This window comes from Bidens hawaiensis, unplaced genomic scaffold (assembly GCF_021521415.1).
Source record: "Bidens hawaiensis isolate Kalapana, Puna unplaced genomic scaffold, B.hawaiensis_p1.1 tig00032053_1, whole genome shotgun sequence".
Taxonomy (NCBI): domain Eukaryota; kingdom Viridiplantae; phylum Streptophyta; class Magnoliopsida; order Asterales; family Asteraceae; genus Bidens; species Bidens hawaiensis.
The window spans coordinates 77,690-149,778 of NW_027505234.1; the positions used below are offsets into that span (position 1 = coordinate 77,690).

A 72,089-nucleotide genomic window follows, 5' to 3' on the forward strand; every position below is an offset into this window, starting at 1 on the left:
AATAATTAAACATAACCCCTAAATCTAAAGAACACAATTAAGAGATAAAAGATCTATGTGAAGCAATAGTTAATAATCAACCAAGATAAGAAACATTCATATGCATCATGAAAGCAAAATCAAGTCTTTTACTATTAAAATAACGAAACCATAATAAAATCAATTGTCCAAAGCAAGAATCAAATCAACACATGTTCATCAAACCTAGGTAGACATAAAGTCTAGCCTAGAATCATTAATAAAAACAATCCTAAACAAGTATTGAAAACAAGGAGGAAATACATGATAATGAAGAAGGAATCAAAGTTAGAGCGATAAAACCCTTATTAATCGATCCTTGAACACCTCCTTGAAAGCCATCTCTATCCTCCTTGATTCCTAGCTTCAAAACTTCTTTAAAACCTCTCAAAACCGGCTGCAATATGTTGTGTATTCGTCTAGGTTTGCAATAGTATATATATATGTATATATATATAAACGAGATGGGCCTTAAAACTTGCAAAACGCGCAAACCAGACTCCCTAGGCGCCGCACGAAGGGCATGGCCTCCCCCGGTCGCGCGGCGGGGCTCCTTTCAGGAGGGAATTTTCGTTTTTTTTTTATTTATTATTTAATCATGTTAGATCTCTTTCATGAACTCCAAGTAACGATGAGAACCTTCTAGAACTTCTTTTCCTTGAATCAAAAGCCACTATCTACATGAAAACAAATCGAAACTCTAACTGAACTAATCATGTAGTCATTGACGAGTAAAACGAACATAAACTTCGCATGAAATGATAGAAAGAATTAGATTTAACATGCAAGACACCAAAAGATTAAAAACACGATAAATATCAAATAAACTTGACTCAAGACCTTAAATAATAAAAGATAAACGAAACATGAACTAAACCGAACCCAAAACATTAAAGAAACATAAATTTACAAGGGATTCGAGATGTATAAATAGATGTATATCAAACATCCCCACACTTACTCTTTTTTCGTCCCTGAAAAAGTCTGATGCAGTTGGATCAGAATCGGAAAATACAGTCATAAAAACATATAGGTTAATTTTTAAAGCTTAGAAGAACGCAAATATCACGATCACCGATATTGTTGTCCACTTAAACCCATGCCTTAATCTTTACCGGGACAAATAAGATCCGACAATAATATTACTAAGTGGTTCACACAATTAAGATCCGCTTATTTTCAGCTTTTACAGGACTAGACCACCCCAGCTTTTACTCAGTGGTTTACACAATTAAGATCCTCCTTGATTCCTAGCTTCAAAACTCCTTCAAAACCTCTCAAAAACGGCGGCAATATGTTGTGTATTCGTCTAGGTTTGCAATAGTATATATATACATATATATATATATATAAACGAGTTGGGCCTTAAAACTTGCAAAACGCGCAAACCAGACTCCCTAGGCGCCGCGCGACGGGCATGGCCTCCCCCGGTCGCGCGGCGTGGCTCCCTTCAGGAGGGAATTTTCTTTTTTTTGGTTTTTATTTATTTAATCATGTTAGATCTCTTTCTTGAACTCCAAGTAACGATGAGAAACTTCTAGAACTTCTTTTCCTTGACTCAAAAGCCACCATCAACATAAAAACAAATCGAAACTCTAACTGAACTAATCATGTAGTCATTGACGAGTAAAACGAACATAAACTTCGCATGAAATGATTGAAAGAATTAGATTTAACATGCAAGATACCAAAAGATTAAAAACACGATAAAAATCAAATAAACTTGACTCAAGACCTTAAATAATAAAAGATAAACGAAACATGAACTAAACCGAACTCAAAACATTAAAGAAACATAAGTTTACAAGGGATTCGAGATGTATAAATAGATGTATATCAAACATCCCCACACTTACTCTTTTTTCGTCCCTGAAAAAGTCTGATGCAGTTGGATCAGAATCGGAAAATACAGTCTTAAAAACATATAGGTTAATTTTTAAAGCTTAGAAGAACGCAAATATCGCGATCACCGATATTGTTGTCCACTTAAACCCATGCCTTAATCTTTACCGGGACAAATAAGATCCGACAATAATATTACTAAGTGGTTCACACAATTAAGATCCGCTTATTTTCAGCTTTTACAGGACTAGACCACCCCAGCTTTTACTCAGTGGTTTACACAATTAAGATCCTCCTTGATTCCTAGCTTCAAAACTCCTTCAAAACCTCTCAAAAATGGCGGCAATATGTTGTGTATTCGTCTTGGTTTGCAATAGTATATATATACATATATATATATATAAACGAGTTGGGCCTTAAAACTTGCAAAACGCGCAAACCAGACTCTCTAGGCGCCGCGCGACGGGCATGGCCTCCCCCGGTCGCGCGGCGTGGCTCCCTTCAGGAGGGAATTTTCGTTTTTTTGGTTTTTATTTATTATTTAATCATGTTAGATCTCTTTCTTGAACTCCAAGTAACGATGAGAAACTTCTAAAACTTCTTTTCCTTGACTCAAAAGCCACCATCAACATAAAAACAAATCGAAATTCTAACTGAACTAATCATGTAGTTATTGACGAGTAAAACGAACATAAACTTCGCATGAAATGATAGAAAGATTTAGATTTAACATGCAAGACACCAAAAGATTAAAAACACGATAAATATCAAATAAACTTGACTCAAGACGTTAAATAATAAAAGATAAACGAAACATGAACTAAACCGAACTCAAAACATTAAAGAAACATAACTTTACAAGGGATTCGAGATGTATAAATAGATGTATATCAAACATCCCCACACTTACTCTTTTTTCGTCCCTGAAAAAGTCTGATGCAGTTGGATCAGAATCGGAAAATACAGTCTTAAAAACATATAGGTTAATTTTTAAAGCTTAGAAGAACGCAAATATCGCGATCACCGATATTGTTGTCCACTTAAACCCATGCCTTAATCTTTACCGGGACAAATAAGATCCGACAATAATATTACTAAGTGGTTCACACAATTAAGATCCGCTTATTTTCAGCTTTTACAGGACTAGACCACCCCAACTTTTACTCAGTGGTTTACACAATTAAGATCCTCCTTGATTCCTAGCATCAAAACTCCTTGAAAACCTCTTAAAAACGGCGGCAATATGTTGTGTATTCGTCTAGGTTTGCAATAGTATATATATATACATATATATATATATATAAACGAGTTGGGCCTTAAAACTTGCAAAACGCGCAAACCAGACTCCCTAGGCGCCGCGCGACGGGCATGGCCTCCCCCGGTCGCGCGGCGTGGCTACCTTCAGGAGGGAATTTTCGTTTTTTTGGTTTTTATTTATTATTTAATCATGTTAGATCTCTTTCTTGAACTCCAAGTAACGATGAGAAACTTCTAGAACTTCTTTTCCTTGACTCAAAAGCCACCATCAACATAAAAACAAATCGAAACTCTAACTGAACTAATCATGTAGTCATTGACGAGTAAAACGAACATAAACTTCGCATGAAATGATAGAAAGAATTAGATTTAACATGCAAGACACCAAAAGATTAAAAACACGATAAATATCAAATAAACTTGACTCAAGACCTAAAATAATAAAAGAGAAACGAAACATGAATTAAACCGAACTCAAAACATTAAAGAAACATAACTTTACAAGGGATTCGAGATGTATAAATAGATGTATATCAAACATCCCCACACTTACACTTTTTTCATCCCTGAAAAAGTCTGATGCAGTTGGATCAGAATCGGAAAATACAGTCATAAAAACATATAGGTTAATTTTTAAAGCTTAGAAGAACGCAAATATCGCGATCACCGATATTGTTGTCCACTTAAACCCATGCCTTAATCTTTACCGGGACAAATAAGATCCGACAATAATATTACTAAGTGGTTCACACAATTAAGATCCGCTTATTTTCAGCTTTTACAGGACTAGACCACCCCAGCTTTTACTCAGTGGTTTACACAATTAAGATCCTCCTTGATTCCTAGCTTCAAAACTCCTTCAAAACCTCTCAAAAACGGCGGCAATATGTTGTGTATTCGTCTAGGTTTGCAATAGTATATATATACATATATATATATAAACGAGTTGGGCCTTAAAACTTGCAAAACGCGCAAACCAGACTCCCTAGGCGCCGCGCGGCGGGCATGGCCTCCCCCGGTCGCGCGGCGTGGCTCCCTTCAGGAGGGAATTTTCTTTTTTTTGGTTTTTATTTATTTAATCATGTTAGATCTCTTTCTTGAACTCCAAGTAACGATGAGAAACTTCTAGAACTTCTTTTCCTTGACTCAAAAGCCACCATCAACATAAAAACAAATCGAAACTCTAACTGAACTAATCATGTAGTCATTGACGAGTAAAACGAACATAAACTTCGCATGAAATGATAGAAAGAATTAGATTTAACATGCAAGACACCAAAAGATTAAAAACACGATAAATATCAAATAAACTTGACTCAAGACCTTAAATAATAAAAGATAAACGAAACATGAACTAAACCGAACTCAAAACATTAAAGAAACATAACTTTACAAGGGATTCGAGATGTATAAATAGATGTATATCAAACATCCCCACACTTACTCTTTTTTCGTCCCTGAAAAAGTCTGATGCAGTTGGATCAGAATCGGAAAATACAGTCTTAAAAACATATAGGTTAATTTTTAAAGCTTAGAAGAACGCAAATATCGCGATCACCGATATTGTTGTCCACTTAAACCCATGCCTTAATCTTTACCGGGACAAATAAGATCCGACAATAATATTACTAAGTGGTTCACACAATTAAGATCCGCTTATTTTCAGCTTTTACAGGACTAGACCACCCCAGCTTTTACTCAGTGGTTTACACAATTAAGATCCTTCTTGATTCCTAGATTCAAAACTCCTTCAAAACCTCTTAAAAACGGCGGCAATATGTTGTGTATTCGTCTAGGTTTGCAATAGTATATATATATACATATATATATAAACGAGTTGGGCCTTAAAACTTGCAAAACGCGCAAACCAGACTCCCTAGGCGCCGCGCGACGGGCTTGGCCTCCCCCGATCGCGCGGCGTGGCTCCCTTCAGGAGGGAATTTTCGTTTTTTTGGTTTTTATTTATTATTTAATCATGTTAGATCTCTTTCTTGAACTCCAAGTAACGATGAGAAACTTCTAGAACTTCTTTTCCTTGACTCAAAAGCCACCATCAACATAAAAACAAATCGAAACTCTAACTGAACTAATCATGTAGTCATTGACGAATAAAACGAACATAAACTTCGCATGAAATGATAGAAAGAATTAGATTTAACATGCAAGACACCAAAAGATTAAAAACACGATAAATATCAAATAAACTTGACTCAAGACCTTAAATAATAAAAGATAAACGAAACATGAACTAAATCGAACTCAAAACATTAAAGAAACATAACTTTACAAGGGATTCGAGATGTATAAATAGATGTATATCAAACATCCACACACTTACTCTTTTTTCGTCCCTGAAAAAGTCTGATGCAGTTGGATCAGAATCGGAAAATACAGTTATAAAAACATATAGGTTAATTTTTAAAGCTTAGAAGAACGCAAATATCGCTATCACCGATATTGTTGTCCACTTAAACCCATGCCTTAATCTTTACCGGGACAAATAAGATCCGACAATAATATTACTAAGTGGTTCACACAATTAAGATCCGCTTATTTTCAGCTTTTACAGGACTAGACCACCCCAGCTTTTACTCAGTGGTTTACACAATTAAGATCCTCCTTGATTCCTAGCATCAAAACTCCTTGAAAACCTCTTAAAAACGGCGGCAATATGTTGTGTATTCGTCTAGGTTTGCAATAGTATATATATATACATATATATATATATATAAACGAGTTGGGCCTTAAAACTTGCAAAACGCGCAAACCAGACTCCCTAGGCGCCGCGCGACGGGCATGGCCTCCCCCGGTCGCGCGGCGTGGCTACCTTCAGGAGGGAATTTTCGTTTTTTTGGTTTTTATTTATTATTTAATCATGTTAGATCTCTTTCTTGAACTCCAAGTAACGATGAGAAACTTCTAGAACTTCTTTTCCTTGACTCAAAAGCCACCATCAACATAAAAACAAATCGAAACTCTAACTGAACTAATCATGTAGTCATTGACGAGTAAAACGAACATAAACTTCGCATGAAATGATAGAAAGAATTAGATTTAACATGCAAGACACCAAAAGATTAAAAACACGATAAATATCAAATAAACTTGACTCAAGACCTAAAATAATAAAAGAGAAACGAAACATGAATTAAACCGAACTCAAAACATTAAAGAAACATAACTTTACAAGGGATTCGAGATGTATAAATAGATGTATATCAAACATCCCCACACTTACTCTTTTTTCATCCCTGAAAAAGTCTGATGCAGTTGGATCAGAATCGGAAAATACAGTCATAAAAACATATAGGTTAATTTTTAAAGCTTAGAAGAACGCAAATATCGCGATCACCGATATTGTTGTCCACTTAAACCCATGCCCTAATCTTTACCGGGACAAATAAGATCCGACAATAATATTACTAAGTGGTTCACACAATTAAGATCCGCTTATTTTCAGCTTTTACAGGACTAGACCACCCCAGCTTTTACTCAGTGGTTTACACAATTAAGATCCTCCTTGATTCCTAGCTTCAAAACTCCTTCAAAACCTCTCAAAAACGGCGGCAATATGTTGTGTATTCGTCTAGGTTTGCAATAGTATATATATACATATATATATATAAACGAGTTGGGCCTTAAAACTTGCAAAACGCGCAAACCAGACTCCCTAGGCGCCGCGCGACGGGCATGGCCTCCCCCGGTCGCGCGGCGTGGCTCCCTTCATGAGGGAATTTTCAATTTTTTGGTTTTTATTTATTTAATCATGTTAGATCTCTTTCTTGAACTCCAAGTAACGATGAGAAACTTCTAGAACTTCTTTTCCTTGACTCAAAAGCCACCATCAACATAAAAACAAATCGAAACTCTAACTGAACTAATCATGTAGTCATTGACGAGTAAAACGAACATAAACTTCGCATGAAATGATAGAAAGAATTAGATTTAACATGCAAGACACCAAAGGATTAAAAACACGATAAATATTAAATAAACTTGACTCAAGACCTTAAATAATAAAAGATAAACGAAACATGAACTAAACCGAACTCAAAACATTAAAGAAACATAACTTTACAAGGGATTCGAGATGTATAAATAGATGTATATCAAACATCCCCACACTTACTCTTTTTTCGTCCCTGAAAAAGTCTGATGCAGTTGGATCAGAATCGGAAAATACAGTCTTAAAAACATATAGGTTAATTTTTAAAGCTTAGAAGAACGCAAATATCGCTATCACCGATATTGTTGTCCACTTAAACCCATGCCTTAATCTTTACCGGGACAAATAAGATCCGACAATAATATTACTAAGTGGTTCACACAATTAAGATCCGCTTATTTTCGGCTTTTACAGGACTAGACCACCCCAGCTTTTACTCAGTGGTTTACACAATTAAGATCCTCCTTGATTCCTAGCTTCAAAACTCCTTCAAAACCTCTTAAAAACGGCGGAAATATGTTATGTATTCGTCTAGGTTTGCAATAGTATATATATACATAATATATATATAAACGAGTTGGGCATTAGGGATGGCAAAAATCCCCGAATCCGACGGGGAAACCCGAAAACCGGCTTATTTCGGGTCGGGTCGGGTCGGGTTTTGTTTTTTCGGTTTCGGGTCGGGTTTCGGAGATTGTTTCGGGGATTGTTTCGGGTTCGGGTTCGGGTTCGGGTTCGGGTACCCCCGCCCCGACCCGCCCCGATATAATATATAAATATAAATATAAATAATATATATATATATATATATATTAAAAACCTCCACCAGCATTCTTCTTCTTCTTCTTTGTTCAAATCGAAACCCTAACTCGTTGACTCCGTCTGATCAGCAGCTGACTTCCTATTGAAAATCAGTTGACGGATCTGATTTTACGGCGGTGGTTGGATGAGAGGTTAATAATAATAATAATACAATGAAATGGGTATCATTGCTTAAGGACTTCAAGGAGAAGGTTGGATTCACTGCATCTCCTTCGTCATCCGCCGCTCCATCACCCATAAATAATAATAATAATAATAATAATAATAATAATAATAATAATAATAATAATGATATCAACAGTGCGGGATCGTCATCGCATAATTACTTCTCTTCTACTCCAAGGTTAGGGTTTATTCATGCTTCCTCATCTTAATTAAGTTTACCGATTCAGTTTGGAGTGTTTTAATGGATTTAGGGTTTAAGTTGTTGAGATCTGAGAAGGAATTCGTTTATAAGTATCTGATTTAACTCAGTTGATATGAAATTATGATTTATGAATTACCCAGAATAGTCAATTTCGGGTCGGGTCGGATCGGTTTCGGGTTTTCGGGTTCGGGGACGGGGCGGGTCGGGGGGGTACAAAAAACCAAACGGGGAATCCCCGAATTAAACCCGACGGGTAATGGGGCGGGTACGGGGATGGTTTTTGGTTTCGGGTTCGGGTTCGGGTTAAGCAAAACCCGCCCCAAACCCGCCCCGTTGCCATTCCTATTGGGCATTAAAACTTGCAAAACGCGCAAACCAGACTCCCTAAGCGCCGCGCGACGGGCATGGCCTCCTCGGTCGCGCAGCGTGTCTCTCTTCAGGAGGGAATTTTCATTTTTTTTGTTTTTATTTATTATTTAATCATGTTAGATCTCTTTCTTGAACTCCAAGTAACGATGAGAAACTTCTAGTACTTCTTTTCCTTGACTCAAAAGCCACCATCAACATAAAAACAAATCGAAACTCTAACTGAACTAATCATGTCGTCATTGACGAGTAAAACGAACATAAACTTCGCATGAAATGATAGAAAGAATTAGATTTAACATGCAAGACAACAAAAGATTAAAAACACGATAAATATCAAATAAACTTGACTCAAGACCTTAAATAATAAAAGATAAACGAAACATGAACTAAATCAAGCTCAAAACATTAAAGAAACATAACTTTACAAGGGATTCGAGATGTATAAATAGATGTATACCAAACATCCCCACACTTACTCTTTTTTCGTCCCTGAAAAAGTCTGATGCAGTTGGATCAGAATCGGAAAATACAGTCTTAAAAACATATAGGTTAATTTTTAAAGCTTAGAAGAACGCAAATATCGCGATCACCGATATTGTTGTCCACTTAAACCCATGCCTTAATCTTTACCGGGACAAATAAGATTCGACAGTAATATTACTAAGTGGTTCACAAAATTAAGATCCGCTTATTTTCAGCTTTTACCGGACCAGACACCCCAACTTGACTTAAACCAAAAAATTAGCAGATTTAAAACTTTTGTTGCTCTATTTTTTTTCATGAATAGTTAAGACGATCAAGGGTATTGTTTATCCACCTAAGCTTAAGCATCAAAGTCTACCAAGCAGCCATTATATACGATTAAGGTTCAATTAATTAATAGTTAGTGCTCCCCATAACATAACATACCCCCGTTATCAAGCAATACTCTGAACCCATCACCATAGGTGAGCATGCAAAATTTCATCTGTAGGGCTTACATGTAGCGTATCCCTTGTGGTCCGTTTTTAATAGTATGAAACGCGAGCTAAGGGACCCCACATGGCTAACAGCGTGGATGATAAAGTCTATAGTGTATTTGTACTTTTGTACTTTTGTGATCATGTTTATAGACTTATAAAGGTTTGCTCTTTTTGGCTTAATTTTAAATATCCACAACCCCACTTAGGAATTGTGAATAACCAGATGAATAAATTGCATACAGACCCATGGTCTCCGGACCCGAAGCATCTCATCAATACAAGATTTAAGGTTATAAAACCATACGCCAATGAGGTGTAAACACTAAACTAACAGTTTAAGATTTATATCACAGGTTACACGGCATACTCTAACGTTAAACCTACCCAAGCATCATATGATAACGTATTCAGATTTTTAAAACTCATAATATTTCCATTTTCATACCAAAATTTGAGGCTTGAGTATGGCCCGACCTTTAATTACTTATCTTCCTCGAACAAAACGCTTTACCCACAAAAGATTTCCGTTTTAACCATTTTATCAAATTTGCCCTTTCATTTTCAAGGCTGAGCCTACCGGCACATCCCAAGTTAAGTGCGCTTTCTTTTATTTTATCTCATATTATTAGTAGTTTGAAAAACCGATTTCCCGATAAATATCATCATCTCCTACTTTAACGCAAAAAGCTAAATTCAAGGGACATTTTAAAAAAACATTTTTCAATTTTTTTTAATTATTTTTTTTAAATTTAAACTATGACTCAAATATCCTATCCCCGAACTTAAATTTTGCATTGTCCTCAATGCAAAGATAAGGACGACTTAAAACAAAAATAAAATAAAGTCGGACTACAAAAACTAAAAATCATAAAAATTAAAAACAAAAGCAAAACAAAATGTTAATAAGCTAGATAATGGAAAAGAGTTAGCTGGTAATATGCGAATGGAACATGATGCCAAAGTCTTCTTCCATGATTGCCCTCCAACTACGAACGTGCTCAGCAAATAATAACTCCTTTTCTCATCCACACGGCCAAACAAAAATAAACATATCTAAAAATGTATCTTATCAAAATGATAGATATTAAGCAATTAAAGTATTTCACCAACAAATATATAAAATATAATAATCAGAAGCAAATAAATAAGCATGAAGTATACAACTCCACTGCTCCGTCCCCACACTTGTATTTTTCATTAAATTCTTCCTTGGGGATCGTCTCTCTAGCTCATACAATCTCTCTTTTACCTAGAAAAACACAAAACAAAGAAGAACTACAAAAAAAAAAAAAAAAAAAACTACGTTAGTGACTCAAAGAAAATAAAAATAAAATGAAAGAAATTTTACAAGCTCTACACTTGAGTTTTCACTCAAGAACCCATGCTACGCTAATCACGTGGCGGACCGAGTGGAGCTTCCTCCATCTCGGTAGAACTCCAATACCCTCGAAGATATCGAATCACGATCCGACCATTCATCAATCTTAGTCTTCTTCTTTCTAACACCACGAACCTTCTCAAACTTACGCTTTCCACCACCTCTTTCTCCAAAACACTTCACTATTACTCGAGGGCTCGAAACCGCTCGCTCCTTCCCCACACTTAAACTTACCGAACGGGAACAATCAAGACTAGGATCCATGCCCGAGATAAATGATTCTATCGAGTAAACTGGGTGACATGGATCAATGAGACCGTCTTGACCACTCGGATGTCTCATGGACTTAGCCAAATAGGTGGCACTATCATCACTGGCTCTAAGAGTGATCTTACCTTCAAATACGTCAATGACTGCCCTAGCAGTACGTAAGAATGGATGACCTAAAATAATAGGAACTCTCTCTTCGGCCTCCATATTTAAACAACAAAATCAGCGGGGAAAACCAAATTATCTACCTTAACGAGCAAATTCTCTACGACACCCCTCGGATACTTAACGGGACATTCGGCTAAAGAGAACGTCATACGAGTAGGGGTGAGCTCTCCTAGGTCTAACTTTTCATATAAAGAATATGGCATAAGGTTTATACTAGCTCCTAAATCGGCCAATGCTTGACATGTTGTATCACTTTCGAAAATACATGGAATGGTAAAAACACCGCGGTCGGGTAATTTCTCCGGAACTTTATTGAGAACTACTGCAGAACACTATCCATTTAGGGGCACAGTCGAAAGCTCCTCCAACTTATCCTTTCTTTTAAGAAGGTCTTTCAAAAATTTGGCGTATTTAGGCATATGATGGAGAACTTTGGCGAACGGGAGGTTAATATTCAATTGGCTAAATATATTAAGAAAATGCTCGTAATCTTTCATATACTTTTGATTCTTTAGACGAGCGGGATACGGGACATAGGCTAGGTCAATGGTGTGTGGTGGTGTCCGGACTCCAACTGGCTTCTTATCGGTGTTATTCTTAACTTGCGGCTCTATGATTGGTGTTGTACTTTGTGACTTACCTGGAGCCTCTACCTCTATCTCCTCATCTATCAACTCATCGTCCCCATCTTCCCTAATTTCTCTACTAACTACCTCCGGACCAAAAACCCTACCACTACGAGTGGAGATGGCTTTCAATTGAGCAGCCGGATTAGTTTGAGGGATACCCAAAAACTGACCTGGGGGCCTTTCTTCTAAACGACGAGCAATATCTCCAACAGTCCTTTGAATATCGAGAATAGATATTGTTGATTCTTGAAGAGAAAATAGTGTTTGGCAAACTTTTTCTGTGTAACTTGATCTCTCTCCAAGATTAGCTTCATCATCTCTTCCAAACGACCTATTCCACCACTCGAATCCTGCACGTTATTTTAAACATTAGAACCATCGGCGTTATTATTATTGAAATACTGACCTTGTCCTTGATTATAAGAGTTTTTAAATCCGGGTGGTGCACCCGACGGATGCCAATTAGCATTATTCTGATTCGGGTTCTTATAAGTGTTCCAACTCTGACTGTTGTTATTATAATTGTTAGGAAACTTAGTCTGACCAGCAACAAAATCGACCTGTTGATTCATCACCGGGCACTCCAACATACCATATCCACCCCTACAAAACTCACACCTGTCCACCTTGGCCTTCAGCTCCTTAACCTCTCTAGTAAGTGATTCCAAAGCAGCAGCCACACTAGTATCCAGATTAACCTGGTGTACACCTCGAGCGGACGATGATGTACTAGTGACGGGAGTGGAATTCCCGCGATGTGGCTCTTTGGCATAATCAGATTGAGCAAAGCTTTCAAACATCTCGTTACATTCGGTGCCATTCTTCTTTGCCAGTAAACTTCCTCCTGTGGCCGTGTCGAACCGAACTTGGGTTTCGTAGTTCAACCCATTGTAAAATTTTTCCACGAGAGCCCATGGTGTGAGACCATTCTGTGAGCAACCGGATAGCATGTTCTGAAAACGCTCCCAAGCATGACAATATTGCTCCCCCGGCTCCATGTGAAACGAGTGAATCTGATCGCGAAGAATAGCCGCTTTAGCATGTGGGAAGTATCTCTTGATAAATGCAGAACGTAGTGCTTCCCAAGTAGTGAACGTGCCAAGGTGGTTGCGTGTCAAGCCAAGTAGCTGCTTTACCTGCAAGTGAAAACGGAAACATGTGTAAGAAAATAGCATCTTCGGTAGCACCTTGTAGATTAAAAGTTTTAAAAATGCGGTAAAGTCGGTTAATGTGAGCCGGTGCATCCTCGTCATCACGCCCCGTGAACTGATTAGTTTGAACGATGTTGTTCATGACGTATGACGGACTTTGCCATGAGTTGGGATTGTTGATTGCGGGAACGACGATGCATGACTGGTTTCCGGTTAAGCCATCAAAGACTTGAGCAGCGATTGTTCTATTGTCGGCCATCTGAACGTCTGGTTGACTTCCCGGACGTTCCGGTGGCGAACTGGATGGTGATGATTTCGGTGTAGAAGTTGCTTCCAACGGTGGTTTCTCTGCTGAAGAGCTGGTCTCGGTCTTGAACGGAGAAAAAACCAGATTATCTAACGGTGGCCCTTGCGAACGAAGATGTGGCATAAACCTTAAGGTCACAACGGACTAAATGAGTAGACTAAAAATAAAAACTAAAACTAAATTAAACTAAAATTTAATTAGACTTCTACGACTCAAACGAAAATAAAACAAATAGCACGTATATAGCAAATAAGTCCAATTAAAACTATATTAACACAATTGCCAAGAGTCCCCGGCAACGGCGCCAAAAACTTGATGTGCTAGAAATAGTCAATTAAATATTAACTAAACTAAACAATTAATAAAAACTAGACTTAAAACTCAACTACACAAAACACCGGCAAATGAACCAATCAATTGTACTAAAGCTAAGTAAGTCCGGAATATCGAACCCACGGGACTCTATAAATTACGTTATTATTAATGTTTAAAGGGGGGCTTTTTAAACTAAGAAATTATATAAACAATTAAACTAGAAACAAGCAATTAAAAACAAGATCGAAACCAATCAGAAAGGAATCTACCTAGGTAAGAATCCCATGTATCAACAATCATCAAGCAATGGACAAATAACATGATATGGAAACTGATTTCTAAACGTATTCATCTAACAAACCCTAAAGAACCCTTGATCGCATCAAGTAAAATCCTAAAGAATAATTATTAGATTATTAAACAAACAGTTATATTGATTTCCTTACAGCTATCAATTAGGGTTAATTAATAATATCTAAAGCAAGCAATCTTACGAAACACTAAACCCTAGATAACTTGATAAGATAAACACGACATCATGAACAAGGATCAACACAATTAGCAAGAATATTGTCACTAATCTATCCTAGCATGCGATTGACCAAGACACATGAACAACTCCTCACCTTACAGCTATTGGAATTTAGCAGAACATTCAAAACCCTAACCAACTATCAACAAGCTTCTATGATCTAATGGGTCCATTCAATCACAATAATTAAAACGCCAAGTAATGATTAAACATAAACCCTAAATCTAAAGAACACAATCAAGAGATAAAAGATCTATGTGAAGCAATAGTTAATAATCAACCAAGATAAGAAACATTCATATGCATCATGAAAGCAAAATCAAGTCTTTTACTATTAAAATAACGAAACCATAATCAAATCAATTGTCCAAACCAAGAATCAAATCAACACATGTTCATCAAACCTAGGTAGACATAAAGTCTAGCCTAGAATCATTAATAAAAACAATCCTAAACAAGTATTGAAAACAAAGAGGAAAGATATGATAATGAACAAGGAATCACAGTTAGAGCAATAAAACCCTTGTTAATCGACCCTTGAACACCTCCTTGAAAGCCTTCTCGATCCTCCTTGATTCCTAGCTTCAAAACCTCTAAAAAACGGCTGCAATATGTTGTGTATTCGTCTAGGTTTGCAATAGTGTGTGTGTGTGTGTGTGTGTATATATATATATAAATGAGCTGGGCCTTAAAACTTGAAAAATGCGCAGACCAGACCCCCTAGGCGCCGCGCGACGGGCATGGCCTCCCCCGGTCGCACGGCGCGGCGCCCTCCAGGATGGAATTTTCGTTTTTTTGCTTTTTAATTATTATTTAATCATGTTCTATCTCTTTCTTGAACTCCAAGTAACGATGAGAAACTTCTAGAACTTCTTTTCCTTGACTTAAAAGCCACCATCTACATAAAAACAAATCGAAACTCTAACTGAACTAATCATGTAGTCATTGACGAGTAAAACGAACATAAACTTCGCATGAAATGATAGAAATAATTAGATTTAACATGTAAGACACCAAAAGATTAAAAACATGATAAATATCAAATAAACTTGACTCAAGACCTTAAATAATAAAAGATAAACGAAACATGAACTAAACTGAACTCAAAACATTAAAGAAACACAACTTTACAATGGATTCGAGATGTATAAATAGATGTATATCAATCGTCTACGTGGCAACGAAGAGCCAGTAAAGCCAGACACTATCTTATTGGCGACTGCCCGCATTGCGCTTAGGACCTCTTTTGTCTCCTCCAACGCTCGTTATTGCACTTGACAAATTCTCTGATTCTACTTAGTTACTTGATCCCAAATTTCGAAAGAGTTCGGGGAATCCGGGGAAAACATTTTAAGATATAAAAAAATGAAAATATGAAGAAGTGTGAAATGGTGAAAATGGTTGAATTAGTTTTGGTATTTATATTTGAGTTTGTGTACGATATGGTGAAAAATGGGTTGAATTGGTTTAGTATTTATATTAAGTTTTTATTTATTAATTTCTAAATGTGACCGTTCAACGGTCACATGAATTTATTATTAGTATTTTCCACAACAACGCTGGCGACAAATAGACTGCCCCCACCCCCACCCCCACCCCCACCCCCTCCTATGTTTTTATTTATTTTTTTTAAATGTGACCGTTCAACGGTCACATGAATTTATTATCATTATTTTCCACAACAGCGCTGGCGACAAATAGATTGCCCCCCCCCCCCCCCCCCCGGTTTTGCCCCAAATTTCGTGGGGGAGGGGGGTGCTCGCCACTATCGCCCACTTTTCGCCCTAGCCCGTCGCCCACTACAGATGACCTAATGCATAAAAGGGTTAAGCACACGTATCAATGAAGACAGGTTGGACATGTTCCACGATTAAACTAGGATGTTATTGTATATTGGGTTGGGGATGGGGGAAAGCACCGTAGGGACCATAAATCTGAGTTTAGCTCAACTTGGGATACTTTTATAATACTTTTATATTTTAAGATCATGTATATTTAAAACGTTTCATCCTTGGGTATTTTGTATCCTTGGGTATTTTGTGTCATGTGACATTCCCATCATCAATGGCGAATTTTGTAAAACGTGTTGTAGTTGACAAAAGGTCATAACTCTCCTACAATAATTACATATATTATCCTCTCTCTCCACACACAATTGTATCAAAATTCTTGTCATATCCACGTTTTGTAGAAAACGCTGAAGGGAAAAGCCGGGGGGGGGGGGTACCTCGGCGTTTCAGAGGCAAAACGCCACAACGAGGTGGCACTACGGATGGTCTAAGTGAGGCCACTGCATGAAAGTGATCAAAGAAAACAAGATTGCAATGGACTTTTTAATTTGACATCTTTAAGTTTTCTTAACGTAAACTGTTAAAAATTTTTGAGTGTTGCTTTGCCGGGCTGAAGAAAAGTCTTTCTAGCTTGTTTGGAATTAAAGAAACTACATATAATATTGGAAAACATCTCAAAAGATTTGATAATGTAACAAACTCCAAACAGTAACGGTTTGTAACGGGTTACACTAAATGTATTTAGCTTTTTTTTCTAAGCGTACACCCTTCTAAATTTTATTTTCTAAACTTTATAACACTTTTTTGTAATTTTATAATCTTTTAAAATTCAATAAAAATGTATTAAAAGATTATAAAACCAACTTTCACTCATTGGAAAATAACACTCCCAACTAATGATTTGTTTCTCACCACTCCCAACTTGTAACTTGTTTTCTTCTGTCACTCTAAAACTTAACCGACCCTAACTCCGTTAGTTTTTTTGCTGACATAGCATGTATTTGTTGATGTGGCAAGCTATGTGGAAAATACCTTAATAAAAAAAACCTAACAAAACAACAAATAATACACACACACACACAAACATCACCAACGTCTACACCACCACCACATTGTGAAGGCGGTGAGGCTGGCGGTGGTGGTGACGATGGCGATAGGCCGGAACCGAATGAGGTCTGCGGTGGTGGTGTGGACGGTGGTGTTTGTGTGTGTATGTATGTATGTATGTTATTTGTTGTTTTGTTAGGTTTTGTTTAATAAGGTACTTTTCACATAGCATGCCACATCAGCAAAAGCATGCAATGTCAGCAAAAAAATTAACAGAGTTAGCGTCCGTTAAGTTCGGAAGTGATAAAAGAAAACAAGTTAAACGTTGAGAATTGTGTGAGACAAATTGTTAGTTGGGAGTGTTATTGTCCAATGAGTGAATGAAGTATTTAAAAGAAATATCCCTTTTTTCTACCTTTTTGTTCTTTTTTTATTATTAATATTATTATTTTATTATTATTGTTTTAATATTATTATTTATTGTTCTCTACCGACGTAAGTCAATAATAGTAGTAATACCAATAATAATAATAGTAAGGTAAAAGAGTATTAAGAATATATGTAGTCAAAACTCTTCATATGTAGGCGTTGTAAGTTATGTGGCATCTCCGTCAGCAATGGAAAGTTTTGCAATGATGTAGTGGGAAAAAACTCACAACCCTTCTACAATAATTACATATATTCCTCTCTCTCTCTCCTCTTCCCACACAAAACTTTATTAAAACTCGAGCTGAACTTGCGTTTTGTACACAACGCTTGTGCCAATGCGCCTAAGAAAAAACCAGGGGGTTGTACCCCACAAAACGCCACAAGTTGTTCAAATGTTTTAACGGGGTAAAGAAAACTCTAGATTTTAAAACTTAGCTAAAAAAAACTCTGAGATAAAACTTAGCTAAGGAAAAAATATAAATAAAATCTAGTTTGAAATCTAAATGATTTAACGGCTCAACTCAGCATGATCAAATGTTTAAATGAATGATAATAGCAAATCCAAAATATTGTTATTTTCATGTCGTGTTTTAATCATATTTTAAGTCGTGTTAGAAATTATCGCTCCTAATATTCATTACCTTTCAAGTTTCGCATTCAACTTCTAGTTCGATAGTGTCTGTAGTCATGAGAGCGTCTCATTTAATAAAGGTCGTTCTTCTCACTAGCTCTTGTTTATTTATCCGAGAGTTTAATAGTTGGCATTGAAAATGAGTTTCCACTAACTTTAATATAAATAGTTTTTAATAATCACGATTAATATCTATATATATAATTTTATAGGTTTGTGTTTTACTTGGTGAGAATCAAAGATAATATTTATCCTTCATTGAACATTGAATTACTTTTTATAAAATCATTTCTTGTCAATTTCATCAAAACCATAGCTTTACTCAAGCTGATTACAAAAGATGTACGAAACACCAATTGGATTTGACCAAGAGAGAGACTTGGTCAAGCTAGAATATTCAAATGTTGCTATTATAAACATAAGATCATGTTTTGAATAGTTATGGAAGGGACTCCGTTACGCAAACACCGTGCGGGGGTCCGACTTGAGCCCCCTAATGTGTGTGTGTGTTTTTTTTGGCTAGAATGGTTGAGACTTGGAGGTAGAAAGAGTTTGGTTTTGAAATGGAGATGGAGCTCCGATTTGGCCAGAAAGGGTTGGGGGCAGAGAAGATGGGGAGAAAATGGAGGGTGAGCCTATGCGTAGTGTAGGGGCTATAAATTGGGGCGTTTTACGTCGTGTGGCGCCCAGTCAGCAATTGATGAGAATTTGTTTTTGGGGTGTAATGATGCAAGGGCTACAAATACTAATATATATATATATATATAACACAACATATTAAATTAATAATATTCTCCACACCTTTCCGACGACAAATACATTCCGCCCCCGCCCATTTTCGCCCACATATCGCCCGGGGGGAGGGGGGTGTTCCCACTTCTTCTTGCCCCAATTCGCCCCACTACGCACGGCCTTATAGTTAATGGAGATGGTGGGTTTTATTTTATATATATTGATTTTTAGATAAAAATGAAGCTTAATATGCGTTTTATTTTATAAACTAGGTTTGTACCCATCGCGATGCGGCGGTACATTAACGTGTATTTGATTGGTAAAAGTTCGTTATGATAACGACACTAAAATTAAAACATTAATCTGTTAACGTAGAAAACAATAGTGAAACCAATATACCTTATAACATAAAAAACTAACATATAAAAAAACGCATACAACTATATGATCAAAGTGACACGAATTTGGTTAGTATCGTTAGATTCGTTATGAAACTGACACTAAACCTAAAGATTAAATTAGCAAACGTCTAGAATACTCACATCACTTACTATACCAAAATATAACTCATTTAAAATGATGTTTATTTGGTCTGTAAAACTCGGGTGTTACAGCGGCAAGTAGACGCGAATTGGGTCGATTCCGGTTATGTTTGTTATGATCAAAAACCAACAACCAAACAAAAAATGGTTGTTACCCAGGCGTTACGACAGCAAGTAGACGCGAATTGGGTCAGTTTCAATTACGTTTGTTACGATACTTAACTAAAAAATAATCAAAATTGTATGACGCATCACAAGGCTACATGGACCAATGATGTTTGTTATTGTTGTTGAAAAAAAAAACGACGGTCAGTAAAACCCAGACATTACGGCGAAGAGTCGATCCAAACTGGGTTGGTTTAGGTTACGTTTATTAGGATATTGGAACTCAAATTAAAAAAACAAATTTTTTTAAATGATATTGAATGAAAGGAATAACTTATAACGGATGATCTTTATCACATAAGAAGGCCATGTTCATTTGAATAATTAGAGAGTTAAGTACCGAAAATTCACTCCGACCTTAATTAAAACTTATTGAATATCTTCTATCAATATCAATCAAATCAGAAGACACACATTTAATGTTAAAGTACTGATTATTCATAATTAATCAATATGATTAAACCAAATAATTGTATTTGACTTCCAACCTTAAAACACAATACAAACAATTATATTAACAGGGCGTAAACATCTTTTAAGCTGTAGTTAATGTACATTTATTATAATGAACTTTTGAAGCTATGCTAACCCTAGCTTCCTAAGATGAGCCTCAACATCATGAGGCCCTAAGTGATCTTCAATGCTTCTTTGTTCCGGTAATTTCCATTCTCCATTTTGGTTCTTTCGAAGCCCTTTGTTCTCCGCTTGTGACCAATATGGTGGTATCATATATTCGTGCTTCAATATGTCACCATCCTTGTTCATCAATGCTATATCCCTTCCACTTGATTTACCATGGTGCCTACATATAACATGTTAAAAACACATATACAATGTGTTATTATTCGCGTGTAGAGCCAAACATGTTTGTATTGTATGCATGTACCCATCTAGCAGATGCAATAGAAGTTCCAAGCTATGCATAGACGCAAAGTCTAGCTTTTCTTTCACAAACGAAGACCTTGTGTGGTCCAACCCAAGGTTCTCCCCGATGTGCGAGTAGAAAAATGTGGTCCAGTCGGCTATACCTTGGATCAAAGCGGACGAGTGTTCGTTAAAAACAACTCCCGGTACATTAGGAACCTTGTCATGAATGTTAAACACTCTCAACACCGTTATTCCGAGCTCTTCGACTCTCTTTTTAAACCTTGTGTTGCCAAGTCTTGGCCCGGAAAATGAAATAACTGATATTGGATCTTTTGCGTCGTGTCAACTTTATCCAAATTAGATTCGGCTATGTCATAAGCACATAAAGTCGCCAAGGCGCTTCCTAGACTATGTCCGGTTATCGTGATGCTCATTTTTTCACCTTTTTGCGCGTATATATTCGTTAGTCTCATTACTTCGGCAAAAACCTGAGCGTTTAGGTACGAAAGTAATATTCATGTGTCATTTAAAAGAAAAGAATACAGAGTAACCGTAACAATAACAGTAACAGTACCTGTTCACGGGCAGAGAATTTCGAATACGGACATTTTTTATCTTTATCGGTATAAATATGCAAAAATCCCGCCATGACCTTGGTGCTCGGGTCTCTACTCGCTAACTTTTGGGCCGAAACAGGTTTGAGGAAGTTCATTAGATCCTCCATCCATTCGAGTTTCGTGACGGTCCCACGCCATGCTATCACGATGTCACGTCTCCGAAAACGTGTGGTGGTCTCATCGTTTGAGACCGCCACATAGCCCATCCAGTTGACCGCTGGGTTCCATGGCCCGCCCGACTCAATGGACTTTACAAAAAAAATTGGGAATAAGATTACTCGTGTTGCTCAAGTAAATATAGCTCGAGATCTCGTATCCCGAGCTATCCATCCTAAGATCTTGGAAAAAGGTCTTGGGTGGGACCTTACAACTTCCACAGTATTTTGAATACCGGTTGTTGTCAAACGCTTCGTAACAAGCTTGAGCCAATTCACCATACCGGATGAGGTCGGATCGAACTACTGGATCCATTGGGTCAAGCAACCAGTTGCTAGGACCTTGCATCTTCCTCCGGTCATATTCTAGTACGGAAATAGGGTTTTCTATATGTTTATTTTTGGTTGTTGACGCCTTGCATGTTGTTGTAAAATTAGGTTGAACTGTTAATTTCTTAAACCGGGAATTGAAATTAGTTTTGTTGAGGGATTGGTTATGGAGGCTATGAATGGATGGTAGATTGAGCTTGAAGGCGGCCATTAGTAAAGAACTTGATGCAAGTTGGATTGTTGACCATGACTCTGAGAGGAAGTTGAATATATAAGGATAAGTCAAAAGTCTTGGCGTTTAAAATAGTTGTTACTTGTTAAAAGAATAATAAAGAGGTTGTTATCCTCTACTCGGATTCACATTGACATCTCATTTGAAATTTTTTAACGTGCTTATGGGGTAATATTTTATGCAACTTGGTTTTTATCATTTTATTATTATGTATCATCCAGAAATCAGAATATGAGACTTTTAATCAATATTTGAAAATAAAAGTAGGAAAAGAAAAAAAAAACATACTGCCGTGTAGTATGTCTACAATATGTCCACTTGGATGAGATTTTATAAAAGTGTATGCTAAAACTCGTTTGACCTGTTGAGTTTTAATCATTAACTCAATTAAATTCTTAGCCAACTAGAAACTTGTCACTTGTATTCATCAGTTCACTAGCTTTTAAGAGAAGTTCCTCAGAATCAATGAAAGCCTTCAAATCCGCCATACTGACATAAACGTCATATTGACACGGGAACTTCAACTCAATTTTTTTTATTTTTTAATGGTCCTATTGGTAGGAATAAAAATAAGACAATTTGAAAATAAATAATCCCAACTTTTGGGTATTGTTAGATAATAATCTCAACTTTAAAAATTACTACCAGCGGTCCCAACTTTAACTATTTTTGTCTCAATGGATCTCCGTTAAAAAAAATCTAACGTCGTTAATTTTTTTTTCTGAGTTTCAAACCGATATTTTAAGACTTTTGATCGTAAGAACTATACGATTTAACTGGTGTAAAACTTATTTTCAAAACGGTGATTCAGATAACTTGATTTTTGTTAATTGAAAATTCAAACACTCGAGTTGAAATATTGTTTTGTCATTTGGGTCACCGTTTCGAGATAAATTTTAATTACATATGTCGACCTGTATCGTTCTTTCGATCAAAAGCCTATAAAATCGATTTGAAACTCGGAAAAAAACTTAACGATGTTAAATGTTTTTTAACAGCGGTCCATTGAGACAAAAATAATTGAAAGTTGGAGTCGTTGATAGTGATTTTTAAAGTTGAGATTATTATAGGCCAATACACAAAAGTAGGGGTGTTCACCGTCCGGTTTTCGTGGTTTTTGGGTCAAACTGTGAACCAAACCGTTAGTAACAGTTTTTTAATTCTTGTAAACCGAAACCAAACCGTGGAACTCTTAAATCAAACCGAACCAAACCGTTAGTTACGGTTTGGTTCTGGTTAGGTTTCACGGTTTGGGCATGTTGGATTGTGAATAATTAGTAAAAGTTACAAATTTCAAAACAATTCATCCAGAGTCACGTTTAAATACAAGTTGTCCGGAAAACATGAAATCACATCAAATAACTAGTTGTAAAAAAAATTAACTCAGATAGGAGTCATAAAACATAAAAAATGTGTCAAAATACATTAAACCATATATAAAAGTAAACCAACTTATGCAGTAAGAATTAATTTGTTCTAAGTTAATATGTATATATAATAATTACCAGTTTATTTTAATACAAATATCGATATATAATATAAAATATATAAAAGTTTAAATATAATCAAAATATATGCTCCGGTTCGATTTTATACGGTTGATTTTTGGTATAAACCGTAAACAAACCGTACGCTATGGTTTGAAATTTTTGAAACCTACCAACCATAATTTGAAAATAAAAACCAACCGTGAAACCGAATCGATGATCGATTTGGGCGGTTTCACTGTTTCGAACTGAACCATGAACACCCCCACACAAAAGTTGAGTTTATTTAATTTCAATTTGCCTAAAATAAAAAGGGAAAAGAATAATCTTACAATACAATTAAACAAATACAATTGTCCACATGTCATTCAACTAGGGTGTCCACCTAGATGCCAACTGATTGTCATGTCATCAAGTTCCATAAATATATTTTCCATATATTACCCATTTTAATTTATATCTAAATATACTAAAACACACGCGCCCGTTTCAATTTTATAACCCGGTTTGTTTTCATATAGATATGTTAACCCATTAATAACTTCCAGTCCACTAACCATTAATCTCCATTCTCTTTCTCATAGTTTTCCCTCAATTAATTATTCTGCACATGTGACTAATGGACCCATCCACTTCAACCCTCACATATAATTTGATCTGCCACATATCCCAATCCCTAACATTCAGATCTTCGATACGGCGGCATCACAGTGGCTCCGACACCTCCAATCGGAACGCGGATCTCCGATATGGCGGCATCACGATGGCTCCGACACCTCTAATCGGAACCCGGAAACAAAATATGCGTCGATTGCTCCCAAAAACAACCCTTAAGGTAAGTTTTTAGTACTCTTTGATTCCATGAATTAATCCCCTTATTGAAGATTAATTTTAATCCATTGATGTATTACTATGTTTTACGGATCAGTTATCGATTAATTAAATATTCCATTGAACATTGAATGTTGACGGATTAGTGTTTGTATGTTGTTTAGGGCTTTTGTGTGATTTGATTGATTATGAATGAGAATACGGTTGATGTTTCTCTCGTATGTCATGGGCATTATCGGTTAGTAGTGAATTTATTCTATAGTCCTATCACGACTACATTTTAATCAATGCCATCAAAGGTTCAAGTTAGGGTTGTTGACTGATTTGATTTATTATCATTCTGTTGCGTAGAATTAGTGTGTATATGTAACATCCCGAAATTTCAAGAATAATATTTAAAATATTAATTTTGTCGAGAGAAATAATTGAGTTAGTAGAGTAATAATCTATAATATATATAAACGAAAACACAAAAATCCTATGTGTCGCGATGTGGTCGCTCCCCCTTTTTTTGGAGTCACCAGATTTGCTTGATTTTTAAATGGAGGCTTCTCATGCATTTGACCCGAATTCATGGGTATGGGTCTTACCAAACCCAGATATTCCTTAAACGGGTTATAACATCTCATTAAATTAAAAATTATTCTCACCAAATTATTGATGTAAAAATCCTATAAAATAGGATATACTAAAAATTAATATCTTATTTATTTTAATATATATATATATATATTATTTAAATTAAAAACCAATTTTATAGTAAATAAAATAAACGGGTCTTGGGTCTCATCAAACCACAAGTGTATTATTAATTTTCATAAATATTATTTATAATTAAAAAACCAATTTTATAGTAAAAAAAATAAACGGGTCTCGGGTCTCATCAAAATCATATACCTTTTAAACCGGGTTATAACATCTCATTTATTTGTGAAAGAATTTATAATCAAACTATAAGTATATTATTAATTATAATAAAATAAAAATATATAAATTCAAAAAATATAAAACAACTCGCGTAATACAGGGGATAAAAACTAGTAATAATAATAAAATATGAAAGGATAAATAGGCTTTTTAAATGAAATTAATTATAGACCAAAAAGGAAAGATGGACCTTAGGTCCATGTTCTTAAGGGAGTATAAATACCCCTTAAACCTTAATCCTTTCCATATTTATCCATCTCTACATCATAGCCTACACCATCAAAATACACACAAACATCATCCTACATCCTGAGCCAAGATCCGAAGGTGAAAACCCGAGTTTGTTGGTGCTAGATCACCGTGACGAACCAAAACGACATCAAGACTAGACCGTGTTCGTAAATCGACTCATTTAAGGTACATTTATAATTAGAAATCGTTCATTTAGGTTCGTATTCGTTTGAGAAATCTTAGATATGTTTGAGTTTGGTAAAGACTAACCAAACACAATGATTCTTGTTAAATTCGTTAGCATATAAGGGGTTAATTGTTAGTATGAAGGAGCCGTAGTATGTACGAATCAAATACACCCTTTAAACGTGAATGTTTGGCTGATTTGATGGTTAGGGTTTGTTAGCGCTGTGATTCCGAGTTCAATGGTACCAATCTCATGTTGCTTCGTTGAGAATCGAGGGTTTAATTGCAGATCTGAAATGTGTTGACCAGTTCGTGTTCTTGACGATTGTGACTTTGACCCTAGGTTAAAGTCTGGATAAGAACATACGCTAATTTTTTATGATAAACAAGTCATGTCATTCATTATGTGCCCAATTCGTTATGTGATTCGCTACTCACCAGTTCGTTATGCTAAGATAACGAATCAGGTGATTCGTTACTCACCAGTTCGTTATGTTAAGATAATGAATCAGGTGAATCGTTATTCACCAATTCACTATGTTCAGATAACAAATTAGGTGATTCGTTATTCACCAATTCGCTATGTTCAGATAACGAATCAGGCAGTGTTCTGAATAACAAATTAGACTTTGAAATAATGACAGAAATGTTCCCTGGACTTAGAAAAGAAGTATTTAAATGCATAATAGTCCTTGGACTTTATTAATTGATTAAAGATACCTTAAATGATTAAAAGGTTAAGAATAAATATTATTATGAAATCCTAATGGAAAAATGTGTTTATACAGTTAATGGAAATAAAATTTTCCAAGCTGACCTGGCAGCTCGACCCCAGCTAGGGGCTCTACCCTTGGACTCTGCTAGGGGCTGCCGCCCCTAGAACCCTGCTACCAGGGGCGCTGCCCCCGGACCCCCGTTTGCTGATGGTTATAATTAAACTAGAAATACGATATGGGTAGTAATAGTTAAATTGATACGTGTAATATTTATACAGTTAGTCGTGCACAGCCCAAGAAAGGAATAACCATAAACGATGAACGTAACCGAGTTCAGGTGAGTTTCTAGCCCCATTCCTTGTTATGTTTTCGGGGCTGTGTGCATACTCGATGTGATTAGTTAATACACTTACCTTAAGTGGTAAGTGTATGCCTTATATGATTATGTATGAATGAATGCTTGACGGTGCGTGAACGATCTTCGGATATTGCATATACCGTCGGGTGATAGTTTGAAGATATGAACGATATGTATATAAAGTGTGAATGATTTCTAGTCGGTACGTGAACGATCTTCAGATATTGCATGTACTGTCAAGTTACAATGTTATGTATAATGTACGAATGATATATACGTATGTTATGAATGAATGTAAGAGATAGCCAGGTACAGAAGAAAAGGGACCGAGCCCTTTATAAATCTCGAGGTAGAAAGGGACTGAGCCCTAATAATACTCAAGGCAGAAAGGGACTGAGCCCTAATAATACTCAAGGCTGAAAGGGACTGAGCCCTAATAATACTCAAGGTAGAAAGGGACCGTGCCCTTTATAAATCTCGAGGAAGAAAGGGACTGGGACCTAATAATACTCAAGGCAGAAAGGGACTGAGCCCTAATAATACTCAAGGTAGAAAGGGACTGAGCCCTAATATTACTCAAGGCTATAATGGACTGAGCCCTAATAATACTCAAGGCAGAAAGGGACTGAGCCCTAATAATACTCAAGGCAGAAAAGGGACTGAGCCCTAATAATACTCAAGGCATAAAGGGACCGGAACCTACTAATATTCGAGGCAGAAAAGGGACCGGGCCCTAATAATACTCGAGGTAGTAGGGCGCAATGCTCTTTAAAACATAGAAGTATGTAAAGTAAGATTTAATATAAAAGTGTGTATGTATGTATTAAAGAAAGATAAACAGAGTAAGAATATAATATGTATCTTCGAGTGCATATGTATGAGAATATAAATGTATCGTATGTTATATGTATTAATTAGAACTCACTCAGCGTAGCTGACTTTTAGTATGCACGCATGTATATATATGTTTATTGAGCTGGCATGAGGAAGGCACATGGAATGGATGGAACGACTGACATATGAAGATGGAAGAAATGATGTATTAAATATGATGTTTTATGTTATGGTTCCAAAGAAAAGATTATATGTTTTGTAACGAATGATTTAAGTTTTATATTCCGCAACAGTTTTTAATTAACTCTAATATTTAGAACTGTTTTTATGAGTAAATCCAACGTCCAAAGTGAGGCACTGGTAATGGGGCCTTACAGTATAACTAGGATATAGCCCATTTTACACACGGGTGGAAAAACATATCAACAAACCATATCAATATAGACCACATATTCAACCAACACAAATATGTTTCGAGCAAGATGATACTTTTTGGCTGGCAAAATTAATAAACTAAAATATTTTTCCTTTTTTTTTTGGAATATGCTCATATTGAATAATTTCATAAGGAAATATTTCACAAAATAACAAATTATCAAATATGATTTATAAGGAATATTTAGTGGTTTATGAACTTTATGGTTTATAGTTTAAATTTTTGTTATTTTGAGAATCCATATTTGATATTCGGTTATATATATATATATATATGTATATATATATATATATATGTATATATATATATATATGTATATATATATATATATGTATATATATATATATAGGGGATGGATCTTGCGAGAAGTAATGTTTAAATGAGAAGTGCGAGAAGTGAACCACAACCATTGATTAAAAAGATCAATGGTGTAGGTTACATTATGGCATTTTTGTAAATAACAAGAAGTTGTAACTAGAATAATTGTGCTTGGGAGGGCAAGGTCGTCAATTGTGTGTAGCTATAAAAAAGGAACTGGTTTTGTGACCCTGGTTTCACTCTGTAACTGAAGCACAAATATCGAGGCGCCAACTAGTCCCACCTTATTCAACCGAATCAGTCATTTGATAATGAACATGCCTACACACAACCCAATGAACCAAATCATATCAAATATAATCCGATATACAGAATCAAGTTTTACATTTGCCGCTGCACAAAATTCTCTCTGATTTAAAAGCGATACACACAATCGTTGATTCTGTTGGTTTAGTATAAAACCCATCCATTAATCTATCAATTGTTAGACCTAACAGTTGCTATTGAAGTCGATTTGGGTATTTCTCGGAGTCTTCTCGGATTGAGCCCTAGAAATTTTGATGTAGGTAAGTTCATCAGTTGTAGGTGTAGTTGTGGTACTGGTTGGCTGTTTATTTGTTTTTATGATTATTGTAGCTTATGATGTTGATAGTGAACGGTCGTTTAATGTAAAATCTGTGTGGTTTTAAAACATCAGGATATCGAAATATGTTTGTGAAAATTTATGTTCTTGTGAGTAGTTATAGGATACACATATGGTGGTTATAATGAAGTTATATGGTGGTTACATAGTTTTTGTAGGTCCGATTGGTGGGTGTTGTGATACATCGGGTGTATGGTGTTGGTCTGTAAGCAGTGTCGCCTTGTTTGTAAATAGGTGTTGTTGTGTGTAGTTACCAGTTAGTGTTGGTCAGGCCATGGATACACATATTTGTAGACTGTGTAGATGCGTACCATAGAGATGTCTACACTTTGGATGCATTTTGTAAGGCAATTTGTCATGTGGGTGTCATATGTTTTGTTGTGTGTAGTAACTGATAATATTTTACTTGCGGTTAGATTTGGTAGTGTTGTATATGCTGGTCATGTTAGCGGTTAGTTGACGAATATATAGGAAAAAATTAACCGTGGGTTGTCTCTTGCAGGTCATAAGGGGAAGTTGAATGTGTGCTATGGTTTTTATGTATGTTGGTTTGTGTGTAGGAACATAAATGTTTTGGTAGGTGATTTGTGTTATTAAAGTATTGTTTTGTTTTATGTAGAGCGGAAAAGCGAAAGAATTGCAAAGAGAATAAGTTTTACAAGATTTGTGAATGATCAAGGAAACCTGTTGATTTAGATGCGGAAGAGGAGATGAATAAAAAAACATGGTATGTTTTTTTTTGTTTATTCGGGGTAGGTTGGGTAGTTAAAAAACGAGGGTTTTTCTTCAAATTTTTAATGTGTTATATGACATTGATAAAAGTGAGTGTAGGTTATGTCGAGAAAACCCACACAAAAGAAAAGTTGTTGAAAGGACAGTTTTCACGGGCTTAGGAAAAAACGAGAGGTAATAATGTTTCAAATGGACTTCATTTTTTAAGCATAAATCCAGATTAACATTGGTGTGTACTTACATTTTATATCGATATAGGCGACTTAGCAGCTAATGAAGGAGGATCGCATGTTGGGACCGGGGCGTCGATGGAACTAATGGATATCGATAGCCCTTTCGAGCAACCTAATGTAGTGGTTGATGATCAACAACTAGTCATCCCTAAACAAGAGAAATTGAAAAGAAAGCTTAAATATGAGAAGTATGAGATGCCAAGTATTAGGACTAGATCATTACCGCGCTCATTGTGGAGTGCGGTGAAGAAACTATCGGTTGCACAGAAATAGTGTGTAAAAGCAACGGATTTCGGTAAGTTTCTGACGCTAACGGTTGATGGTATCCTTGGTAACATGGGTTATTATGTGGTGGACAATCTCGATACCACAACAATGACACTTAAGTTGAGTGACGGTGGAATGAGGATAACGAAAGCATGTATTCATGCGTTGACGGGTTTACCAAATGTAGGTGTTGTCCTTGCAAAGTCTGATGATGCGAAGTCCATTCTAACCGCATGTAAAACATGGAAAGCTGCTCTGGTAAAGTTGATTTGAGCCCACCGGATATAGACAACAGACTAGGGGAATATGATCAAGCAGACTGGATGTTTAAGGTGGATTTTGTGATGCTCTTCATTGCCACGATGATAGAGTGTCCAGGAAACGGTAAATGTCTAAAGGCGTTTCTACCATTCCTAAGTAAGGACTGTGATTTTAATAACATTGATTGGTGTGAGGTTATATACCGGAGTGTAAGAGAGTGTACTGAAAAATGGAAGCGTGATGATAGGAAGAACTACTTTGTCGGGCCACTGACGATACTCAGTCTAAGTGTTTTAATGTTTACAAGCTACACTGATATGAACTGTAGTGTCTACTGTTTGTGCAATTGGTTGCAACTCGTTTATGGATAAGTAAAAAACTGGTGTAGGTAGTTTAATGTTTTTTTTAAAATGAGAAATGATTAGTAGATGAACAGTATAGTCGGCAGTGTAGTTAAGGTTGATTTTAGTTAAGTTGTAGGCCATTTCTTTTTTTTTAGTGAACGTTGCAGATTACCAATATGTGTTTGTTTTCATGTATGTATGTATGTCAAGTTGTGTAGTTTATGTTTCTTGTGTAGGTGTGCTTATGTATAAAATGTATGTCCATTTTGGCCGTTTGTGTCTATATTGTCATGCATGTATCTAGTGTTGTGTATGTTATGTATTTATTGTATGTGTGTGTGTATGCTCGTATTCATGTATGTGTGTCCATTTGGGCCGTTTATGTCTATATTGTCATGCATGTATGGAGTGTTGTGTATGTTATGTAGTTACTGTGTGGGTGTCTGTGTATGCTCGTATTCATGTTAATCTGGGGTTGCAGATTCACACATGTAGATAAACATTATAGTAGTCTGTGTAGTGAAGGTTAGTTGTGTTGAAAGTAATTTTTTGAAATGTTGTGGTTGCAGTTGATATGTTTGTAATCCCGATTATGTTTGGTGAACACTACTATTTGTTGTGTTTTGATGTGAAAAATCAAGCAATTGATGTACTAGACAGTGTTTATAAATCAGCGAACAAACGCCGACCCAGAGCCTAGCAGAAAAAGGATGAAGAGTATGTTGGTATTTGCACCTGTACGGTCATGAAACTGGTTAGTATGTTTTGATTAGAGTACAAGTTCTTTGTTGTTTTTTTATTGTATGATGATAATGTAGCAAATTTTCATGTGTGTTGAATGCAAAAGGAATTTTTTGTGAGCTATATGCGAATTGTAAATCATCCAAAAGCAAAATGGCAAGAATCCGAATTTGAAGTTAAAGTGCACGAGACAATATTATGAGGAGCCTGGATTGCTTACGATGAGTCATATGGAGACATTCAAGGGTGAAGTGAATTGCTATTGTGGACTAGGGGACTTGTCGATGAAGAATAAAAAGGTGTTTCTCGACTTAAGGATAAAGTACACGGCCAAGATTCTGCTATCAGACATAAACATCCATAACCCGAAATTCGTTGAAGTGCTGTTGAATGAAGATTGTTGCCGAATGGAAGGCTATTACCACAATATAATGGTTCTTATGTTTTATGTCTTAATTTGCTTTTGGTGAACAACTTAAATTATGCTTTGTTTTGGCTAGATAATTATATGTGTTCTGATGGTCTAGTTGTATATGATGTTTCAGCCACGTATGATGGTTGCATTTTGTGATTGGGTAATGTAATGGGATTTAAGTAACATTAAGAAGTAGTTATTTTATAAACTGGTTTATGTCATGTCCAATGTACTTGGTGAGTGGTTACAATAATTTGATTGATGCATTTTTATAAGTACCTGCTAGCCCACATTAGTGGCCACCAGAAGTGATGTCATGATGTCAAACCGAATACATGTACATACAGATGTTTGTACCTTCTAATGTAAGGTCATCAGTACACTTGTTTTTTGCTAGTATGTGGGTTCACATGAGGACACCTACGAACTTACATACGAGTATATTGAGTTTGCGCATAAGCATAAGTATGTATGTGCATCTTCACTGGGTTACCGACATACGTTATCGTGAACATACATGTTGGCGTACGTACCGACAACTAATAGGGGATGTGTACCTGTGTTTGTTCATATGTCGAACAGACTGACTACGCGCAATCTCGAAACCCGTCGATCAAATTGTTTGAAATATGTCATGGTAGGAAAACTGATTAAACATGTGTGTCCATGTTCGGGAGGGTTTAGGCATAAAAAGTGATGCATCAGTTTTTGAGTTGTGTTTATGCGTTTATTTCAGTTCATGCGCATGTAGTTTAAGAACATATGCACCAATAAACATACAAATACTATGCAGACACCGTCCCAGATTGCGTGTCGACATTTCGAGGCAAAAGCGTTTATACATAAGTGGTAGTCCACATCAGTGGACACCTGAGTACATGTCAACCCGAATGAATATATATACGGATGTTAGTACCCAATAATGTAAGTTAATCCGGTAATGTGTTTGTAAGTATGTGGATTCGCATTAGGACAGATACGTACATGCATACGATTTACTGACATATGTTATCACACATAAGAAAAATTATGTATGCACATGTTAATCGGGTTACCGGCATACGTTATCGCGAATGAACACGGCGGCGTAGTTACTTACAATTTCCAGGGGATGTGTACTCGGGTACATAAGGAGAGATGGTCCTACACGGTGATTGAGTAACCATCATATGGCAGCGCGGCTGTACTTGTGGAAGTACGTACACATGAATGTAGTTGCATGTGGTTGTGTGTAATTGATATAATATGTGTGGGCATTTGTACATACATCTGTATGTACAAACAAATTATGTATGAATGGACTGTGTACACAAGGACTGTTAACCCCAAGCTAGTTTAAACCTGTATGTAGCTGCATAGGTTGATGTGTACCAGAGAGACATATGTGGGTACCCAGGGTTGAAAAAAACTTTTTCATACATAGTTTGTAAAATGTTTTGAACATATGTACACAACTAGATACTCAGTTATACATACACAACTTGTGACGCAATTTGTATATAAATTGACATACATCTTGGTTCCGAAATTCGTTTGTTAACCACGGGTGTTATTGAGATATACCAACGTTCGCACATCGAATGAGAGCAAGATACGAACATAATGAAGATGTAATAGGAAATGACAATTTGCTGATGGGTGTGTGCATAGGTAATTAAAAAAATATGTGAACATATAGAGAAAACTATCATTTATAAACAAAAAGGATAAAGACAAATGTTATGGTCCGTCAAATATAAAAGGGAAAAAAAACTAAAACACTTTCATTCATTAGAACTCGATTTAGTGTCACTGTTGTCCATGTTGTGGTTGACCTCCTTACATCAAAACCGGCTTTAGCAGTGTATGCCTTGTACATATTCAATGCATCATCCCAAGTTTTAAAACGTAGCCCGACATAAGGTTTCTCATCAGCTGGAATGTCTGATATTCATTGTTTGGTCCCATCAGGTGTGTAGCAATAGTTGGGATGCACATCTTGCACCTTGTCTGTATTTAAATTTAAAATTAATTAAAAAATCTAATTAAAAACTAATAAATGGAGAATGATAACAAACATTATTTTAAAGAAACTCGGGAAACATTATACTTTATTAAGTCTAACCTTCATGGTTCATACCCTGTCGAACACTCGACTGGCCGAATATTGTCTCGTTAGTTACAATTTCCATTGCACCTATTAATAGGTTAAATTAGAGAGAAACAGGACAATTGAACATTGAAAATAAGATGAACAATTATACAAGGATATTACTAACGTGTTTTGTGTAATCTGAAGAGAAGAATGAAGAGGTGATGATGATAAGTTAAGGAAAGCCAATAGTTTTATACTGATAGTCATCCATTTATGGTTGTATATACAGTTAATGATTTGTATGCATTAATGAATTAATCTTTGACTAAAAATAACAAAATATCAAACACATATTGATATACATAAACCAATGGAAAACAAAATCAACCCTAACATTAAAAAGATATCAGATTAAATTTTTAGTAATTGAAAATCATTACAAAACTTCATCATTAGGTTCAGGAACAATAAACGGTCTCAACATTTATATAATCAAACCCTAATAAATAAAATTATCATTCTAGACATAATTGGGAAACACAAGGAACGATTAGAACTGAAATTGATAGAAAATAAGTTGAGATAAACCTGATGTTGCTGATAGAGAATATATATATCATCGTCTGGACATTCAATCGAAACGATATTGATTTAGGGCGGAATAATATATGGCATAACAGTCGCTTGGTGCATCTCATAATCGAAATTGGAATCATCATTAACAATGAATCTGTAATAGATATATGATTAGGATATTATGTAGCTATTTGACAGGGATTGAATTCTGATGGGACGATGGAGCAGAGCGGAGTATTTAGGATTATAATAAATAATTATATTAAAGATATTAATTATTATAAGTTACCATTATTAAATTTAGGATAAATTGACCAAAATAACCTTAAATATAAATAAATCAAATTAATAATAGAAAAAATCTGATTGGTTGATATTACTTCTCGCTGTAAATTTACTTCTGAAAAGATCCAATACCTATATATATATATATATATATTATTTTTGATATCTAGGAATGAATATTTTAATGAGTTTTTTTTGAAAGTGAGATTAAAATCATAATAACTTCAAATGAATGGTTATTTAAATTAATTTTTTTTATTTATGACATGGATATTGAAAAATGATGAAATGGCAAATTCATTAAAATTTGGTTTTTGAATAACTGGTGAAAGTCAAACTATATAACATATTCTTGTGAATTCAAATAAATGGCAAGAATCCGAATTTGAATGGTGACAATCAATTTCTAAAATGTCATATTAAATGTGTATTATTTTAAAGTGTAAAGTACGATAATATTGGAAAGTATAGTTGTAACACCCCAGCCCGGTTAGGGCCGACGTGTCACTCGATACGATAAATAAAATCCAAATTTAAAAGTTTAAAATCATTCAATACCAAAAAGGTTCAACATTTTTGACAACTAAAAATAAATAAAGTTGTTTCACTCAAAATAAATTATTAAGTTCCTTGTCTTCCAACTTCTAGTTTTTTTTTTCTTTTACTCTCTTATCACACATTTCCCTGATTTCCTTGAGTACCTGTAACAAATTAAAGGAAACACAAACCAAAAGAAACACGGATGAGCCATAAATTGCCCAGTAACGGAGGAAACAATAGTAATAACAAACGATGAAGAACAATGCAATACAATAAACGATTAAAGGAGAAACAAGTACAATCTATGAGATGGTAACACTAACAATACGCTGAACGATCAGCTATGAATCAGTACAATAACAGTCTACTATGGAAATACCCATGTGAGCCAGTAACAGTAACAATAAAAATAACAATATGTACATTAGCTACAGACTAATGCACCAATAATTAAGTGAGATAGGAATGTGGACACACACTCCTAACCATCTCACTCTAGTAACAATTTACCTATGATCGATCCATACGCCTTTCAGTAATCAGTTAATGCTCTCATCGCACAATAAAATAGAGACGCTGTGGACTAATCGCTCCGCCATAGATAGTGCACGTCAAAGGTGCCTCAATTGATGCCCTACGTCCCCATAGGTGGATAAATGCTCTGGTATTGAGGTCAATTAAAATGCAATAACAATGGTCAATATCAATATAATATGTCTCAATAACAATCAGTAAATTTAGAATGGTCTATTAGGAACATGCGATAATGAGTGCAATAAAATATACTATATCGCATGCATGACAATTTAACAATAGCAATCTAACACTTTGCAATAAATAAAGAACGGAACTACTTAATAACGGTGACAAGATACTATGAAAGAACTCAATAATTATAACGCAATTAATGACTCAAGAATCCATATACTATGAGAGCGAAGACACGGCATGATGCTACAAGTGCAAGACCACGAAGTCTGTACACTATGAGAATGATGAATAAAATATTTACGCTACAAGTAAAAGATCACAGAATTCGTACTTTATTAACGATAGCGATAGCAATAAAGTTGTAAAAATCCTTAAGCTTGAATTAATTGCCACAAGAACCTTAAACGTTCAATTGTAGTTGGTTCGGAAAAGAAGAAGGAAGACGGAAACCGGTGGTGGTGTAAAAGAAGTAGATCAAGAAGCGGCAGCGGCGTCTCCGGTGACAAGGATAGCAGTGGCGGCGGTTGTCGGCTTCTAGCAGCGTCGGCGAGAACTCGTGTAGCGGTGGTTGTGGTGCCCGCGGTTTCTCCGGCGAGTTGCAGGGGTTGCGGTGGTGGTGTTGGCGGTAGAGAAAGATTAAGATTTAGGGTTTTGATAAAAGAAATTGTTTGTGTATTTTTGTATATTTAAACGAGTTAGCAACACCATCAATTTTGCGATAACAATTGATAGTTTGTTGAGATATCCTCGCGTAAGCCGCTTGTGAAGAATTGCAGTTCATATGTTATTCAAATTTGGGTTTCGCGAAATGGCAAGAAAGGTCCCTGCACTTTGTTTCATAATTAATTTAAACATTTACACATCTAACCTTTAATTTTAGAAAAATTTTAAACAATTGTTACTAATATCTTTTCATTGTTAGCTAGCAAAATATATCTATATTTAAAATCCTCGATTTTTCTTCGTTAACGTTTTATCGATCCTACAAATTATTAACTCTTAGAATGTCCAACTTATTAATTCGAAAATTTATATTTTTGGTTTTTGATTTTCGTATATTAGAATAATAATGTTTTAAATTGCATTGACATTGGTGATTTAATTGGCTATGATATTAAATTTCAAATGAATCAAAATGATTAAAATATATTAAATGGACTTTGACCAATAAAAATATATGATTTAATGTATAAAAATTAAATAAATTACATAAATTGTGAATAATAAATAAATAGATGAATGATAACAAAGATTCCAACTGACAGAACTGAGCCCCGGTGTAGAAGCGTGAATATTCATCATTAACGGAGGAGCTAGAATATAGGGTAGGATCGAATCACACTCGTATTCACTCTTGAATGATATTTGGACGGATGTGATGTGTTGGGAGAGAGCCTAATTCTATTAACAATAATCAATAATATAGGATGAACACATATATATAATCGAAACACAAACAAGATAGAAATGGAAGTATGATATCATTAGTCGAATGATTCTCATAAAGATTAACCACTCATACATACTGTTTTAGATAAAAATCTGCTAAGGATCAAGTATCCAAATCTGTTAAGTGAGGAAAGGTGCTAACTTGACAATGACAAGTGTATAAGCGTGATATCGGTGAACACAAAGTTATGATTACGAGGGAAAATGCCCTTAATGACGATAGTCTTACTTCGGTCAAAACTTAGCGAGGTAATCGTTGGTAAAATAACTCCGGTCAAGGAGTAATAGGATAATCTTTGGTCGAAGCACTTTAGTCAATGATCAACAAGGTATCTTTGGTCGATGAGTATATGGTTATCGTGGTCTCCGGCACAAAAAACCCCCGGACGGTGAAAACTATCACCGTCGATTATATTAATAGAACGAAAGGTGGTTACAAATGTGGTGGAGAATATGATCGAGATTACAGAGTACGCTAGTGTGTAGAGAGTATTAATTTCTGCTCTAGTGTGTGTGTAAGTACATGTGTGTTTCTAGCTCGATCGTATCTCGTAAAAATAAGATAATAACAATAACAATATTTCCTATCTATTCGGAAGTCTTCCACTTAGCCGCTCCACGACCTTTGACCACGTTCCAATAGCCACCCAGTAGCGAGATAAGTGGAAGAATGAGTCTCATAGCCGTTGGTGTTATTTAATCATCAATCTTCTAGAGAATTCATCCATGATTAGTTTTGTTGAATTAGGATCCTGGATCTTTATTGGCTATAAATACCCTTTTCCGCCTTTTACCCAAAGCTTTTTTGATTCTACCGGCATATCTTACATACAAGCTATGCCGATGACTTGGAGAGTTCTTAGCACTATCAAAAGAATCGTTGAGGAGGAAAAAATCGATTTCGGCCTTCCGGAGTTGTCATATTTGTACACCCTTACTACCTTCGGTTCTGCTCGTTTCATCTTCAAATCCAAACCTCGACAGCCACACCGGATCTCAAAAGCCACGCTGAATGATTCCGTGTGGAGGAATCAGTTTTTCTTCGTAAAACGCTATTCAATACCATGGGGAACTGATCTTCCTTCAACGTGGGTCACGAAGGGTAGGATCCTGGATCCTTAAGGAATAGCAGGATCCTTTATTCTTCAATTTTAATCCTTATTTTTTCTTGTTATCTGCAGTTGAGAACTTCGCTTCATTGAGCAAATTACCTGGAGCAGAAGAAAAAGAAAAACGGTTCCTGGAGCTGGATACCGCAGTTAGAACCTTTCAAGCTTGATTTGTTGAAGGATTTTGTGATATCCCCTCAAATTCAAGCATGTCAAGTAAGTTAACAATTTTAAAGTAATTAGAATAAAATAGAACACTAATCTGTCGATTTTTCTTCCATAGGAACCAAGAAATCTGGAAAGTCTGCCCTCAAGTTCTCCCTAGACGATATCGACTGTATGGTGACTTTGCCTACTGCCAAGAAGGAAGCTTTAAAGGCTGGAACCAGCTCTGAGCCAAAGACCGCCACACCAGGGCCAAATCCGCAGATTCCAAGAGGAAAAGATCCTCCGATCCCGAGACTCATTGCGACATTGTCTGCTCCGTAAGTATATTATATTTTCGTCTTTAATAATTTAGGATCCAGTATTGTCCCAATCTTGATATGAAAGTTGTTGATAGGCTGTGATTGCGATGAGGGATTATTATGAGAAGACTATCCTTCAGATGAGCGAGAAGATGTCAGGGTTAGGGAAAGCTGCGGTTGCTAAGGATAAAGCTATGATCCAACTCATGAAACAATTGGAGGATCAGATATCCTCAGCTGAAGCCCAACGTCAAGAGGCAGTGGAGCAAGCGACAGACGAAGCCAAGGTGTGGGCTGCCAGGTCGATCTTCCAAGCGCGGATCAAGATGGCGATGGAGGCTGGTGATCCCGCTTTTGACAAGTCGGCCTGGGATGTGGAGAAATGGAAGGCTGCTCTTGATGACCTTGGTGGTGAGGATGACGAGGAGATGGTTGAGAACACTGAGGCTGGGACCAGTGGCGTTAAAGAGGTGGTTGAAGCTGGCAAGGGGGAAGGTGATGCTGCGGTAGAAGATGCAGCTTAAGCGGGCAATGAAGGATATTAAAGACAAGGCCCGAGCCCACTTTTTTATTTGGTGTTGATGTTTTTATGAACAATTTCTATGGTCTGTATTAAACAATAGTATTTAGGATAAAGGATCTATGATCCTTAAGACAATCTGCGGGGGTGACAAAGGTGGAGGGATCCTCTGTTTGTGGGGATGAAGCCTTTGTTGCCCCTGTTTTTAATTTCCTGCACTTTATGAAATATTAGTAGCTTTTACTTAACCCGGATGGATGGTCCATCTTTTCGTATGGTGAAGTCCGGGTTTGGTAATTTTGGATAAGTCCTCGGGGCTTATCTTAATTAATATATAAATCTTTTGACTATTTACATGTTATTTATCTTCAAAAATTTGTTAGATATAACTTTTAGCATTATTAATAGTTTGACAAATATTTTTAAGTAAAAGGTTTTTAGGATAAAAGATCCTTAAAAATTGTTTAGAATAAAATACCCTTAAGGAAGAAAATATTTAGAAAAGAATATCCTTAAATCATAAATTTTAGGATAAAATAACCTTAAGATAGACAAATTTTTAGTATTCAAATAACTTTAAGAAAATAGTCTTTCCAATCGGAATATCCAAATTTATTGCAATGAATAACAAGTTTAAGTATAACGATAAAGATCATACCAGAAGGTCTAGATAGACCTAAGTTACCAGAAGTATTGAACTCTTAATGTTCCTTACAAGAATAGTTTTAGGATCCGGGATCCTTAGTTTCTCGATCTTCAGTAAGAACTTAGAAAATTCGCTGCAAATAATTCATATTATTAATTGGGATCAAATCCGTTAAGCTGGGGAAAAGCCCATAAAATAAACTGGGCACAAGCCCAACAAATATTCTGGGGACAAGCCCGTGCAACTGGGGACAAACCCAACAAATATTCTGGGGACAAGCCCGTGCAACTGGGGACAAGCCCATAAAATAAACTGGGGACAAGCCCAACAAATATTCTGGGGATAAGCCCAATAAACTGGTGTTATACTGGCGACATGACCCTTGAGAAGAGGTGAAAATCCCTTAAACCTTAGGATTAATCTGGCGACAAGGCCCTTGAGAAGAGGTGAAAACCCCTTAAACCTTAGAAAATGGTACGTCTACCATATATCGTAGGATCCTCCATATAGCCGGAAACAACGAAATTGTCAGCCATTAAACGTGTACTGGTCCCGCTGCCCCGGACTATACATCGGATATCGTGCGCAACTGGCGATCGTGAGAAAGGTGAAAACCTTTAAACCTTAGGGGATATGACCATCGGGGGTCATACCCAATCATGGGCAAAGCCAAGGGAAATAGTAAAGTACCTTATATGTAAAGGAGAGGTGGCCAACCTCCTAGACATTGAACTTCTCATTAGAATCTGCATTGTTACTTAAAAACTTGGAAAAGATAAACGTTAAAAATATATTATCCATAGAATAACAAGAATATAAAATGAATAAGTAATCAGATAGATATTACCGATTTTAGGATCCTTGATTCTCTAAGGATAATATATCCTCTCAGGATACTGGATCCTGATTAGAAAAAGTACTTCTTGAGGTGGATAGCATTCCATGCTCTCGGTAGTCTATTGCCTTCCATTGTGAGCAAATGATATGCCCCATTTCCTGCCTCCGACTCAATCTGATAAGGTCCTTCCCATTTGGGCGCTAGTTTCCCATCAGCCGGATTTGTTGTGTTTTGGAAGGCTTTCCTTAATACTAGATCTCCTTCTTGAAATCTTCTGATTCTGATATTTTTGTTGTATGCCCCAGCTACCCTTTGTTGATAAGCTGCCATTCTAATCTTTGCTAGGTCTCTGAGTTATTCTACAGTATCCAAGTCTTCAAGAAGGATTTCTTCATTGGCTTCAGGATCACGGATGCTTCTTCTTGCCGTAGGAATCACCATTTCTATGGGAATTACTGTTTCTGATCCAAACACTAATGAGAAGGTTGTTTGGCCTGTTGCATTCTTTGGAGTTGTCCTGTCTGCCCAAAGAACATAAGGAAGTTCTTCAGCCCATTTTCCCTTTTTGGATCCTAGTTTCTCTTTTAGATTGTTGATGATGATTTTATTGCTAGACTCTGCTTGGCCATTGGCTTGAGGATGAACCGGAGTGGAAGTAATCATTTTGATGCCCCAACAGTCACAAAAGTTAGTGGTTCTTTTCCCGATAAACTGGGAACCATTGTCACAAACATTTTCAGCGGGAATACCAAATCTAGTTATAATATTTCGTTTAATAAAAGATATTACTTCCCTTTCTCGGACTTGTACAAATGCTTCTGCCTCAATCCATTTGGAGAAGTAGTCAGTCATAGCGAGTATAAAGACCTTTACACCTGGTGCTTTTGGTAGCTTGCCTAAAATATCCATACCCCATTTCATGAAAGGCCATGAGGAGGATATAGGATATAGAGGCTCTGCTGGTTGATGAAGGATATTCGCATGTCTTTAACAAGCATCGCATTTCTTTGAATATTCTACCGCATCCTTCTTCATTGTTGGCCAGAAGTATCCGGTTCTAAGTATTCTGGAGAATAGTGCTCTTCCACCTGTGTGATTGCCGCAATCTCCTTCATGAAAATCCTTGAGCACTTCTTGGATTTCAGGTTCCTCAATGCATCTCAAATATGGACCTGCAAGGGATTTTCTATATACCATATCATTTAACACAATATATTGGGATACCTTGAGTTTGAAGGACTTGGGATTTTCTGTGGCTGGAATTTCTCCAGTCTGAATATAGTTCTTGATAGGATGGATCCATGATCCTTTATTATTTGAGGACAAAGGATCCCAGAGCACGATTTCTTTATCATTTGTTATCTCTCCAACTTCCTGTTCTCCTATTGCTGGCGAGAGAATGTGGATTATTGGGATTTTCAAATCTTCAGGAATCTTCAGAGATGAGGCTAACTTTGCTAAGGCATCTGCCCCAGCGTTTTCTTCCCTCGGTACCTGTGTAATACTAAATATTTCGAAGGATTTTGACAATTCCTTCACAATATCTAAATATTTCATTAGTTTCTCACCTTTAACAACATTCGTGCCGTTAAAGTGGTTAGTTATCAATAAAGAATCTACACAAACTCGAAGATACCTGATCCTCATGCTTTTGGCTAATTGCAAACCGGCGATTAAAGCCTCGTACTCTGCTTCATTGTTTGTTGCCTGGAACTCAGAAGCTATGTACTGGGGTAATATGTCCCCCTGTGACAATTTCAGTAGGATCCCTAATCATGTTCCTCTCACGTTAGATGCTCCATCTGTGAAGAGTATCCAAGGATCCTTGGTCTTTTCTAGTTGTTGGAATTCTAAGTCAGCCTCTTTTTGTAGATCACTAGTGAAAACAGCCACAAAGTCCGCTAGCGCTTGAGACTTGATTGCTGTTCTGGGCTCGTATTGGATATTATATGCACTCAATTTTACAGCTCACTTAGCCATTCTACCTGAAAACTCTGGTTTTCTAAGAACATTCTCACAGGATAATTAGTCCTCAAGATAATAGGGTGAGTTTCGAAATAATGTCTCAGTTTAGTGGAAGCCATAATAAGTGCAAGAATTAGTTTTTCTAAATGAGAATACCTAGACTCCGCATCTAGAAGACTTTTACTTACATAGTAGACAGGATGTTGTTCACCTTCATGATCCTTTACTAAAACGGCACTCACTGCATTTCCTGATATAACAAGATATAAATACAAGGATTCTCCAACCACAGGCTTCATTAGCGCCAGAGCTGAGGATAATTAATCCTTTTGGGCTGTAAGCGCAGCTTCATGCTTTTCAGTCCATTCAAATTTTTTTTTTTTCTAAGGATATCATAGAAGTCTTTGCACTTCTCGGAGGATCTTGAGATTAATCTATTCAAAGCCGCTATTCTTCTGGTAAGTCTCTGTACATCTTTGGCATTTACAGGAGACTTGAGATTGACGATGGCTTCGATCTGCTCTGGACTTGCTTCAATTCCTCTCTTTGTGACCATATATCCCAGAAATTTTCCAGCCTTAACACCGAAGTGGCATTTGGATGGATTTAGTTTCATGTTATAATGGTCAAGGATATCGAATGCTTCCTCAAGGTCCCTAAGGTGATCCTCTGCTTTCTTCGATTTTACTACCATATCGTTTATGTATACCTCCATAGTCTTGCCTAATTGGTCCTTGAACATCATGTTGACTAGTCATTGGTACGTGGCTCCTGCATTTCTTAGTCCAAACGGCATAGCAGTATAACAATATATGCCGGTTGGAGTCATGAATGCTGTATCCTCTTGATCAGATGGTTCCATCTGAATTTGCTGGAATCCAGAGGAAGCATCCATAAAGGTGAGCATCTCATGTCCAGCCGTTGCATCCACCATGGCATCTATATGTGATAACGGGAAAGGATCCTTGGGGCATGCGTTGTTTAAATTTGTAAAATCGACACACACCCTCCACTTTCCATTCTTTTTTGAAACAACGACCACATTAGCTAGCCATCGAGGGTACTGAACCTCTTTGATCATACCAACCTTAAGAAGTTTTTCAACTTCTTCTTGTATGATCTTGTTCCTCTCAGGAGCGAATTTCCTTCGCTTCTGATGGATGGGTTTTATAGATAAATCAAGGCCGAGTTTTTGAGTGATTACCTCTTTTGAAATACCTGTCATGTACGAGTGTTTGAAGGCAAAAGTATATATTCTTCGTGCTTAGAAGGATATTATATCCTCCTCGATCTTACTAGGGATACTGGATCCTAGGAACACCTTTATTTCTGGATCCTCAGGGTCCAATGATACTTCTTTAAGGTCTTTCTCCCGAGCTTCCAACACGTCCCTAGGATGTTGATGTAGTTGCTATGCTATAGTTTGCTTGGCTGTTGGCTTCATTGTTGAAGAATAGTAGTTTCTGGCCTCCGCTTGATCACCCACTATCTTCACGACCCCCCTAGGGGTAGGTAGCTAGATACATTGGTGATACGTTGAGGCTACTACTTTCATTCCATGGAGCCAGGGCCTACCTAAAATAACATTGCAACAGGAAAGGTTATCTATAACACAAAATTTTTGATATGAATTTAACCCTTCAATATAGATTGGCAGGTTGATATCCCCCAATGTCTTCTTAGTTTCGCCACTGAAGCCGACCAGCACCGATGTTCTAGGAATGATTTCTGAATCTGGTATGTTCATCTTCTTGAGGACATCATGTTGGATTATGTTGACCGAGGTGCCACCGTCCACTAGGATCCTGCACACAAGTAATGATCAAACCGTCATGATGAGAATCCTGAATGTTCAGCTTGTCTTCCTCATCGAAGAATATTCTCTTGTCTGTTGTTAATGTGGTTGACACTATTGGACGATCTCCGTTATCCATCTTGATCTCCTTGGCGAATCTTTTTGCGGCAGGGAAGGAAGTTCCACATATGTCTGAACCTCCCGAGATGAAATTAACTGCTCGCACATATGGCTTGTCTTGTTGAGGATCCTGGATCCTTGAATTAAAAAAGATTCTCTGATAAGTCACTCGAGTAGTGGAGATGAGTGGTCTTCTCTCATTATCCAACTCGAATTCTTCTACGGGACTCTCTGCTACGGCACAAGAATCTCTAAACAATTCGTAGTCTCTGGAGACAAAGTTGATCACATGAGCATCCGGCCGTGGCGGTGTTGCTTTTTGTGGAAGATCTTCAGGATCCTGGATCTTGGATTTCTTCCTTCCCAAGAGTTCTTTAAAGTGACCCTTGCTCAGGAGGTATCCAATTTCTTTCCTTAAGGCGATGCATTCGTCTGTCGCGTGGCCAAAATCTTCGTGAAAAGCGCACCACTTAGACTTGTCCTTGAAGCCGAGAACCTTTTCATTCTTTCGGGGCCACCTTTCTTTTTCTCCCAGATCCTTCATGGCACAAATCAAGCCATGAGTATCTACAGAGAAACAATAATCGGAGATGCAAGGATAGTCTTCATCGTCATCTCCTTCTTCAACTGCCCGTACGTTCTGATTGTTAAACTTGGCGTACGGCTTCGAATTATTATTCCTATTCCAGGATCCTTTATTCTTTTCAGGAGTTTCTTGCTTCGTTTGTCCCCCAAGACGATCCTGGATCTTTTTATCTTCTTCTAAGCGGATGTATCTTAATGCCCTGCTTCTGACTTCATCTAATGTCCTGCTTGGAGTCATCACTAAATCATCATAAAAAGGGGAGCTCTTTTGAATTCCCATTTTGAATGCTTCAACAGCAGTAGTCATATCAAGGTTTGGGATTTCTAGAGCTTCCTTTCCGAACCTGGTAACGAAATCCCTAAGGGATTCATCACTAGGCTGGATAACATGATATAAATCACTTGTTAACCTCTCAAATTTCCGACTACAGGAAAATTGAGTGTTAAACAAATTAACTAAATGAGAGAAAGATGTAACCGAGAAAGGGGGGAGACTTAGCAGCCATTTTAGTGCAGCTCCCGTTAGTGTGGCTCCAAATCCTTTACAAAGGCAAACCTCTTTGAGTCTCTCAGGAACATGATTAATTTCCATTCTCTTCCGATATTGGGCAACATGTTCCTCAGGATCGGTGCTCCCATCATACGTCTTCATGTTGGGAGTTTGAAACCGCTTCGGGATTTCAGCATCACATATGGGCGGAGCAAATCTGGATAATTTGTGACTCCCCTCCGGTATTTCAGGAATTGGATGTATCACTCCCGGGACACTGGATATCATATCCTTTAGCTTCTGTAATTCCCTGGCCATGGCCTGGTTGATACCTGAATCCTGCATGGGACCATGGTTAGTATTTAAAGATATAGGATCGTACCAGTTACCTCTCTGTTGGGTGGAGTTTGGTATTCCAGACGAGTATATGGGATAAGAGGAGTCAGCAATCGGAGTAGGGCCTCCAGAAGCTATGGTCTGCATGGGGATTATATCTCCATAATGGACTTTGGAGGATCGTTGCTGTTGTACTCCTGAGGATCCTTGATTCTGAAAGAAGGATCCTTGCTGAGGATACGTCCCAGTAGATTCCGGCGGAAAGAAGGTTGACTCTTGTCGATAATATGAGGATCCTTGGCTTTGCTGACCCATGGATCCTTGATGGAAATTAGATGACATTGGCTGATCTAACGAGAACCCTTGAGCTTGTTGACTCACGGGCCTCTGTTGAAGGATAGAGGATCCTGGCTGAAAGATTGAGGATCCTTGAGCCTGTTGACCCATGGACCCTGGTTGAAGGATAGAGGATCCTGGCTGAAAGAGTGAGGATCCTTGAGCCTGCTAACCCATGGACCCTGGTTGAAGGATGGATGATCCTTGCGAGAACTGTGCCATGGATTCTGGACTGCTGAAATCCAGCATCCTGGGCATCAAGGGGGTGAGATCCTCAGCTGGCCTCTTGTTCTTCCTGAGATCTTCTATCTCACGGAGGATCCTCTGGTTGGTCTGGTTCTGCTGCTCCATGTATGGTTTAACCTGCGAAAACATAGATGAAACATCATTGTTAGTACTAACCACCGGGGTAGCAGCAGCGGTTTTTGAGCTCTGGAAGACTGGTAGTTGCGTCTTGCTTCCAGCAGCAGCAGGCCGTTGCGTTCCCGTGATTGGCGGAGGCATCGGTGTTAAAGTCCTCGATGAGAGAGGAACCGTAGTCGGCATGGTTGATGAAGCAGGGGTTGATTGAGAGGCCATTGATAGTGATATGGGTATGAAAAAGTTGAGAATGATAAGAATAATATGGATTATAGCACCAATTGCCCCACGGTGGGCGCCAAATTATTTTGGATAAAAATCTGCTAAGTATCAAATATCCAAATCTGTTAAGTGAGGTATGGTGCTAACTTGACAATGACAAGTGTATAAGCGTGATATCGGTGAACACAAAGGTATGATTACGAGGGAAAAAGCCCTTAATCACGATAGTCTTACTTCGGTCAAAACTTATCGAGGTAATCGTTGGTAAAATAAATCCAGTCAAGGATTAATAGGATAATATTTTGTCGAAGTACTTTAGTCAATGATCAACAAGGTAACCTTTGGTCGATGAGTATATGGTTATCGTGGTCTCCGGCACAAAAAACCCCTGGACGGTGAAAACTATCACCGTCGATTATATTAATAGAACGAAAGGTGGTTACAAATGTGGTGGAGAATATGATCGAGATTACAGAGTATGCTAGTGTGTAGAGAGTATTAATTTCTGCTCTAGTGTATGTGTAAGTACATGTGTGTTTCTAGCTCGATCGTATCTCGTATAAATAAGATAATAACAATAACAATATTTCTTATCTATTCGGAAGTCTTCCACTTAGCCGCTCCACGAACTTTGACCACGTGCCAATAGCCACCCAGTAGCGAGATAAGCGGAAGAACGAGTCTCATAGCCGTTGGTGTTATTTAATCATCAATCTTCTAGAGAATTCATCCATGATTAGTTATGTTGAATTAGGATCCTGGATCCACATTCCAGCTATAAGATACACTGTGAGAATTTTTGATGCAAGTCCGTCTTTAGAGTCGCTACACCTGTCTAACACATCACCTTACTGAATGCAATCATTAGTAAACATATAATACCGAGGATCGTTGATCCTTTATATCCTGATATATGTTTTACGGATAAACTATCTAAAAGACAGTCAAGGATAAAGGATCCTCAGTGTAAAAATCATGGCCTAACATATACATTCCTACATATATAAGAAATATCATCCACCCCGGGAGAACTCATCCCGGGGAGGAGACCCTCTCCAATGGATAAAACCCAAGATCTCAATCAGTACACAATTCACTCAAATCATACTAGACAAATGAATAATAACATCTATTTATACTTGTCTAGCATGACTTGGTATTCAAGCCGTCCACCCTTGGTTGAGAACAAATGGTATATTTTTCACCCACATATTAATTCGATGTGTTAGTCTAAAATATAAGACCCAACAAAAATATATATCAATATTAAACAAAAACTAAGAAATCTTATCAAAAAATCCTCAATCCATGAAATTAACTATATCAAGTTGGGGACATAATTAGAAATGAGAAAATTAAATATTAATATTAATATCACATAATAAAAAATTAACAATTATGGAAGATTTGAATTACGTAAAAAAATGTAATATTGATGTTCTAATTGATAACCGAAATACTTGAATTGCGTTACTGGAAAAACCAAAATATGGAAAATCAACATTGTATCTTCGATTTTGATATGTAAATAAAGGATGAATAATTGTTTTGGTCAAAAATCGGTTAAGGATATTGCCAAATTATTTTTGTGAGGTTTAGTGCTAAGATGACAATAGTGGGTATATGAACAAAATGGAGATGAACACCGTGATCTTGTTTGAGATCAAGGGAAAAAACCCAGGTGATGACAACTCGTCTATCACCAATTTATTAATATCAAAATTGGGTTACAATGGATGGAGCTAATGATCAATGATTACAATAAAGCTAAGTGTGTGTGGTTACAGAGACACCTGAGCTAGTGTATACGGATGTGAGCTAGTAAGTGAGTGTATGTGTTCGTGACCTAGCATTGATCATAACCTCAGTATTTAATCAAGATAAATCTGCCATCTCCCCACTAACTTCCTTCGTGCCATTTGACCACGTGTTTAGAAGTCCAGTAGAGAAATAGGTGGTGGACCAAGTCTTGGACCCGTTGCATTTGATAAATATCAACCTACATACAAGAAACAACCGTTAATAACACCAAGTATCGAGGATCCTTGATCCTGACATAATCTTGGAGCTCTTCAGAAGGATAACTGATCCAGACTGGTCACCAAGGATAACATATCCTCAATACTTAATTATTTGTGGCTCAACAATTGCCTCCAATTTGGCGGTTGATGATAATTTCACAGCTGTCAAATTGCGTTCAAAATTCAAAAAAGGCTGTCAAATTGATAAGATGAAAGGACATAAATAGTGGTTAGATAAAAAATAATTAACCAACATAGGGACTAAAGATAAATAATCAACTTCCTTTTAATTCGCCTCATTCCGGAAGCTTCTCATCTTCTATCCATCTTACTCCAGGTTATCCTTTATCCCTATCCATCTTTTATATTCCATTGTATTTGATGTCTATAGATAGTTGTTTTTCAAACTCGTCCAACCAAATGGCAGTAGATATGAAAAGTCAAGGGTTACTTCAAAACCCTTCATCGGAAATTTGCAAATTCACAGACCCTAAGATTGACCAAATAGCATCCTGTTTTCCTCCAAACACTGTATTCTGACCTTAAGATTCTTCTACCCCATGCGATATATCATCGAAGGTGTGGGTTTGTTACTTGGGCTGTCATTTCTTACTCGGCTACTCGTATCCATTCCTGGAAATTAACCAAAGATTCTTTACCTTGATCGGCATTAGCTATATTCAAGCTATGCCGATGATCTGGCGTGCTTTGTTTACCCTTGAGGAAATCATAGCTGACCACGACCTCGAATTCGGACTCTCTGAATTAGCATATGTATACTCTATCTAGACCCACGGTTCTACCCACTTTCTGCTCAAATCCAAGCCCCATCAACCTATTCCACTTGACAAGGTCACTCAAAATGACTCTCACTGGAAAAATCAGTTTTTCTTTATCAAGCGAGATTCGATCCCAAATGGGACTGCCCTTCCTACCAAGTGGATAAAGCGGGGTAGGATTACTGCATCTACTGTTGGTGTTTGATTAGGGTTGAATACTGATTTCTTTCTTTCTTTTGCCCAGTTGAAAACTTCGCACATCTTGCGAAGCTTCCAGGAACCAAGGAGAGAGTAGCTGCCTTCCTTAATTTGAGCCCAACCATCCGGTCTTTCAAGATCAGGATCTCTGATTCTGATTCAGAAATTGAAGAGTCAAGTATTTCTCCACAAAGCAATATATCAAGTAAGTATAAATTATAAAGATAAGAATTCCAATTTTATAAATAGAAAGGAAAACTTATCTGTATTATTGTGTTTGAAGACATGTCTAAGTCTGCTGATATAATGCTAAATGTTTAAGTTTCCCAAATATATTTTAATTAATATTTTAATAGTTTTTATTCGTTCTTAGTTGAGATTTGTATACTACTAACTTTTTTATGTTTTGTAGGTTCCGGGATTTGATTGTGATTAAAAAGGGCGAAAAACGAGCCGAAACGGAGATCCGGAACGCATCAGGAAGGGTCAAAACAGAGAACCGGTCAGACCTGGCCGGTCTGACCGGCCCCCTTGGTGGAGCACGCCACGCCGCGCGACCGGAGAGGCCAAAGACTGTCGCGCGGCGCTTAGGGGCTGCTGGGCAAGATTTAATTTGTTTTTGCTTCATGTTGGGCCTTGTTTTGGGTATTTAAACACATTTAACTTAAACCTGAAGATAACCTGAAACCCTTAGCCTATTTTGAGAGTTCTTGGAGCATATTATTGAGTTTCTTGGTGATTTTTATGGCAAGAGGACAGCCGGTGAAGACCTATACGTTCGCGTTTGGAGATTACGGGTATTATCGCCTTTAATCTTTTGTTTATTAGATTTTCACCATGTTTTCAGTATTACTTGTTTTGTTTGATTTAGACTATAAGATGCTAGGATAAATTCCGTAAACTACCTAGGTCGTGATGAACCTTAGTTCGGTTTGATTTTGTTTGGATTTCGTTTCGTTATGGATTTTATGTTCTAAGTAAACTGTTGAGTTTTGATTTAATTGATGCGTTTGATTGCTTGCTTTTGTTTACTTGGATTTATTGTTTCACATTATCCTTGTTGATTATTTCATAGGATAGGGTTTTGTTAGGTCATCTACTGTGTGTTCTTGACTAGTTTGTGATTAATATCGATTAAAATCATAGAAACAATAAAATCCATTAAACAGATAAAAGTGAGCTGCTAGTCTAAAAAGCTGTAAGGTGATAGGCTATTGATAGATCTTTGCTTGTCGGGATTACTAGATTTAGTTATTCGTAAGGAGTCCATCTAGGTTTGATTGTCAGCTTATTCTATTAAGTTAATTGAGTCTGCTTTGCTATATTTGAATTCTGCGCTGTAAGGTAGGTTTTCGTCATAAAGATACTTAGATATAAGTTATTAAATAACCGTAATGAAGTTTAATTAATAAACTGGTGAGTCTTAAAACTTGTTAGAAATCCATAGGCGTCTTCTTGAAGTTCAAGGGTCCTGTTCGGGTTTTCTGTCAAGGGTCTATTTTATGATCCCAGTTCCATAACTTGAGTTTTCCATTTAATTAATAACTGTAACTTTGGGGATTCTAGCCTAGGTAGTTATCTTCATCATCTGAGTTAATCTAAGTTTTTAATTGTGTAATTAGTTAAAGTAATTAGGTTAAGGTTTTGTTATTAAATTAATTAGTAATGATAATGTTTTATTATTATTTTATTAATTAGGTTTAGGGTTATGATATTTTATTATTAGTTTTATTATTAAGTATTTAAAATAATCATTAGTTAGTTATTATTAAGTTTTAATTTTAGTATTAAATTCATCCTCAAATATTATTAATAAATAGTCGCGTCTTGTAGTTGAGTCTAATTTGCTAGTTTCGTAATTTATATAGTCTCGTGGGTTCGATATCCGAACTTACTTAGCTGTACTAGAGTCGATTGGTTTACTTGCCGGTTTGTAGTTTTAGTTAAGTTAAGAGTCTAGAATTATTACTTATTGTCTAGATTAGCTTATTTATAGTTAATAAATATTAGACTACTTTTAGCACATCAAGTTTTTGGCGCCGTTGCCGGGGACTCTTAGCGATTGCGTTATTTGCTTTAATTGGACTTAATTGCTACATGCGTGCTATTTGTTTTATTTTCGTCGTAGGAGTCTAAGTTAATTTTAGTTTATTTTCGTTTTAGCTTTAAATTTTATTTTTAGTCTACTTGCTTGGTGTGTTGCGTTTTTCAGGTATATGCCACATCTTCGTTCGCAGGGACCACCGCTGAATAATCTGGACTTTTCTCCGTTGAAGACCGAGGCCAGCTCGTCAGTAGAGAAACAACCGCCAGAAGCTACTTCTACACAAAAATCATCACCGCACAGTTCACCACCAGAAAGTTCGAGAATTCAACCAGACGTTCAAATGGCCGACGATAGAACAGTTGCTGCTCTAGCCTTCGATGGCTTAACCGGAAACCAGTCATGCATCGTCGTTCCCGCGATCGACAACCCCAACTCCTGGAAAATTCCGTCATACGTCATGAACAAAATCGTTCAAACTAATCAGTTTCATGGGAACGATGCCGACGATGCACCGGCTCACATTAACCGACTTTACCGCGTTTTGAAAACTTTTAATTTGCAAGGTGTTACTGAAGAATGCACTTTTTTTACATCTGTTTCCTTTTTCACTTGCAGGTAAACCGGCTCGTTGGCTTGACACTCAGCCACCCGGCACGTTCACTACTTGGGAAGAATTGAGCTCAGCCTTTATCAAAAGATACTTCCCACCTTCTAAGGCGGCGATTCTTCATGATCAGATTCACTCGTTTCACATGGAGCCGGATGAACAGTATTGTCATGCTTGGGAGTATTTCCATAACATGCTAGCTCATTGCTTATAGAATGGTCTCACACCATGGGCTCTCGTGGAAAAGTTTAACAACGGGTTGACATATGAAAATCAAGTTCGTTTTGACACTATTGCTGGAGGTAACCTGATGGAAAGGAAAAACGTCATCGAATGCAACGAGATGTTTGAAAGTTTTGCCTAATCTGACCTCTCCAAAGGGCCACGACGCGGGAATTCAACTCCCATTAGAAGTACATCCTCATCTTCTCGAGGTGTACACCAGGTTAATCTGGATACTACTGTGGCTTCGGCTTTGGAATTGTTAACCCGAGAGGTGAAGGAACTTAATACTAAGGTGGACAAGTGTGAGTTTTGTAGAGGTGGACATGGCACTTTGGAGTGCCCGGTGATGAATCAGCAGGTCGATTTTGTTGGTGGTCATAATAGGTTTCCTAACAAAAACTTCAACAATAATCAGAATTGGAACACCTGCAAGAACCCAAATCAGAATAACTCCAACTGGCGTCCGTCAGGAGCACCATCGGCCTATCAAAATTCTTACAATCAAGGACAAGGTCAATACAGTAATAATAATAGTAACAATGCTACTAATTTCAAAATAATGTGTAGGATTCTAATGGAGGAATGGGACGTCTAGAGGAGATGATGAAGCAAATCTTAGTGAGGGATCAAGTTACACAGAAAAAGTTTTCCGAACACGATTTGCTCTTAAAGAATCAACAAGCTTCTTTGCTCGACCTTCAATGGTCCGTTGGTGACATTGCTCGTCGTCTTGATGAAAGGCCTCAAGGACAATTTTCGGGTTCAACATAGAAGAATCCGGCCGCTCAATTGAACGCAATCACTACTCGTAGCGGAGGGGTTTTGGGCCCTGAGGTTGTTAAAGAAAGGGTTGGAGTTGAAGAAGAGGAAGTGGTAGATGAAGAGATTGAGATGGAGGCTTCGGGTAAGTCCCAATTTAAAACACCAATTATTGAGCCACAAGTTGAGAAAAAGCCGGTTGAATTTAGGCCACCACCCGAAATTAATATTGCCCATGTTCCTATCCAGCTCGTCTCAAGAATCAAAAGTACACAAGGGAATACGGGCATTTTCTTGACATGTTCCGACAGTTAAAGATCAATCTTCCATTTGTTGAAGCTCTCCACCACATGCCAAAGTATGCGAAATTTTTGAAAGATTTACTCAAGAGAAAAGATCGGTTGGGAGAGGTTTCGTCTATTCCACTTTGTGGGGATTGTTCGGCGGTAGTGTTGAATCGGGTCCCAGAAAATTTATCGAATCCGGGTGTGTTTACAATCCCATGTACGTTCGGAAGTGATATGATGAGTTAAGCATTGGCGGATTTGGGTGAGAGTATTAATCTTATGCCATATTCGTTGTTTGAAAAGTTGGAGTTGGGTGAGCTTACACCGACTCGTATGTCGTTGTCGTTAGCGGATCGTTTGGTTAAGTATCCGCGAGGTATTATTGAGAATTTGTTAGTGAAAGTTGACAAGTTTGTATTTCCGGTTGATTTTGTGGTACTTGACATGGAGGCCGACGAGAAGGTTCCCATTATTCTCGGTCGGCCGTTTTTGAGAATGGCTAAGGCTTTTATTGATGTGCATGAGGGACAGATCACACTTCGGGTTGGTGATGACAATGTTACTTATGATATTGCAAAATCGATGAAGCACCCGTGTGATAATGATGATGTTAGTGGTCCATGCCATTCGGTATATTTTCTTAATTCTTTTATTCCGGGTTTTGATAAGTGTCTTGATTATATTTTTGGAACCGATTTGGTTGGGATGGATACGGGTGAAGAGTTGACGGAAATTATGGAGGATGATGAGGAAGAATTTGTATATAATGCTTCTTGTTAGGCGGAGATCATGGAGGTTAGTGAGATTATTTGTGGAAAAGAGGCGGAAAAACCCGCTCCGTTGGAATTGAAGGTACTTCCGTCACATTTAAAGTATGCGTATCTTGAAGAGGGCTCGGATTTTCCCGTTATTGTTTCTTCTAAGTTGAGTGAGGAAGAGAAAGCAAAGTTGATAGAGGTGTTGAAGGTGAATAAAGGGGCGATTGCGTGGAGACATTCAGATATTCAAGGTATTAGCCCCGCTTATTGTACCCACCGGATTTTGATGGAGGATGAGTATAAACCGGTGGTTCAACCCCAAAGGCGTTTGAATCCAAATATGCAAGAGGTTGTAAAGAAAGAGGTCCTTAAGTTGTTGGATGATGGGGTGATTTATCGGATTTCGGATTCTCCATGGGTAAGTCCGACTCAAGTTGTTCCAAAGAAAGGGGGGATGACGGTGGTTATGAACGAGAAGAATGAACTCATCCCCTCGCGTACGGTTACTGGTTAGCGGGTTTGTATTGATTACCGGAGGTTGAATGATGCTACTCGGAAAGACCACTTCCCGTTGCCGTTTATTGATCAAATGTTGGAGCGTCTCGCAGGTCAGCAATTTTATTGTTTTCTTGATGGTTTTCAGGTTATTTTCAGATTCCAATCGCACAGGTAGACCAAGAGAAGACAAATTTTACGTGTCCATATGGTACATATGCGTATCGTCGCATGCCGTTTGGGTTGTGTAATGCTCCGGCTACCTTTCAGCGTTGTATGGTGGCAATTTTTCAGGATATGATAGAGACGTCCATGGAGGTTTTTATGGATGATTTTTCGGTGTACGGTAATTCTTTCGATCATTGTCTGGGTAATCTTGAGAGGATGTTGAAGAGGTGCATCGAGACAAAGTTGATGTTGAATTGGGAAAAGTTTCACTTTATGGTGACGGAAGGGATAGTATTGGGTCATAAAATATCAAGAGATGGTATAGAGGTGGATCGGGCAAAGATTGACACGATTAATAGGCTTCCTCCACCAACAAATGTAAAAGGTATAAGAAGTTTTCTTGGTCATGCGGGTTTCTACCGGCGGTTTATTAAAGACTTTTCAAAGATTAACAGCCCAATGACCCGATGAAAGATGTCCCTTTTGTGTTCGATGAAGAGTGTTTGAAGGCGTTCAAGTTTCTGAAAGATCAACTCATATGTGCTCCTATTCTCGTGTCACCGGATTGGAATTTACATTTTGAGCTCATGTGTGATGCGAGCGATTATGCGGTTGGAGCGTTTTGGGGCAAAGTAGTGAAAAAAAATTTCACCCTATTTATTATGCAAGCAAGATGTTGAATGATGCCCAAGAGAATTACACCACCACCGAGAAGGAACTGTTAGCAGTTGTGTTTGCATTTGACAAGTTCTGGTCTTATCTCGTACTTTCAAAGACCACCGTTTTTACCGATCATGCAGCTTTGCGTTTTTTCGTTCACAAGAAAGACTCGGAGCCCCGTCTCATACGGTGGATTCTTTTACATTCCGAGTTTGATTACCGATCATTCCGGATCATCTTTCTCGTTTAGAAGATCCGAAGAGAGAAGAGATTCGCGAGGAAGAAATTGGTGATAGATTCCCGCATGAGTCGATTGATTTTGTTACAGCCGAAAAGCTAGGTTTGCCATGGTTCACCGATTTTGCTAATTATTTATCTACGAGCCTTGTGTTGAAAGGGATGACTACTCAACAAAAGAAGAAGTTTTTCCTGGATGTTACTCGGTATGTTTGGGACGATCCGTTTCTGTTCAAGATTGGCGGTGACCGGATTCTAAGAAGATGTGCATCGAAAGAAGAAGGATTGAATATTCTAAAGCATGTTTATGATGGTTTAACGGGAGGCCATCATGGTGCGCATGCCACGGATCAAAAGGTATTTGATAATGGTTTTTGTTGGTCGTCGGTTGTAAAAGATACGGGGGAATTTGTTAAGACTTGTGACGCTTGTCAACGCACCGGAAATATTTCATAGAAGAATGAGATGCCTCAAAACCCCATACAAACTCTTGAAATTTTTGAAGTTTGGGGCATCGATTTTATGGGACTGTTTCCCGTTTTCGGTGGTCACAAGTATATTTTGGTGGCGATAGATTATGTTTCAAAGTGGGTTGAAGCCCAAGCATTGGCCACGAATGATGCTCGAGTTGTTGTGAAGTTTTAAAGAAGTTGTTTACTCGTTTCGGAACTTCACGGGCGATTATTAGTGATCGAGGTACCCATTTTTGTAATTCCGTCATGGAGAAAACATTAGCTCGTTATGGAGTTACTCACCACACCTCTACCGATTACCATCCTCAAACGAATGGTCAAGTCGATAATGCTAATATAGGGGTGAAGAGAATTTTAGAGAAGACTGTTGGGATAAGTCGGAAAGATTGTTCGGAGAAGTTGGATGACGTTTTGTGGGCATTTAAAACCGCATACAAGACACCGTTGGGTACTACACCATTTATGCTAGTTTACGGTAAAGCATGTCATCTTCCTATTGAGTTGGAGCATTGAGCATTTTGGGCGTTGAAGACAGTAAATGTTGATCTTACTGAGGCCGCAAGGAAGAGGTATTTTCAAATTCATGAGTTAGAGGAGCTTCGTGATGCGGCGTATTCTCGATTGTTGGATATCAAGGAAAAGACGAAAGTTTTGCACGATCGACGTTTAAAGGGAGGTAAAGACTTCCAAAAAGGTGATAAAGTATTGTTATTCAATTCTCGTTTGAAGTTATTTGCAAGTAAGCTATGATCCAAGTGGACGGGACCGTATTTGGTGAAGGAAGTATTCCCGTATGGAACGGTGGAGTTAGAGAATCTGGACAAAGGAACTTCGTGGAAAGTAAATGGTCATCGTTTAAAGCGTTATCTTGGAGGGCCGGAGGATTCAAACGAGGTGGAGGAAGCTCCCCTCGATCCATCGAACTAAATCATCAAAACGGGTTCTTGTGTGAAAACTCAAGTGTAGAGTTTGTATAATTTATTTACTTTATTTTATTTTCTTCGAGTCACTAACTTTAGTTTTTGTATGTTGTTGCGTCGTCGAGTCATTGCAAGAAATCATCACTGTCATAACGAGAGGTTTTACGAGGATTCGAAGGATGCTAGGTAAGTTTTACACGTCAAAATAACATAAAATGGGCATAACAATGAGTTGGTAATTTTCTAAAATTTTTTCTAAGGCAAAATAGCTCTAAAAAACTTTGTAACTTTCTGTTAAGAGTGCCCGTCGCGCGTGCGACGGGCTTTCTCTCTCTCTCCGCGCGACGCCGCCAACCAAAACCGTCACCACCTACGCGCCGTGCGGTTAGGTTCATCCGGTCATTATACCAAAATTTTCATCTTTTTCAACATAATCCCTCTTTCCCCCTTAGAACCCTAGCCGCTACTCCCCTATCCTCCACCAAAATCCACCATTTTTTCACCATTATCTTCCAAATTAAACCTCACAATCAATTTCCTATCACCCTAATATCATAACCCACCATCAATTTTCACCTAAAACTCACTAAATCTCTCATTTGCACACACTTTATTTCTTAACTTTTTGCAAGTTCATCCGGGTTTCTACTACATTAAGGTATGATTTCTTGTAATTTTTGTATAATTCTAATGTTAGTTTTAGCTTAGGTTTTGCTAAACTTTGATGTTAGGTTTTGTTCAAGTAAGTTACTTAGGTTCGTTTTTGGGTGCGGTTTGGTAAGGGCTGGCAGTTTAGTTGAGATTTTGGGTGCGGTTGGTTGGGTTGGAATATGTTGAAACTTTCTTTTTTGGTTGCGTCGGTTTGGGTTTAAACGAGTGTGTCTAGCGTTGGAATTTGGTTTGAGATGTTGGATATTGATGTTTTTGGTAGTTAAAAACGAGCCGGAACACATTATTTAAGAAATATATATTTTACCAAAAGTATGGTTTTTCGCTCGTTTTCGACTAATGTTTTTTGGGTTTTCGGTACTTGGGTTAGTTGGGACAATTAAAGTGCCGGGAGGAGGTGATGTCTGTTGAGTCGGTATGAAGGTTATCGGGTTTATATACTAGTAAAAGTCTATAAAAAGTTGGTTTACCGTTAGCTTTTAAGTAAAAAATTAAACCACTCGCACTTATTCAATTTCCATTTAAACGAGTCGGTTTGAATTATTTTGTAACCCGGACTTCCAAATTTATTTTATTTTCAGTTTTTATATTAAATTTTTTTTAAAACAATTATTAAAAAAATCCGAAAACAAAAAAAAATATTTTGTTTTTTCCTTTTTAGTTTATTTACTTACTCCCATGTTTGTTTGCTTGTTTAAATGTGTTTAGATGTCAAAAGAAGCGGGGAAGCATAAACGAGGTCCGGCTGCGCGACCGCGAGGCAAGCCGGAACCGGTTATCTTCATGGAGTAGAGGGCTACCAGGGTATCTAATCCTGTTCGCTCCCCATGCTTTCGCACCCCAGCGTCGGTATGGACCCAGAGAGCTGCCTTCGCTTTTGGCGTTCCTTCGTATATTTACGGATTTCACCCCTACACACGAAATTCCACTCTCCTCTGTCTCACTCAAGTGAATTGGTTTCGAGAGCATTCCGCCACTTTTTGGCGGGTGATTGAGTACCAACCCGGACCGATTGTGTATAAAAGAGCTCCAAATCTTATGAAAAGTTCATTGCTTAAGTTCGATGTAGATTCGCATGAATATGGTCAAGTATGTAAGTTAATAAATTCGGATCTTCTCACTTTCAAAACTATAGATTGGGATTTAGTGGATTCGGTTGGTCAAAACGTATTGAAGAATTATTGGGCTCGAAATTATTGGCCATGTTAAATTTAAACGAACCGCAGTATCACGAGCTGACATTAGAGTTTTTGAGCACGTTTCAACACAAATATGGTAATTTTCCTTTGGGAAGGAAGTTGTATAATATGACTATCGCACAGTTTGCGATACTAAGCGGTATTTATACGGATGAGGAGGTGAGAGAGCCGAGTTTTCTGACGAGTATTCGGGATGTGTTTACGAATAAGCAAGAGGTGAGTTTCGGTCAGGACGAGGTGGCTGCTTTTTGGTATAAAATTTCTATATGTTCGTTTTCGGGATCAAATGTGGCTTCGGATATTCGGGATCCCGTACTTCGGTTTATTCACCGGGTTTGGGTGAATACATTGATTGGTCGCGGTTCGGGCGATAATAAAGTAAACTGGTTGGATATCTTTTGCTTGCTGGCGATGGTGGATCAGGTTCCGATTAATTACGCGAGTCTTTTAGCATGTTCGTTTCATCGGACGAGACGTGGTGGAACTAAAAATAGGTCAAAGTTAGATATGGGCCAATACATCACACGTATTGCTAAAAATTTTGGTGTGTTTGCTAGGTTTAAACCGGAATATATGAGATTGGGACCCGGAAGAGAGTTTTTGGGTGTTAAGGATTTGAGAAAAGCGGGTACTTTGAAGGAGACTGACCCGTTAGAGTGGGAGGATGTTAAGATGGGCCCACAAATTCATCCACCATCGAGCACCGCGGCTGCTGCGGCTATGAGAGCCGTTTACCGACACGTCACCAGAGGCCACTTCACAGATCCAAGAGACCGGGTGTTCAGTTTCCGGTCAGAGAGCCTCACCCCGCGGATATTACTTTGGATTCATTATATGACCGGATGGAGTCCGGTTTTGATCAGATCAGGGGGTATGTGACGGAGCAGCGGGACGAGTTGAGACAGATGATAGAAGCAAACCAGAGAAGACAGGATGAGCATATGAGGTACTTGATGACTAGTTTGAGGATTGATTTGAATGTTTCTCTTCGACAGCCGGATGTTGCGGGTCCGAGCGGGTCGAGTGCCCCGGGTGGTTCGGGGTATGGTTATAGAGCACCAGTTTACGGGCCGGGTCATCCAGAATTTGATAATGCAGAGCCATTCCACTATTATGAGCAGGAGTCGAAGGAAGAAGAGGACGAGGTTTGATCTTGAGTTGACAAGCTGACATGGGAGTTTATATCTTTTATGATGTTTTTGTTTTTATTTTTTTTTATGATGTTTTTATTTTTATTTGGTTGGGTTGGCGGACATTGAAAACTTATAAGTAACCTTTATTTTTTAGATTTTATGTTTGATGTTACTTAGGTTTGTCGAGAGGAGTGGCCGAGTCAGTTCAGAAAGAGAGAATGAGTTACCATTTCATGTTGAGCGGTCGGTGAGGAGAGCACCCATGGAAATAGACTGGCACATAGACTGTCTCACATATTACTAGCTAAGTCTTTTCAATTGTACTTTGTTTTTATGTTTTCATGTTTTTAGTTTTATGTCTTTGTTTTTAGTTTTAGGTTTTTGTTTTTTATTTTTATAATTTAGTTTTGTTTTAATTTTTCGAGTCATGTTTCCCGTGCCTGCATTGAGGACAATGAAAAATTTAAGTGTGGGGATGGGACACAGGTTTTTTAACTAATATTAGTTTTGTTTTCGTTTTTGCACTTAAGTTTGATTTAAAAAAAATTAAAATGTTTTAAAAATGTCCCTTGAGTCTAGTTTCTGTTGCGTTAAAGTAGGAGATGATGATTTTATCAGAAATTGGTTTTTCAAACTACTAATAATATGAGATAAATAAAAGAAAGCGCACTTCACTTGGGATGTGTCGGTAGGCTCAGTCTTGAAAATGAAAGGGCAAATTTGATAAAATGGTTAAAATGGAAATCTTTTGTGGGTAAAGCGTTTTGTCCGTGGAAAATAAGTAATGAAAGGTTGGGCCATACTCAAGCCTCAATTATTGGTATGAAATGTGGAAATATAAAAAAATTTAAAAATTTGAATACATTATCATATGATGCTTGGGTAGGTTTAACGTTAGAGTATGCCGTGTAGCCTGTGATATAAATCTTAAACTGCTAGTTTAGTGTTTTACACCTCATTAGCGTATGGTTTTATAACCTTAAATCTTGTATTGATAGGATGCTTCGTGTCCGGAGACCATGGGTCTATATGTAATCTATTCATCTGGGTATTCACAATTCCTAAGTGGGGTAGTGGATATTTAAAATTAAGCAAAAGAGAGCAAACGCTTATAAGTCTATAAACATGATCACAAAAGTACAAATTCACTACAGACTTGATCATCCACGTTGTTAGCCATGTGGGGTCCCCTTGCTCGCGTCTCATTACCATTAAGAAACGGAACACAAGAACACGCTACATGTAATCCCTACAGTTGAAATTTTGCATACTCACCTATGGTGATGGATTTGGGGTATTGCTTGATAACGGGGGTATGTCATGTTGTGGGGAGCACTAGCTATTAATTAATTGTACCTTAATCGTATCTAATGGCTGCTTGGTAGACTTCGATGCTTAAGCTTAGGTGGATAAATAATACCGTTGATCGTCTTGACTATTCATGAAAAAAAAATAGAGCAACAAAAGTTTTAATTCTGCTAATTTTGAGGTTTAAGTCAATTTGGGGTGGTCTGGTCCGGTAAAAGCTGAAAATAAGCGGGTCTTAATTGTGTAAACCACTGAGTAATATTATTGTCGGATCATCTTTGTCCTGGTAAAGATTAAGGCAAGGGTTTAAGTGGACAACAATATCGGTGATCGCAGTTTTTACGTTATTCTGAGCTTTAAAAATTAACCTATATGTTTGTAGACTGTAATTTTCCGATTCTGATCCAACCGCATCACACTTTACAGGGACGAAAAAAGAATAAATGTGGGGATATTTGATATAATGCTAAATGTTTATGTTTCCCTTAAATATTTTAATTTATATTTTAATAGTTTTTATTTGTTTTTAGTCGAGATTTGTATACTACTAACATTTTTATGTTTAGTAGGTTCCGGGATTTGATCGTTATTAAAAAGGGCGAAAAACGAGCCGAAACGGAGATCCAGAACGCGTCAGGAAGGGTTAGAACTGAGAACCGGTCGACCGGGCCGGTCCGACCGGTTCTCATATTTAAGTTGTTTTTGCTTCATGTTGGGCCTTGTTTTGGGTATTTAAACACATTTAACTTAAACCTGAAGATAACCAGAAACTCTTAGCTGATTTTGAAGAGTTCCTGGAGCATATTATCGAGTTTCTTGGTGATTTTGATGGCAAGAGGACAGCCGGTGAAGACCTATACGTTCGCGTTTGGAGATTACGGGTTTATCACCTTTAATATTTTGTTTATTAGATTTTCACCATGTTTTCAGTATTACTTGTTTTGTTTGATTTAGTCTATAAGATGCTAGGCTAAATTCCATAAACTACCTAGGTCGTGATGAACCTTAGTTCGGTTTGATTTTGTTTGGATTTCGTTTCGTTATGGATTTTATGTTCTAAGAAAACTGTTGAGTTTTGATTTAATTGATGTGTTTGATTTCTTGGTTTTGTTTACTTGGATTTATTGTTTCACATTTCCCTTGTTGATTTTTCATAGGATAGGATTTTGTTAGGTCATTTACTGTGTGTTCTTGACTAGTTTGTGATTAATATCGATTAAAATCATAGAAACAATAAAATCAATTAAACAAATAAGAGTGAGCTGCTAGTCTAAAAAGCTGTAAGGTGATAGGCTATTGACAGATCTTTGCTTGTCAGGATTACTAGATTAGTTATTCGTAAGGAGTCCGTCTAGGTTTGATTGTCAGCTTAGTCTATTAAGTTAATTGAGTCTGCTTTGCTATCTTTGAATTCCACACTGTAAGGTAGGTTTTCGTCATAAAGAAACTTAGACATAAGTTATTAAATAACCGTAAGGAAGTTTAATTAATAAACTGGTGAGTCTTAAAACTTGTTAGAAATCCATAGGCATCCTCTTGAAGTTCAAGGGTCCTGTTCGGGTTTTCTGACAATGGTCTATTTTATGATCTCAGTTCCATAACTTGAGTTTTCCATTTAATTAATAACCGTAACTTTGGGGATTCTAGCCTAGGCAGTTATCTTCATCATCTGAGTTAATCTAAGTTTTTAATTGTTTAATTAGTTAAAGTAATTAGGTTAAGGTTTTATTATTAAATTAATTAGTAATGATTATGTTTTATTATTATTTTATTAATTAGGTTTAGGGTTTTGATATTTTATTACTAGTTTTATTATTAAGTAATTAAAGTAATCATCAGTTAGTTATTATTAAGTTTTAATTATTAGTATTAAATTCCCCTCAAATATTATTAATAAATAGTCGCGTCTTGTAGTTGAGTCTAATTTGCTAGTTTCGTAATTATAGAGTCTCGTGGGTTCGATATCCGGACTTACTTGGCTGTACTAGAGTCGACAGGTTCACTTGCCGGTTAGTAGTTTTAGTTAAGTTAAGAGTCTAGAATTATTACTTAGTTTCTAGATTAGCTTATTTATAGTTAATAAATATTATACTACTTTTAGAACATCATCTGCCAACAAGCCTGCTACCCAATTCTCTCTGGATGACATAGACCACTTGATTTCTCCAAAGATGGTTAAGAAAGAATAATCCAAATCTGCTACCCAAGATTTTAGCCCTCACATTGTAACCACCAAAGCTAAGCCTCAATCAGGGAAGAAAATAAGACACTAGAACCTCAAGCTGAAGTCCAGGAAGTTGAGAAGCATCTTCAAGAAGGCATTACTCAGGCGGTTATTCAGGTAAGGATCCTTTATTCTTCTTGCCAGTCTTGTCATATACTTGTTGTTGATCCCAAACTTGTGATTTATAGGGCATCCAAGGTTTCCATTCCTACTATGGTTCAGTCATTAAGGATCTTGAGGATACCTTGACGGGAATGAGGACTCTTGCTGCTTCCAAGGACAAGTAGGTTGCTAAGCTCAGCAAGGAAAAGAAGCAGGCTGATTCCCAAGTCCATTCTATGGAAATGAAGATGAAGGAGGGTATCAAGGTGGCAATTGACGAAGCCAAGCTGTCTGCGGAAAAGTTTATCTTGCAGGCAAGGATCCATGTCATGTTCGAGGTGAACGATCCTTCATTTGACATGGCTAATTGGGAGGTGGATGAATAGAAGAAATCTCTTGCTATATTGGGAGCAGCAGAGGACAAGGAAGATGCCGGTGAAGGAAGCAAGGCTGCAGATGAGGGTGAAGCCGGAACGAGTGGTGTGAAGGATGTAGGTGACAAGGATGAGGGAAAGGAGGCAACACGGATGGGGATGCTGTGGATGTGGGCAATGAAGGATGATAAAGACAACGCCTGAGCCCGCTCTGTTTTTCTTTTTTTGATGTATTTATGGATAATTTGGTTGTGTAATTTAAGACAATAGTAACTTAGCGTGAAGGATATATGATCCTTAAGACAATTATCATGGGTAACAAAGGTGGAGGGATCCTCTGTTTGTGGGGATGAAGCCTTTGATGCCCCTGCTTTTATTTTCCTGCAATCTTTGAACTGTTAGTATCACTTGCTTAACCCGGGTGGATGGTCCATCTTTTGAATGGTAAAATCCGGGTTAAGGTTTTTGGGTAAGACCAAGTGAAACAATAATAACTTTAATCTTTCAGCTATCCATGTGTTGTTTGTTATTCTTGAAGTAGGTTTGACAGAGTCTTAGCCCTATTGAAAGTTTTAAGAAATATTCTTGAGTAAAAAGTTTTAAGGATAGAATATCCTTGTAAAATAAATTAAGGATTTTGAACCCTTACAAAAAAAAGAGTTTATAAAGATTTTAGTCAAGTAAATGTAAACTGATAATTAGGAATCATACCATATGATATAATTAGATCTAAGTTACCATAAGTATTGAACCTTCTGTAATCCTTGCAAAAATGAATTAAGGAAATTGAATCCATAGATATTGATCCTTCTGCGATCCTTGTAATTGAACTTAGGATACATGATGTAAACAACTTATGATATTAACTGGGATTAAACCCACCAAACTGGGGACAAGCCCATAAGATAAACTGGGGACTAGCCCGTGCAACGGGGACAAGCCCGTGTAACTGGGGACAAGCCCGTGTAACTGGGGACATGCCCAAAAACTGGGACAAGCCCGGACTGTTGTTAAACCGGGGACAAGCCTAAGCTGGTGTTAAGCTGGGGATTAGCCCAAACGAAAGTGACGTGAAAACACCAAAACCTTAGCTAACATGAAAATGTTAGAAACCTTTTTCTTGAGATAACATGAAAATGTTATAAACTGGTGTTATGGTACGTCTACCATAAATCGTAGGATCCTCCATATAGCCGAAGACAACGAAATTGTCTGCCACTAAAGGTGTACTGGTCCCGCTGCCCTGGACTATACGTTGGATAACGTGCGCTCTAGGCGAGAGTGTAGAAACTCTAATTTATAAGAAAGGTGAAAACCTTCAAACCTTGGAAGATATGACCATCCGGGGTCATACCTTAATCGTGGGCTAGGCCAAGGGAAATAGTAAATTACCTTAACCCTGAAGGAGAGGTGGCCAACCTCTTAATCATTGAACCTTTAACTAGTACCCTGCATCGTTACTTACAAACTTGGAAAAAGATAAATGTTAAGAATGTATTATCTCTAGGTTAATGATAAGAATATAGAATATGAAACAAGTGATTAGATAGATATTACCAATTTTAGGATCCTTGATCCATTAAGAATACTTGATCCTTGGAGGATACTTGATCCTGATTTTGGCTAGATCTCTTAGTTCTTCTATGGTATCCAAATCGTCGAAAAGAATTTCTTTATTGGCCTCAGGATCACGAATGCTTGTTCTGGCTGTAGGAACCACCATCTCTGTAGGAATATTGCATCTGATCCAAACACCAATGAGAAGGGTGTTTGGCCTGTTATTCTTGGGTGTCGTCCTGTCAGCCCGAAGAACATAAGGTAGCTCTTCGGCCCACTTGCCTTTCTTGGATCCTAGTTTCTTCTTCAACTTGTTGATGATTATGTTGTTGCTTGATTATGCTTGGCCGTTAGCTTGAGGATGAACCGGTGTGGAAGTAATCATAATAAACTGGGATCCATTATCACAAACAATTTGAGATGGGATACCAAATCTAGTTATAATATTTCTTTCTATGAAGGATATAACTTCCCTTTCTCGGACTTGTACGAATGCATCTGCTTCAATCCATTTAGAGAAGTAGTCTGTCATAGCAAGCATAAAGACCTTTGCACCTGGTGCCTTTGGTAGCTTGCCAACAATATCCATTCCCCATTTCATGAAAGGCCATGAAGAGGATATAGGATACATTGGTTCTGCTGGCTGATGAAGGATGTTTGCATGCCTTTGACAAGCATCACACTTCTTTGAGTACTCAATTGCATCCTTCTTCATTGTTAGCCAGAAGTACCCAGTCCTAAGTATCCTGGAGAATAATGCTCTTCCCCTGTGTGGTTGCCGCAATCGCCTTCGTGGATGTCTTGGAGTACCTCTTGTATTTCAGCATCCTCAATGCATCTTAAATAGGGACTTGCAAGAGATTTTCTTTATACAATATCTTGTAAAATAATGAATTCCGATACCTTCAATCTGAAAGCTTTAGGATTTTCCCCTGTAGGAGTTTCTCCATCTTGAAGGAACTTCTTAATTGGAAGGATCTAAGATCCTGCTATTTGGGAAGATGAAGAATCCTTAAATTTCACTGTGCAATCTACTATTTCCTCCACAGCTTTTTGTTCTCCAATTGCCGAAGACAATATATGAATGATATGTATCTTTACATCATCTGGGATCTTCAATGAAGATGCTAAATTTGCTAAGGCATCTGCCCCAACATTTTCTTCTCTTGGTACTCGTATGATACTAAACAATTCGAAGGATTTTGCTAATTCCTTCACGATTTCTAAGTACTTCATCATATTCTCACCTTTCACGGTATGAGAGCCATTAAAGTGGTTAGTTATAAGTAAAGAATCTATATAAACTTGAAGATACCTGATCGTCATCTATTTGACTAAAAGTAAACCTGTGATAAGTGCTTCATATTCTGCCTCATTGTTGGTGGCTTGAAATGCACATGCAATGGACTGGGGTATTATGTCCCCCTGTGGCGATTTCATTAGGATATCTAATCATGTTCCTCTCACGTTGGATGCTCCATCCGTAAAGAGGATCCAGGGATCCTTGGTTTCTTCTAGTGGTCGGACTTCTAAATCGGCTTCCTTTTACATGTCAGTGCTGAAATCAGCCACAAAGTCTGCTAAGGCTTGTGATTTAATGGTTGTTCTGGGTTCATACTAAATATCATATGCACTCAGCTTCACAACCCACTTGGCCATCCTTCCTGAAAATTCTGGTTTTCAAAGAACATTCTTAACAGGATAATTAGTTCTCAAAATAATAGTATGCATCTCAAAGTAATATCTCAATTTAGTAGAAGCCATAATAAGTGCAAGAATTAATTTTTCTAAATGAGAATACCTGGCTTCCGCAACTAATAGACTTTTACTTACATAATAAACGGGATGCTATTCACCTTCATGATCCTTCACGAGGACGCACTTACTGCATTTCCTGAAACCGCTAGGTACAGATATAAGGGTTCTCCATCCACAGGCTTCATCAAAGCTGGTGCTAAGGATAAGTAATCCTTTAAGGATTTAAATGCAACTTCATGCTTTTCCATCCAGTCGAACTTCTTATTCTTCCTAAGGATGTCATGGAAGTCTTTGCACTTCTCCGAGGATTTGGATATGAATCTGTTAAGAGGAGCTATTCTCCCAGTCAATATTTGAACATACTTAGCGTTCACAGGAGACTTCAAGTTGATGATGGCTTCTATCTGTTCGGGGCTCGTTTCTTTTCTTTTCTTGGTCACCATGTATCCTAGAAATTTTCCAGCCTTAACACCAAAATGGCATTTTGACGGGTTTAGTTTCATATTATACTGATCCAGGATATTGAAAGCTTCTTCAAGATCTCTAAGGTGATCCTCAGCTTTCTTCTACTTCACTACCATGCCATCTATGTATACTTCCATGGTCTTGCCTTATTGATCCTTGAACATCATGTTGACCAATATTTGATATGTTGCCCATGCATTTCTTAGTCCGAGCGGCATAGCAATATAACAGTACATGCCGGTAGGAGTCATGAATGCTGTATCCTCTTGATTGGATGGTTCCACCTGAATTTGTTGAAATCCAGATGAAGCATCCATAAAGTTAAGCATCTCATGTCCTGCCGTCGCATCCACCACGGAGTCTATATGTGTTAATGGGAAGGTATCTTTGGGACATGCCTTGTTTAAATCAGTAAAATCGACACACACCCTCCACTTTCCATTCTTTTTAGAAACAACAACCACATTAGATAACCATCGAAGATACATAACCTCTCTGATCATAGTGGCCTTAAGAAGTTTTTCAACTTCTTCTTGTATGATCGCGTTCCTCTCAGGAGCGAATTTCATTCGCTTCTGATGGACGGGTGTAATAGATAAATCAAGGCCTAACTTGTGATTAATTACCTCCTTATAAATACCTGTCATGTCTGAATGTCTGAAGGCAAACGTGGAATTTCTCCGTTTTAGGAAGGATACTATATCCCCCTCGATCTCACTAGGGATACTGGATGCTTGGAACAATTTCACATCTGGATCCTCGGGATCCAAGGATACTTCCTTTATGTCTTGCTCTCGAGCTTCCAGCACGTCCCTATGATGCTGCTTTGGTTGCTATGCTATCGTCTGTTTGGCTGTCGGCTTCATAGATGAAGAATAATAGTTCTTGGCTTCCACCTGATCACCATCTATCCTTACTATTCCCCAAGGGGTCGGTAGTTTGATGCCCTGATGGTAAGTAGAGGCTACTGCCTTCATCCCATGTAGCCAAGGCCTGCCCAAAATAATATTGCAACAAGATAGGTTATCAATAACACATAATTTCTGCTAAGGACTTAACCCTTCGATGTATATTGGTAGTTTAATTTCCCCCAATGTTTTCTTGGTTTCGCCACTAAAACCAACTAACACCGATGTCCTTGGGATGCTCTTCGAGTCCGGGATATTCATCTTCTGAAGTACATCGTGTTGGATGATATTGACCGAGCATTCACCATCGACTAGGATCCTGTGTACATAATTGTTAGCAATAAACAAAGTGACAATCAAACCGTCATGATGTGGATACTGGATGTTTAATTTATCTTCTTCATCGAAGAAGATCCTTTTGTCAATCGTCAAAGTGGTGGATATGACTGGTCGTTCTCCATTCTCCAGCTTGGTTTCTTTGGCGTGCCTTTTTTCCGATTAGAAAGAGGTGCTGCATATATCTGAGCCTCCGGAGATGAAGTTAATCACTTGAGCATCTGATGGGGTCGGAGTTGCTTTTTGAGAAACTTCTTCAGGATCCTGGATCCTTGAGTTTTTTCTTTTGAACAATTCCTTAAAATGGCTCTTGCTTAGGAGGTATCCAATTTCCCTCCACAAACCGATGCAATTGTCCGTCATATGGGCAAAATCCTCATGGAACGCGCACCATTTGTATTTGTCTATGAAGGTCGTTGACTTCTCGTTCTTTCGAGGCCACCTTGCCTTCTCTCCTAGATCCTTCATGGCATAAATCAAGCCATGAGTATCAACAGAGAAGTAATACTCTGAGATGCTTGGGTAAACTTCGTCATAGATTGGTGGAGCAAAGTTGTACAATTTGTTGCTTCCTTCCGGTATCTCAGGGATTGGACGGGTTACCCCTGGTACGCTAGATATCATAACCCTTAGTTTCTGTAGTTCCTTAGCCATAACTTGGTTGGTACTTGCATCCTGCATGGAACCACGATTAGCATTTAAGGATATAGGATCATGATTGTTACCTCCTTGTTGTGTGAAGGTTGGCATTCCTGAAGAGTAGCTGAGGTAAGAAGTGTCTACTACAGGAGTTGATCCACAAGAGGCAATAGTCTGCATGGGGATAATATCTCCTTCATGGATCTCCGAAGACCTCCGATGCTGAATTCCGGAGAATCCTTGATTCTGGAGGAAGGATCCCTAATTTTGTATGAAAGATCTTATTGGTTGGTAGTTGAAGGATCCTTGATGATGTAATCCGGAGGATCCTGGTTGAAGGATCGATGATCCTTGCTGAAAAATTGAGGATCCTTGAGCTTGCTGACCCATAGACTCCTGATGAAGGGTCGGCGATCCTTGCTGAAAGACGAAGGACCCCTGAGTTTGCTGAATTATGGATCCCAGTTGGAGGAAAGATGATCCTTGCGTATGTTGAGCCAAGGATCTTGAAGTGGTAAAATCCAGCATCCTAGGCATTAGAGGATTCTAATCCTCTGCCAGCCTCTTAGTCCTCTTAAGGTCTTCTATCTTCCGAAGGATCCTCTAGTTAGTCTTGTTCTGCTGCTCCATGTATGCTTTAACCTGTGAAAACATAGCAGAAACATCATTGTTAGTATTAGCCATCGAGGTGGCAGTAGTAGTTTTCGAGCTCTGGAAGACTGGTAGTCGCGTCTTGTTTCCAGCATCAGTAGCCCTTGGTGCTCCCGTTATTGGAGGAGGCATCAGTGGCAAAGTTCTTGATGAGAGAGGAACCGGAGATGGCATGGTTGATGAAGTAGAGGTTGATTGAGAGGCCATTGAAAGTAGTATAGGTAATAATGTTGAGAATTGACGTGAAATATTATGGATTATAGCACCAATTGCCCCATGGTGGGCGCCAAATTGTTTTGGTCAAAAATCAGTTAAGGATATTGTAACCAAATTAGTTTTGTGAGGTTTAGTGCAAAGATGAAAATAGTGGGTATATGAACAAAATGTAGATGAACACCGTGATTTGTTGCGAGGAAAAACCTTGATCTTGTTTGAGATTAAGGGAAAAAACCCCGGGTGATGACACCTCGTCTATCACCAAGTTATTAATATCAAAATCGGGTTACAATGGGTGGAGTTTATGATCAATGATTACAATAAAGCTAAGTGTGTGTGGTTACAGAGAATTCTGAGCTAGTATATACGAATGTGAGCTAGTGAGTGAGTGTATGTGTACGTGACCTAGCATTGATCATAACCTCGGTATTTAATCAAGATAATTAACAACTAACTACTAAACCCTATAAATCCGCCATCTTTCCACTAATTTCCTTTGTGCCATTTGACCACGTGCTTAGAAGTCCAGTAAAGAAATAGGTGGCGGACTAAGTGTTGGAGCCGTTGCATTTGATAAATATCAACCTACATTCAAGAAACAACCGTTAATAACACCAAGTACTGAGGATCCTTGATCCTGACATAATCCTGGAGCTCTTTAG

General features: G+C 37.6%; 1 pseudogene across 1 annotated transcript; it reads right to left on the bottom strand.

Moving 5' to 3' along the window:
* Positions 1-20,248: 20,248 nt before the first annotated feature.
* Positions 20,249-21,849, bottom strand: LOC143611716 (phospholipase A1-Igamma2, chloroplastic-like; annotated as a pseudogene). Its single transcript, XR_013149815.1, has 3 exons — positions 21,111-21,849; positions 20,556-21,024; positions 20,249-20,471 (listed from the first exon to the last, which is right to left on the bottom strand). The product of XR_013149815.1 is annotated as a phospholipase A1-Igamma2, chloroplastic-like (transcript).
* Between the last annotated feature and the right edge of the window lie 50,240 nt (positions 21,850-72,089).